Source organism: Pocillopora verrucosa, chromosome 10 (assembly GCF_036669915.1).
Source record: "Pocillopora verrucosa isolate sample1 chromosome 10, ASM3666991v2, whole genome shotgun sequence".
NCBI classification, from domain to species: Eukaryota; Metazoa; Cnidaria; class Anthozoa; order Scleractinia; family Pocilloporidae; genus Pocillopora; species Pocillopora verrucosa.
Window position 1 is genome coordinate 20,974,729 of NC_089321.1, and position 52,634 is coordinate 21,027,362.

General features: G+C 38.4%; 2 protein-coding genes, 1 long non-coding RNA gene, 1 other non-coding gene and 2 pseudogenes across 4 annotated transcripts; 3 read left to right on the plus strand and 3 right to left on the minus strand.

Annotated features, from left to right (window-relative positions):
- Positions 1 to 716: 716 nt before the first annotated feature.
- LOC136283776 (tetratricopeptide repeat protein 28-like) lies at positions 717 to 9,774 on the minus strand. Its single transcript, XM_066172970.1, has 8 exons — positions 9,704 to 9,774; positions 9,416 to 9,481; positions 8,301 to 8,462; positions 6,337 to 6,414; positions 5,767 to 5,859; positions 3,482 to 5,028; positions 1,769 to 3,241; positions 717 to 1,475 (listed from the first exon to the last, which is right to left on the minus strand). The coding sequence occupies exons 1-7, from the start codon at positions 9,768 to 9,770 to the stop codon at positions 1,781 to 1,783; spliced, it is 3,474 nt and encodes a 1,157-aa protein (XP_066029067.1). The 5' UTR covers positions 9,771 to 9,774; the 3' UTR covers positions 717 to 1,475; positions 1,769 to 1,780.
- A 6,053-nt stretch (positions 9,775 to 15,827) lies between these two features.
- LOC131785970 (uncharacterized) lies at positions 15,828 to 20,245 on the plus strand. The gene is made up of 3 exons (XR_009340331.2): positions 15,828 to 15,985; positions 16,105 to 16,193; positions 17,673 to 20,245. It is a non-coding gene; the product is annotated as an uncharacterized lncRNA (long non-coding RNA).
- Positions 20,246 to 20,519: 274 nt separating this feature from the next.
- On the minus strand, positions 20,520 to 21,546 carry LOC131785964 (uncharacterized; annotated as a pseudogene).
- Positions 21,547 to 22,992: 1,446 nt separating this feature from the next.
- On the plus strand, positions 22,993 to 32,684 carry LOC131785969 (amidase-like; annotated as a pseudogene).
- A 127-nt stretch (positions 32,685 to 32,811) lies between these two features.
- LOC131785967 (uncharacterized) lies at positions 32,812 to 37,553 on the minus strand. The gene is made up of 7 exons (XR_010718971.1): positions 37,452 to 37,553; positions 36,231 to 36,294; positions 35,357 to 35,516; positions 34,578 to 34,822; positions 34,212 to 34,253; positions 33,410 to 33,590; positions 32,812 to 33,311 (listed from the first exon to the last, which is right to left on the minus strand). It is a non-coding gene; the product is annotated as an uncharacterized protein (transcript).
- A 4,503-nt stretch (positions 37,554 to 42,056) lies between these two features.
- LOC131785963 (amidase-like) lies at positions 42,057 to 48,776 on the plus strand. The gene is made up of 9 exons (XM_066172971.1): positions 42,057 to 42,162; positions 43,093 to 43,222; positions 44,222 to 44,534; positions 45,260 to 45,460; positions 45,587 to 45,664; positions 46,193 to 46,358; positions 46,585 to 46,644; positions 47,258 to 47,545; positions 48,562 to 48,776. The coding sequence occupies exons 1-9, from the start codon at positions 42,057 to 42,059 to the stop codon at positions 48,774 to 48,776; spliced, it is 1,557 nt and encodes a 518-aa protein (XP_066029068.1).
- The last annotated feature ends 3,858 nt before the right edge of the window (positions 48,777 to 52,634 follow it).

The following is a 52,634-nucleotide window of genomic DNA, read 5'->3' on the forward strand; positions in this document are numbered from 1 at the left end:
CTACTGAATGTCATTTGAGGCGTTAAGAGGGAATTTATATGGAGATGGGTTTTCACTCTTGACGGTTATAAACTTCTGATGGAAGTTTCTTCAATTTTCTGGACCATTTGTAGGTTGACGAGTGAGTTACTTTCTCAGAATGACGGTTTGTCACGAGAAATAACTTTGCAAATTTGGCGGAGTTAGGGAAAATGTGAGTAGAACATCTTCTTTAAGCTTGACGCAGCACTAAACTCACCACGGGGAATTAGAGCCAGGAGACAGCTGCTAACATTCCAGTTGTTTTTTTAAGAAGTGTGCTTTGCTGTTGTCGTTACTTTTGTTATGCTGAGATTTTTTCCTCTCTCACTGTAGCATATTCCCGTCAATAAATTTCAATTCTATTGCTCTGTAACTTAATAAACAGCATTTAATGTCACCTCAATCAAATTTAGCAAAAAATCATTAAATGGGTCAATAACCCAATAAAAGTGACTGATTACATTATTTGACTACAAATTCCTTGTACTTATTGAAATTCTCCTCTAAATGTTTCATAAAATACACATTTTAAAAACTGACCAATGAAAATAATAATAAAAAAAGGAAACTCCTCTTTAATTTCTCGTTTTGCGATTGGAAAATTAGTTTTAACAGCATACTCAAAATATATTGTCATCCTTATGCATAAAAACTTTATCGCTTTCGAACGCACCCGGGAAAAATCTGTCGAAGTATTGGGAAAAATAATTTTAAATACTGGCTATAAACGCAAAAAATCTGTTAATTTAATTCCGAAAAATCCAATAATCGTGAAACAGAAACTAATTATAACTTGGTAAATTTCCTCCAAATGTTAATCACAATTTCCATTCAACTGAAAGTGAGATAATCGAACGATCACTCAACTGATTATTCTCCAATTTCTATGAAAACGTTTACGCATGCACATGGTTTTGACAGCTGTATATCAGCCATAAGACAAAAACCGATTAAGAGAAAAAAATTGTTAAAAATATATTAGGGAAAACGGCGTTTTCCAGATGCTTTTTAGCTTAAACGGAAAATTAATATAACCGGCCCAAAAACTTGTTTATAGATAACAAACTCACTCATGCTAGATGAAAAATTTTTTTACATAGCCAGTCATAGTAATTTCACGAAATCGCTTTTGAAAAAATTACTTTTAAGCTAGTTCGAATCAGATATTAAAGATAAAAAACACTGCAAAGTCCCTTTTCTTTGACGTGTTCAAAATCCCTATAGCTTATAAGAACATTTAAGATAATAAGTAAAATATCAACTTGTGAAAGAAGAGAAATCCTTACGGACTCTAAAGGCTCTTTCTATTCTGCTTGCTTTGCATAGAAGTCTCTTACAGAGATTTTATTGGTATTCCTGTGGTTTCTGTTCCAAATGTCAACGTTTGTAGGCAAAGGTTTATTTCCTTGGATATCGTCATCTCTATGATACAGCTCCAATGCTCGGTCCCTGAACTGAAAAATAAAAGAACAACAATTAGGGAGAATCTTTGAGTTTACATAAAATTTTTCATTCGGTTGTACGACAAGAAACGATACACTTCACAACAATTATTATCAATCAAAAAACGTTTTCATCGTTAAGTCTATAAAGTGTCGACCCAATTGTAAAGTATCTCAATTTCTTCGGGGAAAAAAATCAATTCTTACCCACTAGACAACCAGGCACCCATGCTAAAATATATAACCATACAATTTTGATTAAAAGCTACGTTGAATTGCATAAATGTTATGAAAAGAATAATTACATAGATCAGCAACTAGATGTCCTTGATATCAAGTTTGACGTCATCACCAATGAGTACAAATGGTGCCCAGTACTTCACCTCCTTGAACGTTCCAGATTCTCTCATACATCTCATGGCCTGATTGAGAGCTTCACTTGCCTTCTTGCCTTTAGCAAGAGCATCGTAAAAGAAACTCATGAACTCCAGGGTTCCTTCGTCATCTAACGCCCACAAGGCTACCACAACAGATCTAGCGCCCGCACCCAGGAATGCTCGGGCGATGCCGACCACGCCCTCGGCCATGACCTCCCCACGAGCACTGTGACAACAGCTTAGAACAACCAGTTGTGCCCGCAGTCCAGTTTCCAGGACATCTTTCATCGTTAGTAGATAGTCCTTTTCTTGAGGCTGAGGAGTTTCTCCTGTGGTGTTTGGTGCCAGGATTACTTCCCCAGTTTCCATTTTACCATGCGCTGCAATATGTACCAAAGCCACTGATGACAGTCGTTTTAACACTTCTCCTTTTGTTGCCATTTCTCCAATGAGGGGGGAAATACTGAGAATGCGTCCAATCATTTCCGCTTCTTCCCTTGCTCCTGGAAGTTGCACCAAACGTCTTCCCTGATACATGATCTCTTTGAAACATGGGTCGCCAACAAGCAATGCACCACTCTTCATGTGGAACTCAGCTGGGGAATCATTAATTAGTCGTAAGGTCGTCAGGGAAGGAAGCACACGAATTCTGAATGAATCACTCAGATAAGTTGAATTTGAGTCCTCCAATGCCGCGTAAGGCACAAGACAAAATGGACCCTCAGGAACAAATGTAAGCTCGTTGCCTTTGATCAGATCAGCAATAGGAGTAACGATGATGTCATAAAGCTTCTGTAGAGCACTTAAATGTGAGTTCCTTACATCAACCGGAGTCATATTGTTCGCCACTTCCTCCGGTTTCGGCGAGTAATGAGGAGGATTTTCGCATGCAACAGCATCTCTTGCACCAACCTCTTTCAAGGCAGTTTTGTTCAGTTGCTTGATGAAAAATTCCAATTCCTTCTGATACTTATAATTGTTCACATGTACCTTTCTCGATTGGATATTATCGTCGCTAAGGACAACCCAGAAGTGAACGTAAGGTCCACTGATAGCTATAAAAATTGTACTTGATGGAACAAAACTAAGGAGAGCGAACGAAAAATCTCTGGGCTGATATTTTGGGGTGAGTAGATCTCTCAGAGCTTGAGCGCGTCCTTTCTCTGCGGTGAGAAGAGCATCAACAACTTTACCTTGGATTAGATTTATACGCCACAAGCCTATGTATGCACTCTTATGCTGATCACGATAAGTAATCTTCCACTGATCATTGGAATGCAAACTCGCCCTGATACTATCAAACACCTCTACACCAGAGTGAAAGCATTCAAAGGCCCTCCTTAGTTTACCTTCACTCTCAAAACTTTTTCCAAGGAGAGAGAGTGAGAATGCCTCTCCGGCCTTGTCTCCCACTTCTTTAGCAATTTCTAGACAACGTTGATGGTACTCGATTGCTGTTTTGAACTGTCCTAGACTATAATAATCGCAGCCGAGATTGCCATAACTTCTTCCCTTTCCGGCCTTGTCTCCCACTTCTTCAGCAATTTCTAAACTACGTTGATGGTACTCGATTGCTGTTATGAACTGTCTTAGACTATGAAAAGTGCAGCCGAGATTGCCATAACTTGTTCCCTCTCCGGCCTTGTCTCCCACTTCTTTAGCAATTTCTAGACCACGTTGATGGTACTCCACTGCTGTTTTGAACTGTCTCAGACTATCATAAGAGCAGCCGAGATTGCAATAACTTCTTCCCTCTCCGGCCTTGTTTCCCACTTCTTTAGCAATTTCTAGACCACGTTGATGGTACTCGATTGCTGTTTTGAACTGTCCTAGACTATTATAAGCGCAGCCGAGATTGCCATAAATTGTTCCCTTTCTGGCCTTGTCTCCCACTTCTTTAGCAATTTCTAGACCACGTTGATGGTACTCGATTGCTGTTTTGAACTGTCCTAGACTATTATAAGCGCAGCCGAGATTGCCATAACTTGTTCCCTCTCCGGCCTTGTCTCCCACTTCTTTAGCAATTTCTAGACCACGTTGATGGTACTCGATTGCTGTTTTGAACTGTCCTAGATTATGAAAAGCGCAGCCGAGATTGTCATAACTTGCTCCCTCTCCGGCCTTGTCTCCCACTTCTTTAGCAATTTCTAAATGACGTTGATGGTACTCGATTGCTGTTTTGAACTGTCCTAGACTACGATAAGCGCAGCCGAGATTGCCATAACTTGTTCCCTCTTCGGCCTTGTCTCCAACTTCTTTAAAAATTTCTAGACCACATTGATGGTACTCGATTGCTGTTTTGAACTGTCCTAGACTATTATAAGCGCAGCCGAGATTGCCATAACTTGTTCCCTTTCTGGCCTTGTCTCCCACTTCTTTAGCAATTTCTAGACCACGTTGATGGTACTCGATTGCTGTTTTGAACTGTCCTAGACTATCATAAGCGCAGCCGAGATTGCCATAACTTGTTCCCTCTCCGGCCTTGTCTCCCACTTCTTTAGCAATTTCTAGATTACGTTGATGGTACTCGATTGCTGTTTTGAACTGTCCTAGACTATCATAAGCGCAGCCGAGATTGCCATAACTTGTTCCCTCTCCGGCCTTGTCTCCCACTTCTTTAGCAATTTCTAGACCACGTTGATGGTACTCCATTGCTGTTTTGAACTGTCCTAGACTACGATAAGCGCAGCCGAGATTGCCATAACTTCTTCCCTCTCCGGCCTTGTCTCCAACTTCTTTAAAAATTTCTAGACCACATTGATGGTACTCGATTGCTGTTTTGAACTGTCCTAGACTATTATAAGCGCAGCCGAGATTGCCATAACTTGTTCCCTTTCTGGCCTTGTCTCCCACTTCTTTAGCAATTTCTAGACCACGTTGATGGTACTCGATTGCTGTTTTGAACTGTCCTAGACTATCATAAGCGCAGCCGAGATTGCCATAACTTGTTCCCTCTCCGGCCTTGTCTCCCACTTCTTTAGCAATTTCTAGACGACGTTGATGATACTTGATTGCCGTTTTGAACTGTCCTATATCATAATAAGCTTTTCCAAGATGGCTACAACGGATTCCTTCTTCGGCTTTTCCTCTCTTTACTTGAACCAGAAGTTTTTTTCTCTTGTCAATGTTGAAACGGGTCAAGAATAAATGGCTGATGACTTGACGTGAGAAAGTTTCAATAATAATGACTGGCCAGGAGCAGTAGTATTTTAGTCAAATTTGAAACACTTATATGTTAAAGTAGCATTTTAATGGTAAATGAAATTATGTTGTTTTTAATTTTGAAATAATGGCTGAAATAATTTCCGATTGTGAGGCGAAAGAACTTCAAGAGCGCAAGGAAAACGCAGCAAATATAAACATCAAGAAAAGCACGATGTGGCCTACAGTCTGGAAGAAGTGGGCTGAGGCGAAAGGATTCAGTCCAAATATTTTGAGCCACGAGGTCAAGAAATTTGATATGAATCTGAAGAGGTTATTAACTGAGAAAGAAGGACAATTTCGTGCAATGAGCCACACAGTTTGCGGGTATTGGTAACATCCCTGGAAGGTCATTTAATTTTGAAAAATCACTCCGGGCGTTTTTCCTCAAATACCCCTAGTAACCATGTTATTCCCCATAAAAACCTTGGAATTGGACATACGTGTCTAGCAGGGGTTTATCTGGATGATTTGCTATCTTAACAATACTCTTATTAGAGTGAGTATTACGAGCTTTCTAACCGCAATTATCTGTTTAGTTTCGGGCGTCCTACTGTTTTCTTCTAGTGACGCGGATGAGGAGCATTCTGTTTAATCCCTGCGAATTCCATATTATGGCCCCTTCTGTTTAGTAAAGTTTTGTGGGATAATTGAAATGATCTTTGAAAATATTGTAGTTTCTAATAGGTGTCAGTGAACACTGCTTGCATTGCCTTACGCATCACATTTGAAACACTCGTCAAAGGATACGGCCAATCCCATCTGCAACCAGCTCCTTATCTCTTCAAGCAAGGATAGCTCGACACAAGCACTGGCCCCTGAGAGGGTAATAACAAGCGTCGCAAGGTAAATAATTCACTACCATCAACATCTAATGATAAATGTATCCAGAATATCGACTCACACCCTATTCACACCAGCAAAACATGTTTAGTTAAACATGGTTTTCTGACTGAAAATCAGAAACAGAGATCTAGAAAACTGAATTTTCCATAGATTTAAATAATTGCTAACTTGTATTTCAAATGTGGTACATTTTAAGTCGATAAACATGGGTTCGTGGAGCTTCTATGAAGAACAAAAATCAGACCGTGTTTGACAAAACAGCTTTAAATCATGTTCAAGCTTTTGATAGGTTTTGACTTGGTTTGGAAAATGCTTTTTACCTACGTAGCAGATATTGATGCGTTAGATATCATTGACACCCGAGATACGGTCAGCTGCCTTAATCTATACAGTTCCCTAGGAAGAAATCTCAGAAAAGAGGTTAGATGACTCATAGCTGAAACACGAACCTTTCTTTATCGCTTTGATCAAAGTGGGTTCCAATTGAACGGCAACAGTTGCATCATTAAGACATTCTTCGTAGTTTTCTGTGGAATTCAATAATTACCTGTGAGTCGTCATCGCACGTCGATTTGCGTGCTAATAATACGCATGCAAAAATTTCAGCGTGCTTATTGGCTGAGAACACGTCAATTAATCCCAAACAGAGTACAAAGTTGAAGTTAAGTGCAGAAAGTTGAAGTTAAATTAATTGACAAGTAAGCCGCGAAAGCAAAACAAAACAAAATGAAGAAAGTAACAACGTTTTTACTCAAAGTTTGAGGGAGAATGCTAGAACTAAAAACGCACAACAAAGGAACAAGAACGGATATGAAAGTATAAACCGGAGGCCCTTTATAAAATTATCGATGAGTTTTATGCAACATTTTGCACGAAAGACGGGGAGTGATAACTTTCGTGTGGTGGTTACTGCTGTCGATCGATACATAACAGAGATAGGGTACAAACACTCAGTTATTCTCTAGAGAGGTTTAAAAAGTTTGAAGCAAATTATTAAGGAAAAAGCCCAACTACTTTGGCAACAATTGGCGAGACATGACACAAAATAAAGACACTAAAAAGGAAAACATTTTTGCTTGTATATTTTATCTAGTAATCACATGATATTTTGCGTGCAATTTGGAATAAATTAGCACTCGTAAATTTTTAACGACTACAAATTGCACTCGCCCTAGTGCTCATGCAATTTGGATAGGCTTTGAAAACTTTACTTGCGATAATTCTCAAATTGCACTCGAAATCGTTGTGGGTTGTGTGTGTCAAGTTATATGCAGAAAATGGAGCTACGCTATTGGTGGGAATATGGTCACGAGACTATTCCCATAAAATTTACGTTATCTACTTAGTTGATAGTACTAAATTACCCAGCGCCACACACGGTTTTTGCTACTTGCCCCTTGCTGCATGAGTAGGGTCACGAGCAACTAATGCTGGGAGTTCACGTTGGGCAATTCTACGCACAACAAAGATTTAGTTTTAAGGATAAATATCAAAGGAAGAATCTCTATGTTTATTTTGTATCATTTTTGTACCACACAGAATTTGGCTTCTTAGGCTGAGAAAGCCGACTCGTATCCACATTATCTGACTACGATATTCCAAACTTTTTAACTAAATTTCCGTCAGGAAACGAGATGCTTAGTAATAGGAACAAAAACATTTATTGTTGTTCTTTGCAACCTTGAACATCAAAATAAAGATGAACAGATGATTTGGATTTAGAAATTTCGTTTTTTATAGCTTTTGTTTGTCTTAAAGTATATGGCCCTTTAATACGTCGATCCCTTCAAGCTTCAATATCAACGACTCAGTTCGTAACTGAGGAAATCTCTGAGCCGTTATCTCTTTTATGGAGCTAAAAGAATCCTATGATTCTCAGAATGCTGTTATTTGAAGCGAGCTCTAAAATTAGAAAATTTTGACTAGTTCTGCTATTTGACATTTGACAATGAGATCTCCCTTTTGGCCCACGCCTTAACCGAAATTTTACCGTTCAAATCTCCGATATCATTGTTAATGTCACACGTGACAATGATTCCAAGCTTATTCTCAACGAAAATGTCTCCTCTGGAGACAATTCGCACAAAAGCGAGTCACAAGGATTGGCGAGGTTGGACGTAATGCCGTGTAAGAGGGCTATAATCTTGGATTATTTAAAAATGCGATAGGGACTTCTCAAAAATGCGATGAAAGATTACTTAAGAATTGTTCTTTTAAGGAGCATTTCCGCGTGTTTGTTATACATGAAATATTCATTTTGCCGATTTTATTTGGGTTATGAGGTGAGGAAAGATGCACAAAGTGCAGGAAAGACAACAGGAGTGGATAAAATCCTGTTTGAAATGGGTACAGATTGTTTATTTAGTTATTTCGGCTATGTAAAGATTTTAGAAGTTTCAAAAATAATTCTTACCCAAATGGAAATAAGCTGCTGCCCTGTTGCTGTAAAGCTTGGCGTTCAGCCGTATATCTTTGCAGTTCACTTGAAGTCCTTCCGTGTAGAAGTTTATCGCCTCCTTAGTTTCTCCTTGTTTGTATTTCTTGTTACCTTCCTCGAGATATTCCTTTGCTCTCTCTGAAAACACATCGGCATAGTGTTAATAAGTTAGTGATGAATAAAGCGAACCTAGACGGATAATGCAAACTTTTGCTTAACAAAGTAGATTGTAAGTCATAAAGAAACTTAAAATTCTGCCAAAATAAAAGGAATTCGGAAACAATTATTCGCGCATTTAAATATTTGCTCACGTAAAATAAACTCAGTAAATGGGAGTCTTAACTGTAGCACATCTACTGAGTTTAATTGAATCGATTGTTATTTCGGTCGTGAATATTTCACAGAAACCTCTTCTATACTACTAACTGAGGATTAGCTCGATTAGGAGGCATAAGTGAAATCTGATGAAAATATGGTCCTTCCACTTTGTTGTTCTCTTGACAGCCGTTCTTTGGAGTGTTACGCTACGTCCCCCCCTACGAAATCCTAAACACGGATGCGAAGGTCAACCTTTGGGCATGCGCAAGGGGATCAATTCAGACCGGCTGCGCACCAATTGCCCGCGCAAAAATGAGAAACACGATCGCTGTCTTGCAAAATAAGAAAAAGAAAATTGAAACATTCATCTGAAATCTGGGAAAGGAAACAATAGTAGAGAAAGAGAAAACTTAAGTATTTTTGTTTCCTGTTGATTTACCTTTCTATTTTGAGGTCTACCAAAATAGTTGTACGGTTTTGAAACAAGATACATGACTGACTGTCTTTTTCGGTTGTTTTCAGCTCTTGTGAGACAACTTGGTTCTGATAGCCTTGATGCACCTCACCTAGCTTTGCAATATCGGTAAACGTGCAGACGTTTGACCGCTGTGTTTTGCGTTTTAGACTATCGATTGTGAGCTTCCATGAACTTTCTATTCCGAGGAGTTGACAAATAATTTGAGATAAATCAGGACATGTGAAATTATTCATCCATGACTGGAGACTTAAAAAAAATTACCTAGGAGCGTATTTCAAAGAATCTAATGCCTCACCTCTTAAAAGGTCATCATATACATCAAGTTTTGTTTCACTTGAAGTAACTTGACTTTCGTTTGACGCTGAAATTACCAAAAATATACATTTTTATTTGATAACACATATGTGCAATTCCAACCGGTGCTTTAGTTTACTTTTCCCTTTTCGTTCCCTGGAAAACCAGCGTTTCATTTGTTTCCTGAAACCTTCAAGTGTAAACGGTCCAAAAAAACCGGCACCGAACAAAACATGTAATTACTTACTCGATTACCATATAGCCGTCTTCCTGAATTGTTTTCCCTCACCTGTGACTGGAAGCTCATTGTTTAAGTCCAGATCCTCTCCTTTTGTTGGGGGATTACCTTCTGCCATAGCTGGAAAATAAAATGAAATTGATTGTACTGTGCTAAGGAACATCGTCACAAAACAAAAAAGGTGGCTCAAATGAAGGTAATTTAAAGAGAGCACAATAGATCACCTGTCTCTGATACTAAGATATAACAAAAGAATGAGAATTTCAAGGTTTTCGTAGTCACACTACTGTGGTCTCGTGTCCGCACGAGTCAAATTCCACTTTTTATTTCATGTTTGTTTGTACGTTTGTTTGGTTGGTTTCGGTACATCGTTCAAGGCTCTCCGTTTCTAAACACGATCAACCTAATTGTACGCAGATAAGCATAGCACATTCTTCACTTTAGGAAAATTCATGCAAGTTGTATGCTTCGATTAATTTGAAGCTTCAACATCTCCTTCCTGGGCAATCTCCCGGGCGTTTGAACTTTTGAAGATTCGCTCCTTCAAATTCCCACCCCGGGCCAAAATTGCGTTTAAATGCCGTATCCAAGCACCAGATTTGATAGTCAAATGCTCCTTCTAAAGAACAAATGATTGACAAGAGAAAAAAGGGCATGGTGCCTGGCCTCATCTTAAGACCGTCACATATCATGATGATGCAGTTGCTTCCCATACTGAGGGCGTTGTGGTGGTGTGAGCGCAAATCAAATTTGTATCTCCTCTATGACAAAAAATGAAACTTGAGAGTACTCTGCTGGAGATACTTGACATTTTTGGTTCAAATTTCCCACCTCACCCGCCAAGTTTCTAATTCTGCACTCCCGGGAGTGCCTTTTTTGTCAAATTCCCTACTCCCTGAGTACGCACCACTGTCAAATACCCGAAGGTTTCGGGGGGGGGAGGGGGGATGTTGATGTTTCGAGTTGTACGGTGCATTTTACAAACGCTGAACATAGTTAAGGGTTTGCACAACTATCACAAGTTCTACCAACACCCTCCGGCATATTATGCAAAGAAACGTGTTTACAGCGAACATCTAAACCTACCCATCCGTCAATTGGAGCGAGAGAAGGATTGAAATTATTTTATGTAATGCCTCAAAAATTTCCAAAGCTCTGGTCAGTTTAAGCTGTCAGTGTGTTAAACCAAAGTCAAGAGTTCGAGCGAATTAAATATTCCACAAATTTTCGTTTAGAGGCGCTAAGTAATTATGAATGACCTGAAGCCTCGAGCTCTTTAAAATATTGTTGGGTAAAGTCTTGTTTTTCCAGTTCGATTTTATTTTGATCCAAAACTCTCTCAGTAAGATGTTATTTGGAGGGACTGGATTAATGACACGAGTTAATCTTTTCATCAGGAAAACAGTTACCTGCGATAAATCAAAAACAAGTTGAGAACCAACACTGCATACAGACTGTTGCATATCTTGATCTTGTAAGCCATTGAGAGAAACTACCGCCAGACCATAAGAGCAGAAACCGAAATGAAACTGGGAGAATCTTTGGATATCGCAAAACTGGGGAGAACTTTAAAACTATCTTTAAACGCATTGCTGAGAAAAATAATTTGTCGCTGTATCATTTCTCGTGTTAGGTGGTTGTGCTCGTCTCATCCTTCAGAACAGCATTCTGTGCCATTGTTAGCATTCACTGATCCTACATTTTTATCCTCTACGGACGATGTAAATAGTTAAAGACATGTGCCGGCTAATTTTATCCGTTATTTCGCAAAAAAAGGCATTTCTGACATAACAGTTTAGAATTATGAAATTAGAAGATCCTCGCAGCTAAGAACACTACTGAAACTAGTAGTTGTAAGTAGGACCTGAAAAAAATTTCAGGCCCGTACGGGATTTGAACCCATGACCTCTGCGATACCGGTGCAGCGCTCTACCAATTGAGCTAACAAGCCAACTGGGAGCTGGTCAATGAATTGGGTACAAATAAACATCCGAGTGAATGAAGATTTTAGATATATGAAAATTCACATATTTGCACTGCGGTGGAAAGATGAAATTAGAAGATCCTCGCAGCTAAGAACACTACTGAAACTAGTAGTTGGTTCAAATCCCGTACGGGCCTGAAATTTTTTTCAGGTCCTACTTACAACTACTAGTTTCAGTAGTGTTCTTAGCTGCGAGGATCTTCTAATTTCATCTTTCCACCGCAGTGCAAATATGTGAATTTTCATCTATCTAAAATCTTCAGTTTAGAATTATATGACTAATACGCAGTTATTATTGTTCAAGGCAATGATTTAGTTCCTGTCAAGAATTTGATCATTGGCGTGGAAAATTTCAAAGACTCGCAAAAAAGAAATAATTTGCTTGTAGCCGGTCCAATACTTTGTAATTTTGTAACCAGACGTTTTTTTGTCATAAAAAAAAAAGTTTTGCAGTAGTTTTAGCTTCAACGGAGCCAAAATTTTGTCTCCTTGTTAGTCAAAATAAAGAAAACCATAAAGAGTACATATGTTATAACCTCTTGGTTTTTATAATTTTTCTATGCAATAAATCCTATATTGACGAAGCTTTGTCTCCCTCTTTAACAATGCGGAGAAGGAACTCGGCCGATATACAGCCTTCTTACGTTCGGGCTCGGAGAGTAGCGTGACTATAGGGGTATACGTGCAATGAATTTCAATATAGATATTGTTTAGTACCTGTTAAACTGCCATCCTCTGAATCCGTTTATCCTCCAAAATATAACATTTTTATTTCTGCATGCCTAAAAATATCAAGAATAATATATTTTGCTTTATTACAATTTCGATGAAAATATGAAAGATTTCATATTCACGAGTAAATACCAAATTCCTTCTATTGTCTAGTTTAGAGATTAAAATTGCTCTTCTACTTCACGCAAGTTCGTTTAATTGCTTGTTTCTTCGTTTTGGTCTTGTTTTATACTACATATATATCTACATATATATATCTACATATATATATCTACATATATATATCTACATATATATATCTACATATATATATCTACATATATATATCTACATATTTTAATACTTCTGTATTCTGATTAGCCCATCCTGCGATGTAGTCATTTATCTTTCAGTGGAGAACACTCGCTATTCGCAGTTCAAAATCCTCTTTTTTCCTCTTAGCAGTATAGACTCTATTAAAGGCAAATCAAATTGAATCGAGAAGGACGAAGACAACCCTCGAGTCACATTATTTTTGTACCAAGAGCACATGTTCTTTTGATTGCACAGATTTATTTTATAAGAATAATTTCACCTATAAAACCACAACAATATTACAAGTGCTTCCCTTGTTTTTCTAATGAATTTTCTCGCAAAGATCCCTACCATTAATCCAATTCTCACCTTCAGCTCTGACTTGTGAAAATGTGATTTCCCCCACAAGCGTGTAACAAAATGATAAACTTGGTAACAAGAGCAGTTTCGAAGAAGCTGAATATTATTATGAGCTTGTCGAACTGGAAACAGAAAATGATGTATTACTCGTTGAATGTGTTAGTCATGGATTTATTTTGTGGGCATCGTATTTCACTTTTCAATCGCCAAGTTGGGACTGGACGTCAAATAAATTTATAGTTTTTCATTTTCGTCAGAGAGGAGTATGGCACAAATATAAATGTAACGCTGTGTGTAAATGCCCGGCAGCCAAGCCCTGTCTTATGGACTAAATGTCCGACAGACAGAAATTCTACCGTAAGGTTCTTTCAAGCTTCTTAAGAGTATCACACCCTCATCCATGCAGACGTTTGTTTAGAAATGTCGACGGATTTCAGAAATTACTTTTTTTTTTAAGCAAGCGAATCTTAGTCGAGTCTCACGTGCAGAGCGTTTGATGCGCTCGTGAAGTTATTCCTAAACCGTTTCCGGTTTCCTGTCACGTGCTCGTTGCACTCAACATCAAGGAGACATCAAGAGCCGTCACGCGACAAGCAAGAGCTGCCAGAAATTCTCTCAACAGAAATAAAGGACTAAGTATTAACAAGAGAATGTAAATTAATTTATTCTCGTAACATTACAAATAAATTGGTATAATTTAGGTTGCTTACATTAAAAATTTTTAATGGCAGCGGCAGAAAAATCTGTCACAAGCAACAACTTGAGGACGCAATAAATTCATAAATATAGGCCTGCTACTCGTGTAAGAGTTATATTTTAGGATGGGGGGGGGGGGTTGGGTGGAGAAGAGACACTAACAAGCTAGAGTTTGTATTGACCCATGTGATCTCCGTGTACTATTTATAGTTCTGTCATTTAGGATTTGGGGTAATTTTCCGCTGTTTCATCTGAGGGATTTCGGACAATCTTCCGCCATTCCATCTTCTAGGATTCGGAGGCAATTTTTCCGCCATTCTGCCATTCCTCCGTACGCCCACCAGGGAATTACTCAGACCAGACAATTTCTTCCAACTCGTAATTTTTGGCCTGGTATGGATGATGCAACAACGTGCGTCGTTAACCAGCCTCTTAAGAGTCACTGACCATAAATATGGAATCAGTCGACAGGTACAAAATTTTTGTATTCATTGTACGTTTTCTTAGAGGACACTTTTGATGAAACCTTGTCAAATATTACATTAAGAAGTTCCATCGCGCTTTTTTCCGAAAAAAAAGTCGAAAAGTTCAGAATACTCCTGAATGGCCGCTCCGGTAAAACTATGAAAAGTTATGTAACTTCGGCAACTTCGTACGCCACAACACAATGCTTGTATATAATTTAGTAATTATAATATAAATCGTGTTAAAGCTTTATCTTTGTAGTTTAATTCTTCAAATATTCTTTCTTGGCCCACGTTCCAAGAAGACAAAAGAACAAGGAAGAGTCGCAAAACACAGAAACAGGCTGTTAGAGCTCGAGGTTACAAGGTGTGGCGATTGAAATGACTCTTTTTGGCTAATAGATATTTATTTCTACTGAACAAGATTACAATCCTTGACACAATTGTTGAAACTTTCCCCCCTCACCCTTCTTAAACACCTTGTAGAGTTTGGTGACGGAAAAAAATTAGACCGCCTTACAAAAATACAAAAAAAAGTTATACTCAACATCGAAACATGTTAGGGTGATCAATAAAGCTTGATGATAGCTAACGTTCACGGAAGACTGAAGTGAGATCTTTAATCATCGGTTTGGGCGGGAGCACGTGGTATCATGTGCTTGTCGGCTGTTTAAAGTTATATTTATATGTGAGGCGTTAAGAAAGTTCGAGCGATACCAAAATTACCCCCTTCTCATTTCAGGGACAAAATTAAACTTTCTGATGAGCGTTCCCGTAATTGTAACTCTCTCGAAATTGAAATTAAGCGGTTTGTAAGTATTAACCTCGTTCCCTGTAATGAACATAATTAGATCTTCAAAGCGCGGAAATTCAGCCGCACATCAGCTGGCACTTAGATGAATTTACATTTCATAATAGAATTGATAAACCTTAGCTGTGACACATTTCTTTGTTATGGTCGACAAGACCTAAAAAACAGCATTCAGAGGGCAGCCGTCGGTGACATTAGTTTATATTGTTTATTTACTTTCGAGGACTATCTTTTCTGAGATCATCTTAATACATGCAAAACTGAATAATATAACACTGCAGCTCCAGGCGCAGAAAATAACAAGTACACAATTCCCATTGTGATTTATGCAACACCCCTAAATAAATAGCTACAGGGAATTTATGCTCATTGTGAGGTTGTTTTTAGGATTATCAATCGTAAACTGTTCGTTCTATCGAGTCCTGTATGTTAATCAATTTGTGTACACAAAGCCGAAACTCTCTAGGTCGGGAGATGTTTAAATAAGCTTTCTCAAGAAAATTCCCGTTTAAGTAAGTTTAAGTCCAGCTTTATGTTTGTATGTTTATGCTTTGTTTCCACAAATTCTTCAAACGTTTGCTTGAAATTAAGAGGAAGACTCACAAAAGAGACTGGTTAGATGTGTATATCGGTATGCTCATCACCAGTACTGGTCCACGTCGCTACATTTGCGAACCAGTGGCGAGTCCATCCGGTCATGGCATAAGAACACATTTCGATTAAACATTACTAGAAATTAACGACATTCTGCTCCCGCAAATAAGAGGGCATGCGGTTGCACGCAAAGGCTAATTGACATGCTCATTGGCATCAAGTTTTCGATATGACGGCTTCTGTTTCAGTGAGACCAAGCGCGATTAAAAGTAAAGTACAAAATACTGAACGAGCTGAGTTGTTCAGATCTTTTGTGCGAGCCACTGAAGCTACGAAGAAAAACGAAATCTAAGGTCTACACAGTTGAAAGAGTGATCAGTGAAAGGAAGGGAAAAAAGGTGCTTTAAGTTATGTTTTTGTGACTTAATTCTCATGAAAACAAACATTTGCATTCAGTTTTGACCATGAATGATAGAAACATTCAAACTGAATTTCTGTTACTTATTTCTAATGGCAGGGAACTGAGTACTTGATAAAACGGAAGGGTTGGCCTAAGTGGACATGTAGCTTGGAGCCAGCTGAGCACTTAAATTTTCATGCTGTCAGGTAAATTAATTTTGAAACGTACGGCACTGTCTCTTCTCAGTTGTAATAAGGAGTACAAGGTGCTAAAGGAGTAATAGAATTTTAGAAGGAAATATTTTTTTGTTTGTTTGTAAAGTGACCAGCTTCTCAATATCAGCTTCCCTATTGTGTTTCTTCTGTCATTTTGTAGAATAAGACGGTGGCACTTCAGGGATAAATGCAATCTCCTTGCCTTTTTATTGTAACAAATTTGAAACCCTTCTTGGATACTTCAAAGACTTCCTCACACCTTTGTAACAAAGCCGGACTGCAATCACAAAAATTTAACATGGTGCCTCATGAATCGGAGTGCATTGCCCCATGTGATCAACCAGGTATTGAAACGCAATCTCAATACTACTTTTTAAAAGGGTTTTGAGGACTGTTGTTATTGCCTGAAACAAAAATTGAGTTTTGTTACAAAGATGTGCATTTGGCAAATATGTGTTACTTGCAATAGACCTTTTTATAGTTCCTGGCACCATATTGGATTAATAACCACACACACACAATAAGAAGGCTGGGCTTGACTTGATAGTTCTTTCAAACAGCTGATCTGCTGAAATTTCACGTTCTAATGCACTTTTCAATGCGATTTCTCCCTTCAAAATGGTTCTTTAATACAACAATATGGAAATTTTGTCATAAGATGACACCCAGAAACTCAAAGCAAAAAATTCCAGGGAGATTTTAAAATCTAATTCAAAATGCTTACCAGTCATTTTGTACCCGAGGGTCTTTCATATCCAGACAATTTGTACCCAGGCTCAGACATTTCGTACCCACTTTTGATCAGTTCATACCCAACCCTCTGGTCGATTCATACCCGACAAATTATGACACAAAATGTTTAAAACAATCATAAACATTTATTTTATTTATCTTAGAAATCACAAGAAAGCTAATTTCTAAAATCACAGGAACATTGAAAAGTTATCTTTCAGTTAATACTCGGCTAAGAATATATGAAAGTCATATATTTGAACTGTGGATAAAGACGTGAATGAAAGTGGTCCTCTCAGTAATGTGCACTACTGGAGCAGTGGTGAAAATAAGGCCTGAAAAAAATTCAGGCCTGTACGGGATTTGAACCCATGCACCGGTATTGCAGAGGTCAAACTGTGCTGTGTATCCATGCACCGGTATCGCAGAGGTCAAACTGTGCTGTGTATCCAGTTTTCCTTGATGGTGTATTAACAATAGGAAAGTAAATAACAGCTATCTTTTGCGGGCCACTCACACAAGTATAAACCAATGAAATAAATGTTTATGTTTATTTTAAAGATTTTGTGTCATAATTTGTTGGGTATGAATTGACCAGAGGGTTGGGTGCGAAACGTCTGAGCCTGAGTACGAATTGGCTGGGTATGAAAGATCCATGGGTATGAAACAACTGGATACCATTCAAAATCAACAGGTGGAATTAGAGCCGACTTAGTGTTGAAAGTTTATGCTTTGCAGATGTGATGCGTCCTTCCATCAAGTAGTGGAGAAAACCAAGAACTTCTTACAGATGTCCAGGACCTAGAACAAAACCAGAGGGACTTCAAATATGAAGCAGCTATGGTAAGGATTTCAGCCCTTTGATGGTCAAGCGATCTCCATAATTTACATGTACCTGAGATGAATTTCATTCAGCTGCACAATTGCCCCGTTGTTGCACAAGAATATCGCCACATTGTGTTGAGAGAAACGCATTACAGGAAGTACCGCAGAAGCTGTTTAGTATGGTTTAGAAAGCGAGGCAAAGGTTGTAGCCCTCTAGGTAGAGGAGATTTGTTATTACTGCTGTTGTTGATGTGGTACTTGTTGTTGCACCATATTCTTCAGTTAAAGTTGTTTCCATTTTGTTTACCAAGACGTACTTTAGTTTGCCATTTGTACATTATCTTATGGGAAACTATACAATAGAGCCTGTAGAACCACTTGATTATAACCCTTCTTTCTATCAACCCATGAGGGAAGCTGTAACTAACAGATGTCATAATATTTTGAAATCCATCTGGCCCAGGACAACTTATGCTCATGATACATTGAAAACCATTTCAGTTTGCAACTTATGTTAATTTATTAGGTGGCAAGACAGCATAGAAAGAATCAGACCCAAATATTAGACAGTTTAAAAACTCCCAAAAGTGACTGATTCATGTAACTTCCCTATAATATCAAAACACTATCTAGCAAACAGATAATGATGATACTGAAACTTATCTGGTAGAAGTTATCTTGATCTTACATCAAATTCTCATAACTTATTTACAAGTAAATGTGTAGCAACTAGAAGGGAGAATTAACAATCAGATCTTAGGTATTTAAGGGTTAAAGGAACAGAACAGAAATGCTTCCTGTCAGCTACTGATCTCAACCATGCTAGTCCTTTACACACATTTAAGTTTCTGTCACTGATAAACGTTCAGTGAATTGATATTCCCATTCTCAGCAGTCAGAGGCCTTCTGATACAAAGGTTTGCTATACTAGTTCTTATTGCATTGTGTTAACCAATGTTATGATAATATAATTTTGAGGTGTAAAGAAGATATGTAAAAGATTTAGAAATATATCTAAATCAATTATTTATTTTATACTGTTACAGTTACCATAAGATTTGTTTGAAAGAGAATCTTTCAGACCATTGAATTATACGAGAAATTACTTTTTGCGAGACTTCTATCCAACTTTTTATTATGAGGACAATTTTGTGAATAATAAAATTTAGTGTCATAGTTCATCTTTGTGTTGAGAACTCTTTTAGTTGGTGAAACTCGCTTTTTCTTCTTTTCAATTTGAAGCATCAAATTGATTGATACATAAAGCACACAAAATATTTTTTGAGAGTTCCATGTGGCATCCATAGTGGTTACTATGCTATCATTAAAAAACAAAAACAACAACTACTGAAAACTGCTTTTGTCACAATTGCTTCTAAATTTTTGTCAGTTTTCTTGGTATGCCATGATAATTGAAAACTCTGATGATACAGTGTCTTGGTTATTTTATTAAAAGCAATTACTTTCCAAGAGTTCTAAGAGTTTCTCTGCAAGGAGTGTTTTGAGGCATGTAGTAAACAGGTGAGCAGTACTGAACTTATTGACTTACTGCCAGGATAAAAAAACTCTATTGAACTTAAAACAATTCAGGTACCTAATAGAAAATTTGCACTAATTTTGCAACAATAGTTACCCTCATCCATAATTCACAGAGAATAAGATAAGTATAGAACGATAAATACTTAGCAAAAATGCATGCCCCTGTCCATAAACTTAAAGAATTGAAAGCCTGTAGACAAACCATTAGGGCCATAAAATGTATTTGAACAACCAAAGGTGGCACACTGCTTCCCTTTCTTTTTGGGATAAAAGTTATCTTTATTGAGATTTCGGCTAGGACCATCCATTTTCCATAAAAATCAAACAATTTTACTGCCCACATGTGAATTTCACCAAAAGTGCTCACAGAGATTTAACACGAGTCAACCCCAGCCGCGTTCTTACTTGTACGAGGTTGCATGTTGCATTAATTTTCTTTCACTGTCTAAATAGGGTAAAGAAATGTATATATAATTTTTTCAGGAGTTATGCTCCACCAAACATAACTGATTATAGATTGGAGACAGCAGCTAAAAGGGAGGCAGACATAACCTACAAAAATTGTCCTTTTCATTTAACATATATAATTGTCAGGGCCAATTATACCCTTATTCCTAAAAATGTATCTCACTATGTCATGATCAACATTTATGGGGGCTGTGAAACTGATGCGGGTAGACTTGCACTTCAGTAGACCTAGTATGGCTTCCACAAATGTTGCAGTGGTATTACTTTGATGAATTTGGCCAAGGTGTTGCTATTGATTTCCCTTTCAAATTAAAGACAAAGTTAGCTTTTCATTTCAAGTGTTTTATTGCAAATAAAGGTGGTTCCCTCAGAAAAGGACCACTGATTCCCTCTGAAAAAGTTATTGTTATTATTAACCAGAAAGCCTGCTCTCAGAATATAATCACTTAATGTAAATATTTTAGTTATGTGAATACTTAATCACCAAAAGGAATAAGTATATAAATATATATATAAATTTTTTTTTTATAAGAAGAGTCATTTTCTTCTTGACAATAATTCATTAATTCATTTTCTTTGAGGTGACTTGAATATTATCCACAGTAGTCAATCACTGTTCTTTAAAACCTCAATCAGTTGTCCTTTCTTTAATTTTGATTTTCCATTCACTTGCAAATTTCATGATTTGATTTCTTGCACGAATTGTTTGACTGTCATTTTTTTCATAATTTGTAGTTGGTACTTCAGCACTGTTTACAACAGATGCTTCACTTTCAGGTTCACCTGCACTTGCACCATCCCTAGAATGCATTCTTTTTTACGTGACTCAACAATTCCACTATCCCAGTGTTCATTATTTTGTTTTTCATATTTTTTTCTTTTCCCTTTCACAGTGTTGGAGGGCTTGCTGTTGCACCTCCAACTGCAGCGCATCCTTAGCTGCATCCCATTTATTTGACTTTTGAAAAAAATTCTCTTTTGCATCATCACTGTTTTTCTCAACACCCTGGCCAGTGAATTGCTTGAATGTCTTGTGATTTTTGATGAAAACTGGAACATGGTAGGAGAGTGCATGCATGTATGGGGTAACTCGAAATTTGTTGTACCCAACTCTGGTTCCTCCAAGGGAACAAAAGAGTTCAATAAATTCCTCTGATTTTTCTGAAACATCAAGGACAAGGTTTTCATTTTCCTCAGGGTCAGCATTAATCAAGTGGTAAAGAGATTCAAAACCCCTCCATAGCTTCACAACAGTTTCCTTTGTTTCAGGCTAAAGGATATCTCTTGACTCCAGCTGGGAAGGAAGCAGATGACAGAGTTTCTTTTTGTCTGAACCCATTAGGCTGGTCCAATCATACAAACAACTTCCTTTGCCATCTGCATTAGTTTTTTCCCACACTAAAAAGGTTATTCCTAGGTCATTTATTACACTGATCAATCGTTTGAAGTAAATTCCTTTGTCCTCTCCTCTTTCTTTCAAGAAATCAACTTTGCTGTCCCTTTCCATGACTTCAGTGATTATGTTCTCAGTAAGTCTGTCAGTGATCCTCATCATTAAATAAAGTTCATCCAGAACAACATGGTCAAGTTCAATGTTAATCAGGGGGGGATGGATGCAGCAAAACTTTTTCGAACCATGAAAATATCTGATTTCCTGTGAGGTCCTCTTTAATTCCCCGGAGTTGTAAAAGTCCAGGTCTTTGGTCATGTCCCACCTTTGGATCTTGTGAATCTTGTACCACACACAAGCATAATCAGAGGTTGCCCCTTTGAGGCTCATTATCATAAGCAAAAATTGTCCCCCCCTCAAAACATCTCTATTTTGACCTCTTTTCCATCAACCTCTATTTTGCCATTTTTTATGATGCGGTTTATATCACTGATGACACTGCCCAATGATGTTTTCAGTGTGTCCTATTTCTCTGGACCATTTACTATGCATGTGTTCTGTTCCCTTTAGAGGACATCACTCTGTCCCCAGTTTGTAAAAGGGAAAAGGACAAAATCATAAAATTGGTTGTTTGGGACATCTTGGCTCCATAACCACTTATTTTGACCTTTACAGGCTCTTCCAGTGGATGGTCTGGGTGTGACTGGAAATATTCCCTTATGTGACCCTGGAGTGTATCTGTAAATGATATCTGTGCTCCTGGGTACTTTCCTGGGTCTCTTTCAATGTGGGAAAGTTTGTTGAGATCAGATCTCTACTGTTTGATTAAATATGACCTTGGCAAGTCATTGTATAATATGGTGAGTTCATGGTATGGTTCATCACTGACTCAAAATTTGTCCAACAAAAATAAAAGCTGTTCTAAATTCTCTTTATCCTCTTGGGTGACTTTCTCTTTTACAAAATCAAATGTATGTTCTCTCCTTGAATCAGACTCCCTGACTTTAAGACAGGTTAATTTTAAACCATGACTCTCAAGGAACCACAATGCTAGGTCAGCTCTTCCTTTCAGTTCGGTAATTCTTCTTAGCCTCTGCCTTTCAGATAGCTGTTCAATTGTTTTTCCATAATTTGGTGTGCTAGTCTCATTTAATTCTGCCATTTGCTGGATGTATTCTGATAGCTCTCTGTTAAGACTATCTATCTCTGTATCTCTCTTTTCTTTAGCCTCATCAATTTCCTTTAACAGACTCTCTTTCTCTTGCTGTAAATCTCTACACTTCTTATGTCACTCCTCTAAAGCTAAATTAGCTGTTATTAAATAGTCATCCATCTTTCCAATAGACACTAACTCAGTAACTAAAATGCTCAGTGTAAAAACAGTTATTGAGCTCTTGCTTTCTCCTACTACCAGTTGCTCTCTTATATTTTGAGGCAACTGAGCTTGCCTCGCGTCGGAGTCTTCCCTGGATCCCAAATCCTGTCTCCCTGCTAATCTGGAACCATTTGTTTGGGATCGAGCTATTCAACAGATCAAGGTAATCTGCAGAAGTACCTTGATCAGCTTCAGTTTTGTGACTGACTGTTATACCGTAGCTGTAACAAAGGGTAAGGAATCTGCCCAGCTAAAGCTATTGAAAAGCGATCAACATTTTGCTGTCTTACGTAAGAAAGCGGAGGATTAATGACATTTAATTTTTGGTCGATCGTTAACTTTTCACGCTCACTAGGGAAAGAAGGCATTTTTCGCTAAGGAAACACCGGATTATAAATAAGGAGTCCACGTTACAGCTATCCAGCGTTCTTCCAATAAAAAGGTTAGGTTATCAGCCAAAATGGCGGCTGAAGTCATTGAAATCGAAGCGAAAGCCTTGTTTATGGGGACGATTTCCAAGCAGAAATGGTGGTTTCCGTTCACTTTGGATAAAGACAGTAATCTTGCTCTTTTCAAGTAAATTTGGCAGAACAGCGGAAATCTTATACAACCGGAATTTTTTTTAGTCTTGGAAAGTGTAAACATCTGGCAATGTTTTTCGAGGTCGGCTCCAGGGAACCGACGTGAACAAAGTCTACAGGACGGTCGAGAAGGTAAGCAATTCATCCCGTTTGTTAGGAAATTATAGAGTTTGTTTTATGACCTCTGTAAACGTGGAGTTGGCAGACCGTGTGATGCTCAAATTTATTTTAAAATGACTGTTATGAGTACTGCAGTAAATTTTCTTTCCATTGAGAGGTCGGCAAGTAGTGCCCCGTACATTTTACCATTATATGGGCAGTCATCTTTAAAGCGCCGATAGAATTCCTGTCCGCCATTTTGTCGGCAATTTCTGATAATGATGCCTACAAACTGAAATCCAAATATTCACAGCATACTACATCGAGAGCCTCAATGTGGTGAGCGGTTGGCGTTCAAACAACCTTAACTTGACAACTGTTAAAGGGCAATGTTTTACCGTAAGCCGTCAAAAAAAAAAAGAGCAGCGCGATATTTGCTGTCAAAATATATCACGGTCCTTCAAATCCTACAATTAAGAGCTGCTTGTCGCGGACAGTTTATATCTCGAAAAAATCCTTGAACTGGTAAATCCGTTTCCACGTTTCCAAATCAAAACTAATTTTTATGGTCATTTTCACTAACTTCGATATTTTTTAATCACTAAACGGCGTCAAAACGAATATTGCAATCAGCTTCTATCCAAATATACTTCTAGTAGGTTAAAAAAATTCAAACAGATTCTCAATGGATAACTTGTTCACGTTGTGACCACGCCATGCTGCACCATACACCCGCAATCACAAGTTGCAAGTTGAGAGCATGTCCGGAAAGTTCTGAAACCACACGCACTTGTGGTGTAAAGCAGAGTAGGAATCAATCGATTGAAAGGAAACCAAAAACATCATCATTGTAAATTTGAGAGGACATGGTATTGATTTCTACGACAACTTTGGCTGGAGCTCATTTGAGGTCGAACTATACACACCAATAAGTATTGTATGGAAAATTAAAAATTCCTATAAAGACACGGACAAAAATTTTGAGAAAGTCCCTCTAACAATATTTTCAAAGTTTTAAATTACTAAACCAGAGAACTCAAATTGGGAAAGGAGTTGACAGCTACGTAGATATTGCTTATGGTTTTGCAGTGCGTTTTAAGTTTTCATTTCATTTAACTGCGATTATTGAAAGACCAAAATCACCTCTGAAAAAGATAGCTCGTATCAAAAACTATGGAATCAATATCAAGTGAGTCTCTATCTATTTCTTCCTCACAATTATCAGCCGTCAAAAGCCCTAAATTTCAATCGTCAAATCGTCCCTTTTACATGCAACCAACATTGAGCTTTGAAAAGCGCCAGAGTAAGGTCATCATAATATTTTTTCCTTGTCACTACAACTGTTTGCCTAGTGGTACGAGTTTTCTAAACTGACCGTAGAGTAAAATGCAGCAAAGCCAAATTAAAGCATTCCCGGATTTCTTTCGGAAGGGAATTTAACATTGCTCCACTGAAAAGCTTTTGACAGAATTTTTTAGCTCCCCTATAACCTCATTATATCCATGGCTTGCACAATTGCTGAAACGGACGATTGCCAATTTTTATACATGTTAAATCACAACTTTGGATCAACCTGTTTTACTCGCACCAGCGGACACCAGCTCACTGGCCTTTTTCATCTAAGTACAGCCGGACCAAAAATAAGCCTTCGTCTGAGTACTATAATATCTCTCGTTTAGCTTATGTTTTTTGTATTTGTACTAGAAATACGGAATCTAATTGACAAAAATTGTATTTTCTTTTTCCAAAGCTTTACCTTACCACTGAGTGAAATAAATTTGGTTCAAAATTCAGCCTTTAGGAGCTTGTACAATCATATGGATTTGATTCCCTCCTTTTTTCAGTTGAATGTCCAGTCCTTACAGTTGGTCGTCTTGCCAAAACCACACCAAACAATTGTGTGGCATCACCGAACATACTTGACAAATCGTGGGAAAACTTGAGTAGGAGATACCGAAAAAAAAATGTATGGAAGTCCTTTCTTCTTCATCCTTTTCCTTTACCAAACAAAATAATGCACATTTCGATGGAATCTCTAAATATCATAACCGCTGGATGATGAAAGTTGAAATAACCAGACTTTACCTTTTCGGGAGCAAGAAAAAGAGTCATTACACCAAACCCAGCAAGGCTTCTTCATGGCGGACTTAACAGTGTAAGAAGATTTAAAAATTATCATGCAAACGTAACGATGTTATTTCTAAGCAAATAAAACCTTAAACTGATTTTCTTGCTGTAGTTAATCGTGTTTTATACCAAAGGACTAAACACGAGCGCGTTTTAATTTTGTGGTGCGTATTGGAAGCCTGGTCAAACGTTTTTAGGACACTTTCATTTATTTGACTTCTTGGTTAAAATTATTGTCACAAGTGACCCCTTTCCCCTCCCCTAGCAATGTTAAAAGTAATGTAGCGTTTCTGAATATTTCCAGCATTTTTATGAACATTGCAAATAGCCTTTAGTGTTCAAAAAAGGTGTCAAAGGTTTAACATCTCTTTGCTAGTCTGCTAAAACTCAATTCAATCAAATCAAATGGAAGACAAGTACCCTAAAAATAGACAAGGAATTAAAACAAACTTTGCATGCGGACTCTCACCTTTGTGCGGTGAACTCAAAGCTGCTATTGGTTAGTTCGTTACCACAGTTTTCAACTAAGGTAGTTTGGCCGTCGCATAGGGAGGGGGTACTAATGCACGCCTTTTTTCAGGAAAGTGTCCCCTTCCTTTAGAAATAAATAGGGAGAAAACACAAAAACTACGATTACCTAAATCGTTAGAATCGACTTTAAAGCCATAACTAAGACACAGAAGGGCACGAGAGAGGAAATGAAAAGATTTGGACATTTTTTGTTTCCCAAATGCAACTGTTTTTCTCATATAGCTACTTCTACTTCAACTGTTATGGAGAAATTCAAATTATTCCATCTGGCCTCAATTAATGCTGTGCACCGAGCATGCCCAACATGAATTCGAAGCAATTATTTTCATGGCAACATGACATCACAATGAATGAAACAGAAATCCTTGGAGTTCGTCTGAGAGATTTTGTGAGAAGCAGCAATGGCTTGTGTTCTCAGACAGTTTCGACGGGAAAAAGTTAGGGCGGATAGTTTTTTTATCACAGCATCTGTTTCACTATTGAATATTGAATTACGCAAGAAAAGGTGGTGAGGAACACGATTAAGTATTTTCTTTCTCTCTTTTCTATAAAGAGTTTAGTCTTCGAAGCTGCTTATCTCTCTAGAGTCAGACTTTTTTTTTTTGCTTATCTGGTTGAAAATGATCAAAAGTTAAACTCTGACGAGGCAAACAATTTCGAAAACAATATTAATTTAACTATGATTAATTGAGTTGAGGAAAAAATGATACGTTTTCGAATTTGGTTGAGTTCGATTTGACTGTTGAATACCACGTGAGACTAAATCAACAGAAACGAAGGGTCATTCCCGAAACTGAATATTGTTTGCCCTTTGAAGTTGCAAGACTCGGTGAAAAACAAGTACTAAGCTAATTCGTAGTGACAAATTTTCACAGCAGTGCTGTGAGAGGTTTGTAGATGACAGAGATAACATGAAACAATAGAGAGCAAATAGACAAAAGAGCGAAGAAAACAAGAGAACAATAGGTTATGACGTGGTGTTCTATATTGTGACGCGTCCTTTGTCCTATACAATAAGAAATAGCTATTAAAATTTTTCACTGAAAGATGTCATATGACACCAAAATAGCCAATGAGGGCGTGCGCAGTTGAGATAAACAAACAAACAAACAAACAATATCTTAAACTCCAGCAAGAGAAGAGAGGGTCATAAATTATTCGTTAAATTTGACCGTGATCCTTATCAATCTCTTCAGTTCTTCCAGATGAAGTTCTTATTCGTGTTTTTCCAGTAACGTTGCTCATGATAGCTACGTAGGCGCTACTTATAAATAGAGTTGAACCTCGGCAAAGTACTTTGTTGATACATTTTAGTTAGTTCTAGTTGCTTTAGATAGTGAACATTTGTGCAAGTCTTACATCATATAGTAACTGATGATTTACTTTTCTCTACTGCTTTTAGAGAAGCTTTATAAAGAGCCCGCGGTTTCTGTACCAACCTTCGCGCGTCTTTCTGAGATCGCAAATAGCCTGGGCTTCGAAATGGAAGAGAGTGAGCTGATGGCTTATCGAGGTAGGAATCTTGGTGATGAGTTACTGGTAATAATTTGATGTAAATTGTTATCTGAGTTCATCAATTTAATTAGTATAATTATTTTGTCAGAGGCAATTTCTAGTACCCTGGCTGATACGTACCAACGGTTGTACGAGTTACCAGACCCCAAACTGCCAGTGAAATATCCACGGACTCCAGGTTACAGACCATCACCAGAAGACAACCCTTACAATGCTTGGTAAGTAAAATGTCAGAGAAACTTATTAATTCAGCGGAAACCCTAATTTATGACAGACACCCCACCATGATATACTATTAGCGTTGGCTCGTAACCTTTTCAATTAAACTCTGCTGCGGCGGGTATTTACTGACAAATTCACATTGTTGATTCTAAACTTATGAATTTGAATCTGGACTTTCCAAGGTTATTAAGTGAAGACATAATCCTCGCAACTGAACTGCAACAGAAGAAATTGCATAGAAAAGAAGTCTTACAAGATTCAGGCCCCAACAGGATTGGAACATGTCCTTCCCCTCCCAAATACTAGACGGGTGCACTATTACTGAGCTACATCTTTAAAGCGAAGCAGTTATTTGGTGAGATAGTTTCATAAATTGCTTTGCCTCGCTTCAAACATGTGGCTTCGTAGCTCTGTTCACTTAAGCTGTTTTTCAAGCGCAGGTGGAAATATAATTAATTTGATTTTGAGGTACTGACGATGTAACCTGAAAGGAGCGTCTAGTGACAAACTTCACGGCAAAACTATGGTGATTGCTTCCAACAAGTGCCATCGTTGCTCTGTTCACTAGACGTCTTTATCTTCCGCATGTCGTAATAAACTAATTTCATTTTCAGGTATTGGCGATGTGACATTAAAGGAGCATCAAGTGGTAAACTTCGCGGCAAAACTGTGGCTATCAAGGACAACACATGTGTGGCAGGAGTACCTATGATGAATGGTTCTCATACCCTGGAAGGATTTGTCCCGGATGTGGATGCTACTGTAGTGTCTCGGATATTGGATGCCGGTGGATACATAGTGGGGAAAAGTGTTTGCGAAGATTTGTGTTGTAGCGGAGGCAGTTTTACTGCTGCCACTGGTCCGGGGGTTAATCCACACAATAAGACGAGAATGTGTGGAGGGTCATCATGAGGTTCTGCAGCTTTGGTGAGTAAGAAAGTACATAGGAAAATAGGAAAACCAAGAAGCAAGAAAAATAATTTCTCCTCTTCTTCAACAAAATCTTATTATCGCAAACAAATGATCTCCAAACTGTCCATCACATTGCTTTCACTCAAAAAATCACATAGCCTTCATAGCTACGTTCGATGTTTATGTCCATTTATTTTCGACTCAGACTTGTTCCGTTCCGAGCACACATTATCTCTCAATAAGAATCGTCTTTTATTCCTACACAAAACTTCGTTTTAAATGTGGCTGCTTTGTGCAGCCACGTCTCTTGATTACGCTCTTGTCTTCTCGTCGTTTTTAAGGTGGCTAGAGGTCAAGTTGACATGGCAACCAGTGGAGACCAAGGAAGTTCCGTAAGGATCCCCGCTGCGTGTTGCGGCATTGTGGGTCTGAAACCCACATACGGATTAGTTCCATATACGGGCATTATGCCGATAGAGTTTACTTTGGATCATACTGGACCAATGGCCAGGACTGTGTATGATACAGCTCTGATGTTGGAGGTAGGACAACAAGTTACGACAAATTGTTAGAATTCCCGCAAATATCTAATCTGCGACTTCCCAATAAAAGTAATTGGTGTCTAACGGCATAAGAATCTTGAATTATCGCATAGTTTTTATTTTCGCTCTACCTGATTTCTTGGTTCAGCAGGAGACTATCAGATCAATCACGATAAGTGGGTGTCGTTTTTAGTCAAAAGTCGTTTTAAGTCGTTAGTCGTTTTTAGTTTGAAAATATTTCGAAAACAGCGCGAAATTCATTTATGTAAACGGTATATTAATTGTCTGGTTGCTACCTGTGCATTATTTTAGAGATCACTTCTATTGGGTTTTTAAATGTGGATTTAATCGTTAATAATGTATAATGACTCTTCAATTTTAAAATAGGCTATATCTGGATATGACGGAGGACTGGACCCTAGACAGCCACGAGATCTCAAAGTGCCTGATTATACTTTGGGGGTGGGTCTGCTTTTGAATTTCATTGGCGATGAATCATTTATAAGAAATAATATGTTAAATGAACGTTCTATGTCTCTTCCCAGATAAGACTGTGTCAATTAATTCACATTTTCTTGCTAAATTAGCTTTTGTTCAGTTGTACAAGGAAGATTTTTAATGGAGAGAGACTAGGGGTTATACAGAATTAAATCTAACTTTATAGACGACAAATGGTAAAGGGTAAGTTTCCGAACAAACTAGTGCTGTATCGATGTGGGGTATCATAAGATAACTTTGAGTTGACAATGTGAATTAGCCGACGTAGAGCGATTCTAAAGCTGAATTTTTGAGCGTTAGCCCTTCGTCATTCGCTCTGACGAAGAGCTAACGCTTGAAACTTCAGCTTTAGTATTGCCTTGCGATGGTCAATTTGCATTATCAACTAAGTTGATCAAACAAAAGTGAGTCTCTAGAAAGTGGTTGCTGAGAATCTAAGAGCTTCGTGGTTGTGAGACATGCTTTAGTTATGATGAGAGGTCGGATACACACCGTGGTCAACGGTTTACAGCAAAAGAATATCTTGACTTGTGCCATGCTGTAAGCCAGGGGGGGGGGGGACACCCCGACTATTAAAACTGTTAATGGTGGAAACGGGAGGGGTTGATCGAAATTGAATTGAATCTAATGCCAGTGCTGGTTTGTTTTTGAAAATCCAAATATTATACCTCGGTAGTAATTTTTTGTTTATAAAGCAATGCAATTTTTTGTCAGCTCACAGGAAAAATACACAACTTGAAAATAGGAATCTTGAAAGAAGGCTTTGGATTGAAGACCTCCGAAGCGGATGTTGATAAGACGGTCAGAGAGGCCGCTGAACAGTTGGGTACTGCAGGCGGCGCAACTGTCGAAGAAGTGTCTGTCCCGATGCATTCTGACGGTAACTGAACATTATGGGAATGCTAAAAAACGCACCAAAGGAAAGGAGAGGAGAATAGAGTTTCTCATCATTGCGTCCTACTTGAAATAAATGTTTAGAAACACAGTCAAACGTACTTAACTAATCGGTTCACAACTTCATTTAGGAGTGAAAATGGGAATTGTTTGATGTGCGTTTCGGATTTATTTAAACGTAGATTAGACCTTTTAGAGAAGACCTATAATTGTGTTGTGAAAGTTTGTCTAAGCACCACGTTAACTCGTCGAATGTCATAATTTGTTTTTGATTTGTCTCTCTTTTTGTTTTCTTTTTGTTTTTTTTCTATTGTAATTTTTTTTCCTTTGGCTTCACGTTTCGACAGGTGTTCGAATCTTTGGGGCCATTCGACATATTGGAGGTGATCGAATGATGTTTGAAGGAGCTGGTGAGAAGTCATAATTGATTTCACAGAGAGTTCGAAGGAATCCCCTTCAAACAAAGGGGTGGTTGGCGTTTTGGTAAACATTTGTTCTGAACAATCCCGAATCAAGAATAACAGTAGCTAGATGAGGATTTCCCCTTAAACTCTACGCAAACATTTTAAATTATATACAATGCTCTTATAATTGCGGCCAAGCCTTTGTGTTCGGCGATGGTAAACAGTAGAGGTTACTTCAACCTTTGCGTCCATCCCATGGCATGTCTAGTAACTTGGAGCTAAATTATGTACGTCGTTAGACTGTCATAACATGTTATGTCGTGTCAAGTCAATAAGATGTGATTGATGTGTTGTCATTGCATGTCATGTCACCTTAGGTCACTCTACGTCATACCATATCGTTTCGAGTCACGCAACCCTAAGTCAAGTCATTTATCATCATTAAGGAATGTTGCACATGAAAATGATTTGTTTTAAAGGGGCTGGAACTGCCGCAAGGATGTATTATGACACCACTCTGCAGGGAGCCTTTTCACGAGGTCTAAAATGCCACTCGAATGACCTGTCAAAGAGAGGCAAACTCATTCGGCTGATCACGAAGTATTTTCACGAGGATTACCACGGTATCTTTTACGGAAAAGCACAGAACCTCGGTCGAGAGCTTTGCAAGGCGTATGATGCGGCACTTGAAAAATACGATGTGTTGATTCTGCCCACCATCCCCAAGAAGGCACCAGTTTTCCCGCAGGAAAACCCTCCTGTAAAAGGTCTAATTTTGGCATTTTAATGTATCATTCTTTTGATGATGAATTTGTAAAAAGTAAGACCTTGAAAGGGAAAAGAAATAAGGATAACCCCATGAAAGTAGGGAGAAGAATAGCGAGAAAAAGTTAGAATCTATTGTTGGGAAATAAGTTCACATTAAATAACCATCAATACTAAGACACCTATGGCCATTTATTTTGTAGAATATTTGGCAAGGGCTTCTGAGAGTGCTCCAAACACGTCACCAACTAATGTCACGGGTCACCCAGCTCTATCCATCAACGTCGGCTTCAGTGATGGCTTACCAGTTGGTATGATGATTGTAGGGAGAAAGTTTGACGAGATCACCGTTCTGAATGTCGCCTACGCTTACGAGAAGATCAGAGATGCGGAAAAATAAGATTACAAGATGTCTATAAATAGACTCAGAACTACAAGATTTTTTTCACTCTTGAAAATTCTTGACTGACATTGTCGCACCAAAATCTTGTTCGGTAATCTCTTATAGTTCATTTCAGTTGGAAGATAATACGACTTCAGAATCAGTTTGGAGGGACAAATTCTATGAAATATATTTAATTTACTTTTTACTAGAGAGAAGTTCTAAAGTTCCTAGAATTTTTGAATATATCAGCAGTGCGCAAAAAGGTAAAATATTTCTGCTAAGATTGGTGCTAATATACTTATTTTAACACCAGGAAATTTTTCGCTTCATTTTGCGTTACGTCATCCAGGGGTTCTGAAAGGAGATTGATATCAATGGTTTGTTTGAGGAGTAGCTCAAGTGCATCAAGAACTGTCTTGAAGACTGGGGGAAAAATAGTCACATATTAAGAGGTCAAAAAAGAGCTGAAAAAGGCTTTCCAGAAAACTATTTTTGCCCAAAACTACCTCTAAATGTTAAAGATATTGAGCCAATGTTAGTCAAAGTGCGGAAAAGTGCTAAAAATGCAAACCAGAGCTCTAATAAAAATGCTCAAAAGGTGCTCGACTTCATCTGAAATGGCTTTAGCAAGCAAAATAAAGTAGGTACATTTCGCTGATGCCTCACACTCTTTTTATTCTTTTAAGATTCACCTGTTTTCTCTAATAGCAGTTATACCGGTAAACCTTAAGGATCTAAAATGTGCTCATCTACAGAACGTTAGCAGGATTTTGTAGGCATCACAAGACCCAGATGATACGCGCCATCACCGGATGTAGATGTTTCCATGAGGGTTGTTGACGTTGGTGAGGTGGTTCAGACTGTTCGTGCCACAAGGATCATGGGTAGGCCAGTTCCCTGTGCGTGTGTTAGACTCGAAATAGTAATACTCCTTTAACCATGAGCTACTTTGAGATCGTATCAGATCCGGTCCCAGAGTAGAACCTGCAGGATTTCCAGCAGCATGAAGAATGAGTTGGTCGGGAACGTAGTTATGACATTTAGAAGCCACGTTCTTTATAATGCGGCATAAAACACTTCAAGTTTTGAATTCCACCAGACTTCCGGTTCCTTCTTTACAAGCGATCCAGTGGTTGATGTTGGATTTCACCATGAACTCACTGCCAAGAGACTTCCACAGGTTGAATTCCATGGCAGTCAGTCTCACTTACAGGGGGGGTAGTTGATTGGTAGACATTCCCAACGTGATGGGATATAGGCCAGTTGGGACGTGGTGTAATCGCATTTGAACCATGTCTGAATGCCCTTTTGAAAAATTTAAAGATTGTTCAGTAAATGAACAAATAAATACGCAGACAACTAAACAAGTAGGATGATGAATAAATAGAGGGAGAAATAACAACCTGTAGTTTGTAAATGTGTAGCTATACACTAGAGTCCAGCCTCCGCCATCCGTTTCTTGGTCGCAGTAGGCCTGTACTGTTTGGCCTCCTCCAGGTTTAATCCAGTACACACCGGAAGTTGCATCTTTTCGCTTTTCTTTAATATCTTTACATGACTTTCCTGGGTATTTTTTGATCAGGCCTGTAGAGAAACACATATTATAAAATGATTGAGACGGTGAGCCCACTCTCATTGGTTAATTGGTGTAAACACCGTTGTCACGTCACGCTTTTTGTGTTTCCCCGGCACAATTTGAAAACATTTAAAGCTCAAAGCATTTGCAACGCTCGTAAAGTAATTTCAAGCACGAATAACAAATATTAGAAACGGAGAAAACTTTTCCAAATTTTGCTTTGGAGTCTGGCTCTTTCCCCCTGAACCCGAAGAGAAAAAGAGAAGAAAGAGATAGACGAAATTCAGTGCTTTGCCTCCCTTGTCGAGGGAAAAAAAAATAGAAAAAATGTGCAACGAAATGTGAATTTACTGCGCAGTAACTATGAAGTAAATGCGCATCTTTGGAGATTGCAATGGGTAGAATTCTCGGGTCTCAGCCCCCCCTCCCCTTTTCTTGTTTAGATGAGGCGATGTAAACACGGAATAAGTTTTCTATCAATCTATTACTTAGAATTAATTCAAAGTCTAATTGATGGAAAGGACAGTACCCGAACTCCCCACTAATAACACTGATCTCATGCCAAGCGAACGAACCAAACAACTCAAAATGAAAAACAAAGACAAACAAACACGTAAGCAAAAACATACCATACAACAGTTTCATCTCATCACACTCCGGTTCCTTTTTTTCTGTTTTAAAACAAAAGGAATATAAGCCGAGCCTTAATCACATAGACATTGACTCAAGCATTAAACCCCTCCCCCCCCCCCCCCCCACAATCCCTCCTCGCCGGTGTTTCTTCAAAACAAATCTGAATACGGTGGAAGATTACCCTCCTCCCCTCGGTGATAGATGAGGATAGTCTGTACCTTTTTAACTCAGTGAAAAGTTTCAATTTTCTTGTGTCCCAGTAGCTTAGCAAATAGCTCAGCAACACCTTTTATGAAAATGGTCAAAGAATAGAAGCTTTTACTTGCGTCCTCTTGTTGCAATCCGTACCTAGTTTGACTTACCTTTATCCCCACAATATCTTCCTCGTTTGAGGGAGGCAGGAGGAAGTTTGTAGATAAAGAAACCTGAACATTTCTTGATCGCTATTTCTTGAGTCTTTGCGCAGCAAGTCTTCCCAGTTGTATAGCAAACCGTGGCTTGGGCACTTTCCCCAGGCTTCAAGTTAACAGGGTGTGGCTTGAGAAGATAGGCAGGAAACATGGCCCCACATGCAGGAGACTTCAAGCAGCCACCTCCATTTTGGTCACTAAGATTGAGACGGTTTATTAATTCAGTGCCAGCTTATGTCTCGGCGCAGAGAAGCAAAAAACATTACAGGCTCAGAATTCATGCTTATTTTTGCACATAACATGTAAAGTAAATATCATGACCGACTACATGGCTAATCAGGACATTTATAATAATGCAAACCAAAAAATTACAAGCAAAATGGCATTACTGCGCATTCTAGATTTTTCTTGCCCCTGATTGGTTTGTTTTAGAATTATAACGCCATTCCTGCCGCAATAACTGGCTACCGTACAATGATGACTTCGTCGACAACGATGACAAGAATGATGTAATCTGTCGACATGAAAGGAGAATGGAGTTCCCTCCACCACCCCCGAGAAATCATTCCTCACGACGATTTGAACGTTTTTTAGAACCCTGGGTAGTGGGTAGTGAACACAAATTTGTTTCTCTTCCTCGGGGAGGGGGGAGAGGGGGGTTGAGTGTCAGTTACACTGCGTCACTGAAGATAAATTCACAATACTGATTTATCACAAAAGAAAGAACTTACATAGTGGCCATTTTGTTTCCTGCATTCCCAGTGAATCGGTACCAATCCTCTTTCCATGCTTTGCGTTCATCTGATTTCTTTGTTAGCTTGTTGAATCCCGCCGCACGATCAGCGCCACGCAGGGTGCGGTAATTAGAACACGGGTCCTTATCGTATCCATCTGTGGAAGACAAGAAAAAAAAGACATATTGCATTTTATAATGATTGCTGGAGAAATTTGTCGAGTATTCACAGACCGATCCAAGAGATAATTGGGAATTCACCTTGATTCAATCTCCAACAGTAATCCTCACTATTGTATGATTCGTGCTCTTTAATCATAAACCACCAGTAGACATGCTCCGTTGTACAATATGATAATGTGGAGGGAGGAGGTGGGGATGGGGAAGAAAGGCCAGAGCTTTCATTCACAATTCAGTCCCTTTGGGAGCGCACGAGGATGGCGAATGATTTTAAAACCATTTTCAAGTTTACACACCACATCCCAAGAGAGTTTTCATAGTATAATAGCGATTTCAAAAGTGCAGTCCGTGGCTTTATCTAGAATAACAATTTCAAAATATTGTAGGGTTTCTATGGGTCCGATGAAAAGACGTGCGTAGGGGGCAGTGATACGGATAAACCACACACACACACGGAAGAGTTGGGATGTAAATATAAATTGTACGTGACGGGAAAATGGAACAAACAAAAGGAAACAAGATCCTTGATATACATTTGTTTTGAAAGCTTTTCGTTTTAAAATTTTGGCCACAGACCTCAACATGTCTTGAAAATTTTTATATGCCTTATCCTTTGACCTACGACTCTTTCAATACTGAAAATCATATATATATTGTCTTTTTTTTCATATGAGATTCTGTATTCAACTTACGAGCCACATCCACTTCGGTGAAACAAACTATTAGGAAGAGTACCGTGACAAAGGCCAGTCCCATCTACAAATTAAAAGAAAAAAGGAATAAAATGAAACTTGTAACTAGCATGTAGGAAAATTATCGTCGTGGTGAATCCACATTTTTTTTCTATGTCTTGCCCCCATGAAAAGAAAAAAAATGGCCTATTTCTTTAACTTAGCCGATTGTTTTTGTGATAGGGTGATGGAAAAGCCTCTCGGCTGTTTTGAAAGCATTGTGTGCTAAGTTCTTTTGTTTTATCTACGGTATGATTTGTCCAGCATCATAAAGTCTTAACTGAAGCAATTAATTTTTCTTCCTACACAACGGCTCATGTTATAGTCGATAAACATTCCACATATCTGCATAAAATTAAATGCTAGCTCATGGTCTGCAAGACATACGAGAAGCAAGCTATTCCTTTCTGCAATGTATTTCTTTGTATTTCTTCTTCTTTAAAGAACCCTACAATCGAAAGTAATCTATAACCGATAAATTCACCCGACACTCAGTTTAGTATTTGAAATTCCTTAGTTTTCTCATGTAAATATAATTTAAAATACACTTTAAAAGCGCACGAAATGTAAATATTTTTTTTTCTTTTTTCCCGTGGGGTAGGGGGTGAATAATTTTAGTAGGGAGGTGTTCGGAAGATTTGAGGATTGAATGCCTTTGAAAGCGTATATCCTCTTCAGTCTGTCTACAATAAGTCCACGCTATATTAACTCAAGACAAAAGCTTCGATCTTTAGGAGGAAAAAATTATATCTCCTCTGAGATCTCTGTACATATTGCGCACGTCAGACCTTAAGGTTAAAACACACGCTACGGCTCCGAACTCCCGGCAGCAATAACCCGAGCCCCCGGCAGAACTTAAGCACAACCATGGAATCTAGAATAGACGAGACGCGGAATTCATGTATGCGTGTAAGAAATTATTATTTCAGCTTTTCCCAGTAAATTCATGATATGTAATGCAACTTCGATGCTTTATGGATTTGATGGAAAGAAATACTTTTCTTGTCATAGTATCCTGCAAACGCCCATTCAGTCTACGAGAATGTTAGGATAAGCTCGCGAAAATTTCTTCAATTTAGCGTGAACAAATAAACCGAAGCTGCTTCAGATGTTAAAGAATTCAAGTGAAAGCCATTCAAAGAACGTCACTAATATCAAATATCAAGCTGATGCAATGCTCACCGTATCTGTGTTGTTCGTCCCCTCTTCCTTAGAAACAACACAAAGGAAACTGATTTTTTTTTATTTCCACCCTTCTTATTTAATCGTAATTATCTAGGGAGGCCCTATTTGCGCGTCTGTGTACACGTTCCTATTGTTGCATTATTCTGTAATTAAAAGAAATGCCACAGCGATTGACACACAGTGAATTAAAGTTAGCGCTCAGACGATAACTAAGTGCATATGCATAACTACACGCCGATACATTTCAGAGACAGTTTCCTTAACATTTATGTGAAGCATCTTTAAAAAAAAGCTCTCGTCGCTCTGTTGACAATCACACTATTGAGCTGCAGTAGGATATAGTAAAGCTTTCAGTCATGCAAACGTTTCAACCCGCAATTGCTACATTTTACAATTAGCATAAGGTTGGACAACAGGTGGCATGTAAAATAGCCTAAAACTTGACGCGTCCAGTGCTTACCGCAGACCAGCAAAATGTTGGGAACATACAAACTACGCTATTCTAGACGAAACGCATCTTAAAAGGGCTAAGAGCTATGTTTTTTAGCCAATATTCTGGAAAGCAGCATATTAGGAAGGTTCAAACGAACTTAATTCGTAGTGTCCCTGATGTTCTCGTAAGCACGGGCGACATTCAGAACAGTGGCCTCGTCAAACTTTCTTCCCACAATCATCATACCAACTGATAAGCTATCACTGAAGTCAGCGTTGATAGATAGAGCTGGGTGTCGTGTGACGTTTGTTGGCGACGTGTTTGGAACACTTTCACAAGCCTTCTCCAAATATTCTGCAAAATAAATTGCAACGGATGTCTTGATACCAATGGAATTTTCAAGTGAATCAATTGCCCAAATACAGATTCTCCCAAAATCTCCAAAGTCTTCGAAATGACTAGTCGATCAACAATCTAAAAACACAGCGTCTGTCAAAAGTGTACGCCAAAAGCAGAATTGAAATCTTTAATGGCGTAAATGAAAAGTTCCGGCCGAAGTAAATTGCGAAAACTAAGATATCCGATGAAGACCTCGCCCAAAAATTAATACTTTTTGTTGCTTGGAAAAAATTGGAGTCTTCCCAACATTTTCAAGAGCTTTAACTTTATTTCTTTACCTTATTCAAGTATTAAAAAGTAATTAATAAATCATTTTTGATATTAATGTGTTGAAATGGTAATGATCGGACCTTGCAACGGAGGGGAGTTTTCGCCATAGGAAAAAAAACAAAAGCACAAAAATAGATAAACAAACAAACAGAAAGACAAAAATAAAAATTAAAAACAAATGACTACGTTGAAGGAGTTATCGTGGTCTACAGGCACATTTTCACAATGAGAAAAAGTTACGAATTAGTTGATGTATAATAGGAGCCCATGGGCTCCCTTTTTTTAATGTTGTTGTTACTGCGGACGACACCTGGTCCCAATCCCAGCTGATGCAACTCAACGCTGACAAGTGCAAAGAGTTAATTATTGACTTTAAAGAAAATCCTCATAACTTTTCTCCACTTGTAGTAGATAGCAAAGCCCTTCCCGTCATCGATTGCGCCAAAATCCTAGGTGTTACCATATCTAGTGATCTCAAATGGAACAATCACGTCGTAGATTGCATTAAGAAGGCAAACAAGTGGATATGTTTCATTGTTCTCCTGAAAAGGGCTCGTGTACCTTGTGATGACATTGTTGATTTCTACTGTACAACAATCAGATCTGTTCTAGAATATTGCGCTCCCCTCTTCCATCACGCGCTTCCCGCTTACCTCAGTGAGGATATAGAGAGAATACAGAAAAGAGTTCTTTCCATAATTCTCCCAGATATGTCATATCAGGACTGCTTGGACAGACTAGGCCTTCCAACGCTAAAAGAGAGACGCAATGAACTATGTAAACGACTCTTTGATTCAATCGCCAACAACTCGGGGCATAAACTACACAACTTACTGCCTCCAAGAAATGAACAAAGCTACTGCCTGCGACAACAGAGAACATATAATCTACCACGCTCGCGCACAGACCGCTTTAGACAGTCTTTTGTGTATGCAATGTCCAAAGATGCCTAGCAACAAACAACGCGTAGTACTTAGCTAGTAACTATACATATTTTAATCCCATTAGATAAGTATATTTTTATATCATGTACATATGTTTGTGATTAGTTTTAGCATTTGCCTATTTATATATTTCTCTGTGAAATACGCAATTCAGTCTAATGACTGCGATGTATTTGTGAATAAACAGTCTATCTATCTATCTATCTATCTATCTGAACCCTTTCACCCTCAAGATCTCATAAGTAATTCTCCTTACTGTCTCCCCCCATACAATTCTTGTGATGTTAATTGGGAGAATTTGGGTTTGGATCAACTAATTATCCCGGGTCACTAATTGATATTTTTCTTTATTCTCCTCACTTGTCTGCTTGGTAATGTATTGATATTGTAAGGAGAAATTCTGTCTTGGTCACTTATGGGAGTTAAAGTGTTAAGCCTTAGACTTACGACTATAACAATGCAAAGCATCAAACATTTTATCAAAAGGAGAGAATATTCTTTGATCATCTCAAGCTATTATGTTTAGTACGTTTATTTAGGCTAGTTACTGTACTGTCTGTAGCAGTCGCTGTCTAACACCGCAGTTTTTGTGATAATTGGTGTTTCATCGATATCATTAATGGTTCAAACCACTTTTTCTACGACCAAGTCGGCTTCAAATTAATAGATAAGGTACTTAAAACTTTCAGCTTGGACCCAGATAACAATAAATAATCTAACACTACCAAAAAAACGTCATTTGGATTCCCACCTCGATAAGCTATCAGCTCAATGCCCTCCATTTTCCAAGCCCAGGCTATTTGCAATCTTAGAGAGACGCGAGAGGGTTGGTACACGGACAGCGGGTCTTTGTAAAGCTTTTCTAAAGGCCACATAGACTAATAAAATGTAAGTGATTATAAGATTTGTAAAAATGTTTACTTTCTGAGGAAACTAGGTGCTAACTAAAATATATCAACAAAATAATTTTTTTAAAATGAAGCTTTAGTTTTGTGGGCGTCGACGCTGCAATCACGAGAAACACCGCAAGAACCACATCGGAAAGAACTGGAGATTGATACGGATCGAGGTTAGACTTCCTAAATAATCTTTATTAGCAAATGCCTTAATATGCTTTATAATTTAATAGCTTGAATTTTTTCCCAAACAGCGCATGCCCCTATTGTTTATTTTGGGGTCACATGATATCCTATTTTGAATGTATTTCCAGTCAGCCTCTGAGAGGGCGGCATTGCAAAATTTATGACATCAGAGAGTAACAATACACTCTTACCCGCGAATGTTGACCGACCCGATTCAGATAAATTATGCCGGTCAGATAAATTATGCTGGCATGATGTTGCAACATATGCCTTAGTCAGAGCATCGAGCATAATGCCAGCATATTGACTTATGCTTCTTAAAAATTTTCTTGACGTTGCTGTTAAACACGAGAGAAATTCTTTTGCTTGAATAACGTCAACATCAAGCCTTCTTTTCTTGCGTGCACTGTAGGAATTTGATCCTGAAACTATCATGTGTTCTGAACTTCTGTAAGCCTTTTATTCTCATTAAGTTTTACTTTTAGGTGTTAAGAATGAGTGAAGGGTAATTCTTTTGTTTTTATATTTCAATTGAACGAAATGACAGCTTTTGAGCATATGCCACGTTTTCAGGGGTGACACTAAAAATGTTCGAGCATAATTTAAAGGCGAAAAAGTGGAATGATAGGCTGATGCTGAGGTTGACATACAGAACTGTCTCGTGTAAACTAGGTAGCTTACAGAATGTTAAGGTGAATAGACCACTTGCGCATGCATCTCCAATTATTTAGTCCATTTTATGTCTGCTACTATTGTTTATGTGGTTGAAGTTGTTGTCGTTTTTGTTTGTTCATTCATTTGTTTGTTGTTCTCTTTTTTAACGAGCTTAAAAGGGTGGGTATTGGGAAAGAAGATAGAAATTACTCACTGATAGGGTTGTCTACTTATTACAAATCATGCTTTATGTTTCACACATTATGCTAATTTGTTATGCTCAGTTAAAGCGTGCACATTACAATTCGCATAAAAATACCTAGAAATATTGGGATCCATGTTTATTTTCCTAATTTGTAACCACGCCTGGTCTTGAAATGTAATACCTGGCTACTTTGAAACCAAGCGTAAGCGTGGTCTTAAAAAGATTAAAATTTGTTAAAAAAAAAAACGAGCTAGCGGTGTCTCAGTTGGAATTCCTACGTTTCTGGAAAAGTTTTTCTAAAACACAGAGTCCAAAAAAATTTTTTTTTTTAATTTCATTTTTTTCTTATTTATTAAATTTTTTTTGCACTTTTATTGCAGCATAATGCTTGATTCTCTTGCCTTATTACTATTCTCAAATAATGCCCGCATAATGTGGACGATCCTACTCACTGAGCTCTTTTAATTTAAGTACTCTTCAGTTTTCTCTCCTTTTATCGCCTTTTGCGTTGTACGACAAACTTTGGCCGTGATTCTTACGAGCCACCCTTCTCACGCAAGCAATAATCCAAAAGCGTAATTACTCTTTGTTGCCAGGTCTCTTGGCGTTCGCGCAATGTTTAAGGAGCCCGCTATACATGTACCAAGTTTAGTGCGTCTTAGAGAAATAGCACAAGACACGGGGTTGGATGTTCCTGAATCTGATCTTCGATCATACCAGGGTAAGTAATTAGTTTATCATTTAAACTTAGGAGAGTGTGAACACAGAACTCGATACTCACAGGACGATCGGTTAATACCAAATTAAAATAGAGACTTCTTTGACACGTTCCAAGAAACGGTAGTTACAATAACGATGTTCACGACGATAAGGATATAAACAAAGTTTATTGAAGCGAAGCGATGGGACATAGTAGAACTTGGAGATGAAATGTTACGCAGCGAAGCGATGAAAACAGGCGGAGTAAACGACGTATAAAGCGGTATGAAGCGGTTTCGAAAATTAGGAAGAAAATACAACGAAAAACTATAATTTAAAGCGAAAAAGTACGGTCAACTTTGGAGAGCAACTTTTCCATTAAAAGATGTGAAAGGTCAAAAGACATCCATATCCGCGTTGGGAATTTTAGAAGTTGTGCCTTAGATCGTTGATGTTAATACGACGAATTGCTAGACTGAGCTGAGAGTTTTCCTGAACACGTACGATTAACTTTACTCAATAGTACAAAAAAGAAAAAAAAAAAGCTACTGAGCAGCACAGAGAATGTTATCTTTGATTGAGAGCAGTACAAAGAGTATTAACTTTAATTATACCATTTAAATAGCTTGAGAAAATATGTCCGTTGTTTGGGCCACAGAAATTCGGAAATATCTATGTAAAGGAAACTCCGAAATACATGAAACGCAAAAGAAAATCACGAAAGGAAATGGAAAAGCCAAAAAAACTACTTTGCAGGAACAGATAGGAAGCACGCAGCAAATGACGAAAATAATTAATTATATTGTATCTTGTATTCTTTTCAAATTGCTGTAAATGCTATTTTTAACCAATTTTAAGTAATTTCTTTTCCCTCTTTTCGGAGGATTTGTGAGGGACGAATTTTAACGAGAAAATATAGTTTTTCTCTCATGGTATTGTTGATATCTTCTAGAGGCCATTTCTACTATTCTGGCTGATACTTACCAACGGTTGTACGAGTTACCAGACCCCAAACTGCCTGTGAAATATCCACGGACACCAGGTTACAGACCATCACCAGAAGACAACCCTTACAATGCATGGTTAGTAAAAATAAAAAAAGTTTTCTTCTTAACCTTTTGTTAAAATTGTTTACCTATATTTTTATTCATTTATTTTATTGTTATTATCATTATTAAGTTTATTATTTTGTAACGAACTTAAGAAAATTAACGGCACTTTTAAAATTTAAAAAAAACATGTTTTAACAGTTCTTCTGTCATCTTTAGTTCTGAATCATGATAATACAAAGTACGAAGTTGAATTTAAAGGGTGTAACAAAATGCTGATTGGACAAAACAAACAATACTAACAGAACAATGTATGCATTCACAAGGAAAGTTTTAAATTAACATGATAAAGTTGGTGATTAAGAGTAGGTTTCTCCAATTGAATGTGGCTAGTTTCTTTTATTTTAAGTTGAAAACTTGTGGAAGCGTGATCTAGGATGTTAAAACATTCATCAGAACAAAGAGTGCGACATTGCGGAGAATTGTGTAGATGTCTGAAAATGTGAGGGGCCCTATCACTGACCAAGTGCTCACGTACACGTGTGGATGAATGTCGAGAGGTTTCGCCGACATAGCAGGCATTACAGCCCGCACATAAAAACTTTTACACCTACACAATTTTTTCCGATGAAGTTAATTTCCAGCGACAGTTACAGGGGGTTCTGCAAGTGGTATATAGCTAGTGTCCTATCAGTTTACGTTATTGCTTTGCTTAACATCCAGAGCCTGGCTTAATGATTTATCTAACTTGAAGTATCACTTCTCCTGAATGGCATCAATTCGTAGTAGGGTACTGATGCCCAAAAACCGCCCCTTCTCAACCCCATTCACCGTCTTCCCTTCACCCATCCGTTCAGTTCCATCATTGCTCTTATGGATGGAGAGAAGCATCTCTCGCAAAAGAGGGAAGAGCACAAGGAAGTCAAACTCCAACCTTTGCATGCAGGGTACAACATACTAATCACAAGCAAACTATTGTTTCCGAAGAGTAAGGAAAAAAGACTCCGCAACACCTTACCTTTACTCTTGCAGGTTCTGGCGCTGTAACATCCAAGGAGCATCAAGAGGTAAGCTTCACGGTAAAACAGTAGCCACCATGGACAACACGTGTATTGCAGGACTTCCCCTTATGAACGGTTCCCAACTACTGGAAGGCCTTATCTCGGATACTGACGCAACAGTAGTGACCCGGATATTGGACGCCGGTGGACGCATTATCGGCAAGGCTGCCTGCGAGAATTTAAGTTATGACGCTGGAAGTTTTACTTCAGTAACAGGTCCAGTACTGAATCCATACAACTGTAAAAGAATGGCTTATGGTTCTTCATCTGGTTCGGCAGCTTTGGTGAGGTTCTAATCTAAAATCTGAAATTCGTTGATGAATGGAAAGTATGATTTTTAAGGGTCGGGCCTGACCATTAATCAGTGAAATCGGTGGATGTAGGTGACGTCGTCCCGTTGGACGGTCGTGCTAAGTTCCGTAGCCCCAAGTGAAGAACGATGGCGTTGTCCCCAACTTGAAGGTGGGTCGCCCCCAACTTTTGATCTAAGTTTATTGAAGCGATTTTGAGGTTTAAAAGGTATGGCTCTTGCGCGAGGGATATTTGTGCCAGGTTTTTAAGCAGTCTCAACATTGCGATCGCCGGTTGGTTGAAGGTTTTCGCACTCGGGCAATTGAACCTATAAGCTTTAAAACTTTTGTCAAGATACATGAAAAACCTTAATAAAAGGTACTTCAATTGTGGGCGACGGAACCATGGGCGACCGTGCAACGGGGCAACGTCACCTGTTATTAAATCGATCATTACCTATCACTAGTAGCAGAGCCCGTCTCCTGTTCCTGGACTCAAATAAATTATAAAGGCCGAATTTTGTTTTTGTTCTTTTGTTTTGTTTATTTTAAGCATGGTCGGGTTCCATGCTCTTAGAGCTTCAGTTTGTTTGTTGTTGCTTTTTTTGGTTCCTTTGGTTTGGAACGAGTCAGAAAATCGATAAAGTTCACAGAAAATCCTAAACGAATTAAAATGTGACAAACAAAATTGTTTATCTTGGTTTTACTTTTTTTGACAGGTTGCCGGTGGTCACGTGGATATGGCTTTAGGAGGGGATCAAGGGGGCTCCATTAGGATGCCTGCCGCCGCATATGGAATTGTGGGTCTAAAACCCACATACGGTTTAGTTCCATATACTGGGATTATGCTGATGGAATTTACACTGGATCATGTGGGACCAATGGCTAGGACAGTTTATGACACAGCTTTGATGTTGGAGGTAAGGATTTACGAAAAGACTTTTACTTTTCCTTTTCCTTTTCGTTTACATAAATGCACTAGGGATAAGTGAATTTTATAGGGAATATCTTAACTTTATTTCCCCTGTCCATTTGTTTACGTTTAGGTGATTGCTGGGCTTGAAGGAGACCTCGATCCCAGGCAGCCACGAGATTTGTACATCGATGAGACATACACTTCGAAGGTAACTGAAATATTCAAAACGTTTGCGTGATCGGTGTAAGAAGCAAAGCAGTGGTTAGAGATTCACCTTCTCTGCAAGTTAGATGTTGATATCTTCTTTGACAAATCAATGATCGCGAGAGAGGGAGTATAAAGAGAACATCAAATATATATATGTAATATTCAGAGAAATGCACGCGCCGTGATTGGTCAGAAAGAGTTCATTATATTTCATAAAGCATGCACCTTACGTCACACGAGTGCACTTTTGAGATATAATGCATGCAGCCAAAGTCATCGGCACGAGCGCGCGCAACACGCGATACATTTTATAAAGAAATAAAAAACCCTGTTCCTTGGGCATTGTTGAGTTATATATGCACTTGGGAATCTTTAAGAACACTCGAGAAGTGCTAGAAGCTCTCGCCTTCGGCTCGTGCATCTCCACACCTCTCTCGTATTCTTAATAATTCCCGCGTGCTTATAGAACTCAACAATGCACCCAGCGCGTTTTTTTGTCTTAAATATAGCACTGGACTTTATTTTGTAGTTATCAGGTGAAATTTCGCATCTTAAACTCGGGATATTAAAGGAAGGGTTTGGACTGTTCAGCTCAGAGCCTGACGTTGACAAGCTTGTGAGAAATGCTGCTGACCATCTCGGAAGTGCATCGGGCGCAGTCGTAGAAGATGTGTCTGTGGCCATGCACTACGAAGGTAGACATGAATTTTTTTGTAAAAGTGTTATTTAAGTGGCGAGATAGTCACAGAGTAGTCAGTCAGTCAATAAAACTATTCATTGGTCAATCTGCTTGTCAGGCATGTTTAGCAGTTCTTTCCGTCATTCAACTAGTTCAAGATCTTCCATCCGTCTCATTTATACTCGTTCCTTTATTCTTTACGTTTCATTTTTCCTTTCGTTCATTCTCACTTCTGTACCCAGGAGCGAGCATACTTCAAGGTATATGCGAAGAAGGGGTGACACGAGCGATCTTTGAGGCAGGTATGTTGCTATTTCGCTTTTAAGCGAAAAATGTTTTTACTGACTCACGCCGCCAATATGTTCCCCGATGTTGCCTTCGCGCTCGGTTTGTAAGTTAGTATTTTCCTTGTTCTTAAGTGAAGTTTCCCTAACAGTAAGGTACTTCCATTTTTACGAATTCCTGTCTGTCCTTTCTATGAATGATGAATGTGGATTGTAAGGAAGGTCTTGCTCAGAAGTAACACTTTAAATTCAATCGACCTGTGCCGCAGAAACCAGAATAAACCTTAGCGGTCATGGACCCAAATAGTTATGTCATTAGTGTTCGTGCAATCGCGTTGTGCAGAGTGCTTTTTGATGCGCCATCGTTGTTCCAAATGGGAACTGGTAAACCAGTGAGAACTCAAGTGAAACCATGTGAATCACCTGGAGCACGTGATTAAGGCGAGTGACCCTGTCTGTTTGATTGAGAGGTTAGCGAAAGTTCTGTAGACCAATCACAAAACGTTGAGAAGCTAAACAAGCAGAATCATGTTTATTGTTTGTTTGTTTGTTTGTTTATTTGTTTCTTTTTTATACTACGTTGAACATTACCTTTGGAAGGTTAAACAAGAGGCGTTTTATGATCTTTTAGGGTTTGGAACAAGCTCAAAGATGTATTACGACAGAACGCTTCATGAGGCTTTTTCACGAGGCCTGAAGACACACCTGAATGATTTGCCAATCACCATCAAAAAAGACATTTTACTTGGACGCTTCCTTTTAACAGAATATAATGGAACTTTCTACAGCAAGTCGCAAAACTTGGGACGAGAATTGTGTAGAGCATACGACAAAGTTCTTAAAGATTATTATGTGTTGTTGATGCCAACGATTCCCAAAAAGGCGCAGTCTTTCCCGCCTGTAAAACCATCAATTGCAGGTATGAAAGTTAATGAATGTAAGAATGAACAAATGGAAAAATAAATTGATGCATAAAAATCTAAACAAAGAGAAAACACATCACACCTTACTCCTTTTACAACCAAATGCAAGCATTCATTTACTGATCTTTTTGTATTTTACTTTCACTTAAGTCATCCATTAAGCAATCATTGGTGATCCTTGCAATTTGTCCTTACAATCTGATTGCTCTCTGACTCAGTGATGCGATTTATTTACGACTCGTGTTGTTTTTTTTGCTTTTCGGCACATTCTTTGCCCAGCCGACGAGAAGGCAACGCTAAAACATAACAAGCACTCAGATTTCAAAGCTAGTTTCGAATAACCAATGAAATTTTTAGGAAAATGAAAGACAATTTGAAAGAAGTCATTGAGTGGTGAATCTTGCAACTTTTGTCCCCAAAACTGTCCTTTTTTTCGGTAAAAAAAAATGAATAAATCAAATTTCTCAGAATTCCGGTTCCGCTGACTTTATAAATCACTTCAGTACTAGGCAAGAGAATGTCAGTTGAAATTCCAGTGGTACTTGATCAATAAATGTATGTTCTGACTAACTCCTATAATTAATAAAATTTGCAAATGCAAATGTTTGTAGCAAAAGGGTAATTGAACTTTGTGTGGTGTATAAACATTGGACAGAAATCATAACAAGAGAAAATAACTATAACCTCTTAATCAAACTTTTGATTTCAAATCTTTTAAATCGTTCTTATGATTTCAAATCATGTGTATGGTTACGGACCAAATTGCTCTCCACTTAGTCCAATTATTATTACAAATAGAATCTGTAGCAGCAACCGAGATTTTTCCTATTATTTTCCACGCACTTTAATTGGTTAGCCTATTATCTGCTGAGTGACATAGTCCAGTTTTTTTGGATGGCTGCTGTATCCGGCGCAGAGGCTGATACTTCAGTTAAGCAATCGGCGTCAGTTTGGTGTTCAAAGGCTACAATCAAGTTACACCCAAGGATTAACTAGACTCGTTCTCTTTCAGATTATTTGAGGAAAGTTTCTTACATTGGCCTCAACACTGCACCTTTTAATGTCACAGGACTCCCAGCCCTGTCAATCAACGCCGGCTTCAGTGACGGCTTACCAGTTGGTATGACGATTGTGGGAAGAAAGTTTGACGAGGCCACTGTTCTGAACGTTGCCTACGCTTACGAAAAGATAAGGCACGCCGAAGATAATATATGCTTAATTGAATAAATGCATGGAATAGTCATTTTCTCATGAGTCAGTTTGAAGATTTGCTCCTGTAAAACCACACGAACCTTTCCTATCCTATTTTGACTGGTCATTACTGTTAGCTGGAGTGATAAAGAAAAAGAGGATGATATGAATGTTTATTTACAACAAAAATGACCATAAAATCCAGTGCTTGGGTGGAGCATTTGAAGCCGATTTCGCCCCGGGGGCGAGAATTTGAACAAACTAATCTTCACAAGTTCAGATGATTGGAGGGTTGCCCGAAAAAAGGGGGGGGGATGTTGGATCTTTGAATTGATCGAAGCATTACTATCAAATAAACTTAAATTTCCTGTGATTTAACGTTGCAATAAACGATAGGTCTGGCCAACCAGGGTGTTTGTAGTAACCCACTTATGTTTTAAACTTCCATTGATGAGGCTGATGCGGTTCCTAAAACATGGTTATCATGTATAGCATGCTCTAAAGCGTTTTAGTTGTGGAGCGGTTTACGTTTAATTGTCGAAAGTCACCCCTGATTGCATCGTAAGATAAGTTGGCTTTGTAAACTGAATCGATAAATAAAAATTAGCCACTGTAACGAGTTTGGAAATCTTTAACGGTGGCCAATTTACATCAGCAACTCGGTTGTTAAAATAAAATTATCTCGCAACACCCCCACTGACACAGCATCATAGCTTCTTTAGAAATCTACCCTTTCATCCCTGACTACAAGGGCTTCACTTAACCTCGCAGTAAGATTAGTCCAGAAACTCGCGCTACCCTCTTATTAATTAATCAGATCCAAAACTGGAACCACATACGATAATCACTCGCGTTTTCCTTTGTCGTTGTTTTTTCCTTTAGTTCTCATTGTCATCAGGCAATACTTGTCTTTGTTGTAGTCGACTGTTTTGTATAAATGGGTTTTGGTTTCAAGACAGTCAATGTCGTGGAATGCAGTATGTGTATATTAATGGTAATACTCGGATGTGGTGTTTAGTTCTGAATTACGTAGATTCTAAAGACGTAAGTCCTTACTCTTTAAGATGTTCACAAGGTAACTAAGTATCATTTGGTACTTTACTTGATACTTTAAGATATTTACGTTCTTCTTCTTTAATTACTCTCCGTCTGAAGGACAATAAAGCTACCACGCAATTATTTTCGCTTACCAGTCGGTGGAGCTCGGACGTTGTGAAAAATTATGGCTTCTTCTTGGCAAGACAAAGGACACATCATGATAAAACACAATTCCGATGCATAGCAATCCCAAAAGAGCAGCGTTCACGCACGCAGTCAGTGTCCAATACCCGCTGATACAATATCTCTTTTTCGGTTTTGCTCTTCCCGTGAGCATTTCACTTCTTCTGTGAGCCTTTTGGTCTTGCCGTGAGTGTTTTTCTTTTGCCGTGGGTTTTTGGTTGTACCGTGAGGTATTTGAATTTACCGTGGGGTATTGGTTTTGCTGTGAAGTATTTGGATTTGCCGTGAAGTAATTGTTTTTGCCGTGAGCTTTTGGTTCTGCCGTAAGCCTGTTGGTTTTGCCGTCAAGTAATTGTTTTTGCAGTGAGGTATTTGGTTTTGCCTTGAAGTAATTGTTTTTGTCGTGAGGAGTTTGGTTTTCCCGTGAAGTATTTTTTATTGCCGTGACAGTTATGGGCCATCGTGGGGACTCGGGTCACGAGTCACAGACATTCAAAAAAGAGCAGCGCTCAAATGCATCGTTTCCTTCGAAAGAAAAAGGGTTAGACGGATTAGGAAATCCCTTCATTGCAAGCCAAACTAGGACTAGCGGACTTGAGAATTTTTTCTCAATGAAATTTATCCAGACAAGTCCTTTATAACATGACAGCTTTCGCAGAATTTCCCACTTGCGTAACTGAGAATTCCGCACACGCTGGTTCAGTAATCTTGGACTGTATACTTCCTCTTGGTTCAGGCTTTATTGACGACAATTCAACATTTCACGTTCCGTTCTGCAATCTATCTACTCTATAACAATCTAATCCTGGGGTTACAAAAATGTTACATTTATTAGCTGAACTAATTTGATTACACTATGCCGCTCCCAATCTATCTACTCTATAACAGTCTTATCCTGGGGTTACAAAAATGTTACATTTATTAGCTGAGGAAATCCACACCCAGATACGTAATTCCGTGTGAGATTAAACATGGCTTTACCTGACAATCATGCTGCTTAGTTCCTACGCGCTTAAACGCCCTGCAAATACCTAGTTTCGTACATCACTGCTCGCAGAACTAATTTGATTACCCTATGCCGCTCCCAATTACATGCTATTTTTAATTGTAACGGTAACGAAATTACAACTCACTTAATACACAATTAAATTCATAATAAATCCAGGAAATCAATTTTTGCGTGGAAACATTTCACAACAACAGGTAAATTGTAAAAAAAAATGATTGTTTGTTTTGTTAAAATTTGGAAGCCTCACTAGGATGTTGCCCCGGACACTTCCGCTGCAAGGCCTCATCACACTTGATTGTATTCAGTACATGTTACTCTAATTTTGTATAACATTGTGGAAACTGCGAGCTGAAGCACGTTTTCTCTCACTGTTGTTTTCTTTGTTTGTTTGTTTGTTTATTTGTTTTTTTCCAAACGAGCATCAATTCCTCCCAAGTTATTGATTCACTTGAGATCCGCCGTGAATTTTGGTGTTGCCTGTCTCCTTTTCCAGTCGCTCCACGCGAGAAATTGGCCTCAAATACATTTCCATATGTTTATGAGGGCTAAGCGGTTATAGAAAGTATCAATGTATTCAGAAGTGGTCTGTGATATGTTGCAGGACTACCTGTTAGCAGCGCCATAATAGGGTTTCTTATTTTTAGTAGTTTCTTTCTTTTCAGATAAACAATAAACTTAACTTCCTCCCGTATTCAAACAAAACAACTTACTTAAGCGCCTAACGAGGCTAACAAGACTTTTTGGTTTTTTTGTTTTCTTTTATAATTACTTTTTTTGTCCACTCTCAACAGCAGTCCCCTGATCAAGCCCTTCTTGAGTGCTCTTGTTAATTTATAATAGTGCCTGTTTTTTCTTCTGACGGACGTTAAAGAACAAATGCTCATGCGGAATATAAAACTTAGGTTACAAAAGTTGCCCACACGGAAAATGAATTGACAAAATCAAATCGGAGATCACATAGTTAAGAAATGTTCTTATGCAAATATGGCAACTGTTCTAGAGTTGGAAATAGTACTCGTGAAATCATTTGAAAACCCACGACTTGAAACGTTAATTAGTCAAATTCGTTTCACAGTTCTGTCCACCAGCCATGCGTGACAGATTACTTCGACCCGTATGTCATCTTTCCTTAGAACAGCTGTATCGATTTCAGACGTAATAATTATTCAAGACCTTCTGACTCCTCAGTGCGTCGCTCAAGATGAATTATGATGGGAAATCTGCTAGAGGCAATATACGTCTTGTATCCTTTGTACTTAGCGGCTGTTGTGTATACAGCTATTTCAATTTACGTTGTCGGATCAAAGCTTCAAGGGTACGGGACAAGACCGAAAGGCGGTATGGGTAGATTAGAATTAGTTTTAGGCTTTCGGGGTTGTAGGCTTGAGGCTTTGATCCGACAACGTAAATTGAAATAGCTGTATATTGCATTGGTTTTGGTGTGATGGCAGTCAACATCACGGAATGCGCTCTTTGTACGTTAATACTGGTATTACTAGGATTAACCGCAGCACAAACTCATCAAAATTCGGTACAAAAGGATGTTAAGTCCTTCGACAGGTCGCTTATCAGATTTCAACTAAGTAACTAACCACAACGCCTCAATATTTTTCACAACTGCTTAAATACTTTCTACTGTATAGATGTTCATACTGACCAACCTA

Bases quoted from the DNA above. Each gene is read 5' to 3' on its own strand.
- LOC136283776 (XM_066172970.1), bottom strand. From the start codon at position 9,770: ATGGCAGAAGGTAATCCCCCAACAAAAGGAGAGGATCTGGACTTAAAC. The intron at 8,463-9,415 runs GTGAGGCATTAG...ATGTGTTTTCAG, and splicing joins ATATGATGACCTTTTAAGAG to AGAGAGCAAAGGAATATCTC. The intron at 3,242-3,481 runs GCCGGAGAGGGA...GTGGGAGACAAG, and splicing joins CTAAAGAAGTGGGAGACAAG to GCCGGAGAGGCATTCTCACT.
- LOC131785963 (XM_066172971.1), top strand. From the start codon at position 42,057: ATGTTTAAGGAGCCCGCTATACATGTACCAAGTTTAGTGCGTCTTAGA. The intron at 43,223-44,221 runs GTTAGTAAAAAT...TTACTCTTGCAG, and splicing joins GACAACCCTTACAATGCATG to GTTCTGGCGCTGTAACATCC. The intron at 47,546-48,561 runs GTATGAAAGTTA...GTTCTCTTTCAG, and splicing joins TGTAAAACCATCAATTGCAG to ATTATTTGAGGAAAGTTTCT.